The sequence below is a fragment of the Camellia sinensis genome, chromosome 5, assembly GCF_055761805.1.
Source record: "Camellia sinensis isolate YWXY chromosome 5, ASM5576180v1, whole genome shotgun sequence".
NCBI classification, from domain to species: domain Eukaryota; kingdom Viridiplantae; phylum Streptophyta; class Magnoliopsida; order Ericales; family Theaceae; genus Camellia; species Camellia sinensis.
The window spans coordinates 134,981,617-135,053,705 of NC_138965.1; the positions used below are offsets into that span (position 1 = coordinate 134,981,617).

Genomic DNA, 72,089 nt, shown 5'->3' on the forward strand with positions numbered 1-72,089 from the left:
ACCCAAAAACAAAAAGTCATGTTTGGTTTAATTTTTAGAAATTTGTTTCAAAAATTTTTAGATTGAAAATTAATTTGGTGAAAAAAAAATTATTTTTATATAATTTTATCTTTTGAAAGACCAGAAATAATTTTTAAAAATTTAAAAATATCTTTCTGATATTTATTTTTATCAAACTAGATTTTATTTTTTCAAAATAATAATAATAATAATAATTTTTGTTTGAAAAACAAATCAAACATGCCCTAATTTTTTTAGATACATGCTAAATATATGTTGATTTTTTAACTTTTTCACTAAAAATATCTATTCCCAAATGAGGAGTCATTCTCATAGTTTTTAATGGCAAACTCTCCTTTCTCTATGTAGTTTGGTTTACCAACAAGTTTATAGACACGAAACTGCACATAAAATATAAGTGAAACAATTTACGTAAAATTATATGTTTTATGGTGAATTTCACAATCTAATATACATAATCAAAATTATTTTATGTGATTGAATTTATAGTTAATTTGTGTCCATACATAATCTTGTTATTGGTTTATATATGCATAATCCCTTACAATTTAAAAATAATATATTTTTTTTCGGTTGTTAGTCATTTTTTTTGTTGTGTGTGGATTTAAAATGCACCATCAAACTTATTAATGGCTTGAATGGAAAAATTAAAATATCCTTACACATAAATAGTCTTGTTGTATAAATCGTGAGTATTTTAGTTATTTTTTGAGAGGTAAAATTACTTTAACCTTCTTGTGATTTACTTTATATGCAACTATTCCTTAATATTTGAAAATTAGTACATAACTCTTTAATGTCTTACCATATGTTTCGCACTTGCGATTAATTTTAACAGCATATTTGGCAATGTATTTTAGTCTACAAATTATATGAGGTTATGTATTTATTTTCAAAAGACAAGACAATAAATTGCACATGAGGTAGAGTGGAGTTTGCACTTGTTTGTAAGAGCAGTAGATCTACTTATCCAAAATTCCTATCAAAAATCTTATCCCAAATTAAAAAGTATGGTCAAAATTTAATTAGTGTATTATAAGATTTATGCATAAAATAAATTTTAGTCACAAAATAATATCTTAGTAAAGTACTTCATATGTAGTATTATTGTTTTAAAAGCAATTAATCTAGTTGTCAAGATAGATTGGAGTAATTATTTTTTTTGATTGGATTGGATTGGAGAAGCGTAGTGGGGTGCACTGTTGTTCTTCTCAGATTATCACTTCGATAATTTGAAATATTCATCTTATAAGGTTTGCAAAAGTAAATCATCCACAAAAAGTTAGATGATTAGATATCAACAGTTATTTAATTAGATCTCATTCTTCTTAAAAAAATTAAATGATTTATTTTCAAAATCATATTTATTGTTCGAAATTCAAGATTATGGGTCAAAATTAAGTCAATTAAAAATATGAGGACTAAAATAACATATGATACAAAATACAAGCACAACCTATATAATTTATCCAATTTACAATTTTTTTATTGACATAATATTTCAATCTAGTGCCTTCCACTTCATATACCAAAATTTCATTATTGTATGAGTTTTAAAAAAATGTCTCTAAATTTTGTATATGAGAGAGAGAGAGAGAGAGAGAGAGGGAGAGAGAGAGAGAGATTGCAACAAAATGAATAAGCCCATCTAGTTCACTTTAACAAACACTTGTTCTAATTCTAATAACAAATTAGAAGAGGAAAAAGAGAAAGAAAAAGAGGAATTTACAAATCAGTGGTACTATTTTGAAATAATTATAAAGGCATGAAAAAGTTTATAACTTTAATTATTAAAGTTGTGGGGAGCCGAATAATTGTAGGCCAGGCCAAACAACGCCAAAGCCCATTTAAAGTGCGCCTAAAAGGCCAAGCTAGCCCACCGCACTGCGTATTTGCCGAATAAATATCCGATTGAGCATAAAAGCGTCAAGAGCACCGAATAAGGGGTACTTGTGCCAAATTTAAGAGCCGAATACCTCAGGAAAGTTGGCATGGACCCATGTTGTGGGATTAGAATGTCCCTTTTGAGGAAATACATCAAGGGAATGGGCACTGTCAAGATAATGATGGAAGGTTAGGCTGCATGGAGTAAAAATCGAGAAGAGTGACTCTATAAAAGGAGATGAGAGGCTGAAGAAGAAGGTAGGTGCTAAAAAACTTAAACCCCAAGAAACCTAAAAAGACCAACCTTTCTACAAGAGCTAATTTATTCGTCGAAGTGCTAATTCCAACACCACGGGAGTTTAATTTCTATTTCAGGTGACTGCTGAAAGATCAAAGACTTGTTTGGACCGAATGAGGGTTCCATTCCTACCTCCACACAAAAGTGTATAAAGTTTATCATGAATCTATAATTATTTTTCAAAATTAACACTGATTTGTTTTTCCAAAATAAATAGAGAGAGAGAGAGAGAGAGAGAGAGAGAGAGAGAGAGAGAGAGAGAGAGAGAGAGAGAGAGAGAGAGAGAGAGAGAGAGAGAGAGAGAGTTTGTGAAATACATTTGGGAAAAGCTTTTAAGAAGATATATTTAGAGACTTCTTGTTCTTTAAAAGTAACTCTTTTCGTCTGTGGGCAAAGCCTTCACTATGTCTCATTACCCAAAACCTTTCTATTTCTTCTGCTTTCCTCCCCGGAATTCTGCCAGCTATCAATCCCCACCTGTCATATATTGTATCATCTTACAATAAATTAAGATGATTTTAAAAAATTATATATTATTTGTTACGCATATTTTTTTTCTCTAAAATATACAATTATTTTAAAATTCTTATTATTATTATTTATTTATTATTTATTATTTTAGTTTACTTTATTTTATTTTTTGTGTTGGATCATGGAAGTAGTTCGAATCATGTGACCATTCTAACCTATAAATCCTAAAATATTTATTTTATGTTAAATGCATTTTACAATTTATATACGATATTTGGTATGATGTATGACAAATATATATATGGTATTTAAATAGTTGAATCTTCTTTAGCATTGTTAAGAAAAATAACTGAACATATCTTTATGATAGTTGATATTGTTAAAAAGATTCATTACTTAAACATATTGTTTAAAAAGTTCATAAGAAGAAAAAGGGCACCTTTCCTTTTGTTTATGTACTTTGTTCCCAAGTATCTACTATTATGTTAAAACCACCCAAGAGCATAAATTTGATAATCAAATGACACTTTTAATTGCATGATCCGAGCAAACAGGAAAGATTGACAAGAGTTAAATCTAAGATAATCATGTAGAGAGTAAACCAACCAGCCGAACCAACTAAGCTACCCTTCGGAAATATCCTAATGCCTTTAAAAAATTGTATCTTTTATTGCATTTATGTTCAGACTTTTTATGTTTTAGATATGTACATTATAGTCTCGTTTGAGAATATATTATTTTAGTAATTTTTTCGCTTTGAACGAAAAAATGTGCAATAAAGAGATTAATATGATAACTTATAATAATTTTTTTACTTTTTTGCTAAAATATATAATTGACAAACGAAACCTAAGTATTCGTTTATACCTTTATTTCTAGGAGTTTTACCTTATGCCATGTTATTATTATTAGATTTTGTTAATATATACTCTCTTATGACACAATTTAAAATAATTTACATATTTTTTTTATTATATGTACTTTCATACGGAATATGTAATCTTTTTAAAATTTTTAACATGTAACGTGAAATGTGTAATCTTTTTTAATTTTTTAACATGTAATCTAAATATACAGGTGAACAAAACCTATTAATTATTTCTCGTTATTAAAAAGAAATAATAATCATTTTAAAAAAAATTACTATTTCATATTCCACTCTTAAATATATATATATATATAGAAAAATTCATATTCCAAATTGACAACTATGATCCAAACCAACCATAGGATATGATTATTTCCAAGAATTAGATAAGTTCCTTTACCTTTCTCCAACAAGCTTGTACATTCTACATATCAGATCTTCTTCTTGTTCAGTCATGTTTATGAATTCCCACTCAATGCTGCTCACCTCTGCCAACACAATCAGAGAGAAATGAGACATACCCATTAGAGAATGAACAAAAGAGAAAATAACCCTGAAAAGAAAGTGAGAGAAAATGAAGGAAAACTCACCTTCAGAGCCACAACAGTGGTGGGATGTCTTGAGTTGCTTCCTTCTGCGTTTGTCCATGGTGAGAGAGTTAGTAGGAAATGGAAGATAAGAGAGAATTGAGAGAGAGAGAACAAGAAAATAGCCAAGAAAATTTTGTCGGTGAGAATGAGAAAGATTGTCATTTAATACCTCCCCACAAAATCTAATAATAATAATAAATATGAATGTATTTAAATTTGTGTCATAACACACATAGGGAGAAGAGCTTGAAAGAATGAAATGGAAACAAAAGGATTGGAACGGCTGGTCCTACCAAACAAACAAAATATAGGTATGGGGTTGACTTGTAGTTGTTCATCATGTTTTTGAAGAGATTTGATAATTTAATGGGTCAAAGAGCTAACCTCCCATCCTACGAACATGTAAATTAATGTTAGCCTTTCCATATCATCCACTTCCCAATTTAGGGATGAAAATACACTTTGACCCTTTTACTTAGAGGGGATATGTGTACAATGGGTAGGTGCAAATTTGTCTTTTTAGGTAGTGTCAATTTTATATTTCTTTAGTCCCAGACAAAAAAATTGAAAAATATATTGAATGATTGAAATTAATTTTATGAATAGATTCACTTAAAAACGCTTTATGTATTATTCAAGCATCCAACAATGATGGGTCTATTGTGTCACCATTTGTTCATATCATAGAAGAAGTGCAATCAGGGTGTGGCCAATTTCTAAAGGTAGTGGTCTCTCATATTCTAAAGGTTGGTAAGCTTGCACGCTGTTTAGCTAGGGAGGAGCTGTGGATGTTGCTCTTCAAGGTGTTTTGGCTTGGAGAAGTCTCAGTCTCTCTCATTTCGATTGTATCTTCTGAGTTTGTTGGTTGAGTTTTGGGCTGACGCCCCCATTTAAAAATAAAAAATAAAATGGTTCGGTTTGGAAAGTTAACTATGTTAGTAGGCTCTTTTAGTAGTTAATTATTTTAGTTTGACTAAAATAATTGTGTTTAAGAAGAGGATTGGATTTTTTTAGAGTTGGATATGATTTTTATGAGAAAAAAAGTGAAATAATTATGAATTTAATGTAACATTTTATCTTATTAATTATTTTAACTTATTTTATTTTTTATTATTATTTTAGCCTAAAAAGCCAAAAAAATTCTCTTCCCAACCTTTTGTGTGTGTGTGTGGGGCGGGGGCGGCAATAGACTTTTTGTGTCAACATTACTCAATCAATTAATTTGCACTATAATACAGTGATTGAACGAGTCATACAGTGAATTATAAATACTAATATCCAAGATTTGACTCTCCTTAGTCATATTTTTTTTTTTAATTTGATACGTATACATAATTTGCAAATAATTACATACATCTTATGAGTAGTCTCAGCTTTCAAAAATTTTAAGTCATGACTAGAGGTGATGTACATCCACCATTATCAAAAATAATAATAATAATAATTTTTAAAAAATAAAAATAAAATATTTCTGTAAAATCTAGTGCTATTTTATGACGTGGCACACTGTCCCAACTGGACATGGGGATAGCATCAACAAGAATAAGAGGTTAGAACTAGGGGAGGCCAAATCATTATAATATAATCTTTATTATAATAATTATTATATTACCATCAAAAGTAGAGTGCTAACCTTTACTTAAATGTACTTATTAGCATTTGCACTATTCAATCAGTTAAATCCAGTTCAGATAGTTGAGTGTAACATGACAAAGTATGGTTATTTTTTTACCTTGTTTTGGTAGCCAATATGTCATTATGATAAGGGGATTACAAATCCAGAAGGACATGGACAACTATGTGAGTGATAATGATGCCTTTTTTCAACCTTAAGAGCTCAGACCCTAATATTCAAAATGGAATATGAGCGAGGGAGATAGTAAGTGTGAAACTTCAGGACATGCTCAATACTTGGATATGCAACAATATAATATATTTTTGTTATGGGTAATGTTAAGAACAGTCTTTAGGGTAATGTTGTTAGTATTGAAAAATATATAAAAAGATGTATAAAATTTATAAAAAAAATATGTTGGGATTATAAATATTTTGTCATTTTGTGTTTCTTGAAGACGATTTTTATTATAAAGAGAAACTTCCTAAGATAGGTCCGTCAAAATTCTCTAAAAATGTCATTGACATATCATTTGGGATAAATTTTTTATTTGCAAATCATTTTTCATTTATAATTGATAATTGATAGGAATTACTTAAGTTTAAAAGACACAAGTAAGAATTAAACTTAAAACATTTGAATTTATAGCTATCTTCAAACTCGTACTTACTGTGAATTGACAGAGGCAAAATTAAAAATTTATTTTACGATGGGCTAAAGAAAATTTCAATAAAACAAATTACACACAAAAACATAACTAGTAAATGAAAACAAGCATTAGTGTGTACACTAAATTATGAATATGACAAGAAAAAATTCATTAAAAAAGTGGTTTTATACATTCGTATTAGTGTACATTAATGATAAAATGTCTTTGAATATTCAGCAAAACTCAATTTAAAATGATAACCAACACCTTTTTTTTTTTTTAAACAAACAACCCCTTATCCACAATAATAAGATGAATGTAAAGTCTATGTCCCAAAATTTCCTTTTAAAATATAAATATAATAAATTTCCTATATCACGACATGGAAATTTTATATACATAGAAAATATATACATAAAAAATATAAAACAAATTATAAATACACTCCTTAAAGTTTGCATAATATATAGATTATTCTTTGTGATTCTGAAAATTATAAATAACCATTGCTAGAATTTGTCATTGAACGAAGTTGACCAAAAAAAAAATAAAAAAATTCTTATGATCCTACAATACAACAATGAAATTACTAAAAATGTTAATTGAAATATATTACTGACATCTTTAAAAATTATTAATAAACTTAATAGTTAATTAATATAAGGGTTATTTATTATGCGATTAGAAATTTTAAGGGATGAAATGTAATTTTTAAAATCATAGAAGATAATTAATATTTAAAAAAAATTAAAATACATTTATAATTTATCCAAAAATATAATATAATAAGTGTAGCAGCATGCCTTTAATGTCAATATATTTTCAACTGTGAATATTATTATTGTGGTTGTTGTATGTTATTATTGTGGTTGTTGAAATCTTGAAAAGTGGTTGGGTAAGTAACATCTTGGGCAGGGCTTGATCCAATAGCATAGTCACTATAGCATATCATAATTTAATGTAATTAATATCTCAAAGTAATTTTAATTCTATAGATCTGAGATATCAACCATTACAGTCATAATGCTTTCTAGAAGTCAACATGACAAGTACTCTATTTGCTTTTATTTTTTTGGAAAACATACAAATTTGTTTGATAAAATGTATCCAAAAATACTTTTAAGAAATTTTTCTAAAATCAACCCACATTTTTGTAAAAACCAAAAAATGTTTTCAGGTTTTCAAAAAAAAAAAAAATTGCACAAAAATAAAAAAGAATGGGTGTTTTCCAAATTTTCATTATGTTTTTTTTGAAAAACATGAAAATCAAAATGAAAATGAAGATAATGAAAAATTTATCAACACATTCATATGTCCCTTAAACTAAGAATGACTCTAGGGAAACTATTTCCGGATAAAATTTCTAGAAACTATTTCCGGATAAAATTTCTAAAAACAACTTACTTTTCAAGAAATACTAAAATATTATTTTTAAAAATCTCATAAAAAATGAAAACGATACGCAAACACAAATTTTTTTCGAATTTTTTGTTTTATTTTTAAAAACACAACTAATTCCCCTTCCAAGCTTCAAAGTTAGGACAAAAGTTGTATGGCCACCGTAAATTTTCTAAAAAATACTAAATGAGAAACCACACTTGGTAGGGTAAGCATCAAAATTAAATTTTATAACGTCCTTGATAAGAATATAACTGTACTTTTCAAGAATGTTTCCATTTGCTTTGCTACAAGTATATAAAGACAATTTGTTGAGATTATTATGGATAAGTAAAATGGCTTTCAATGGTTGGTGAAACATTTAAGTTCAAAAAGAGACATACCTTGTACCTATAATTTAATAACAATGCTAAGTACTCAAAAAAATATTTTTTAAAAAAATAGTGAATGATTGAGATACATTTTAAATATGAATCTCACTATACATAATTAAATTTAAACCGCACATCAACATTTTGATTAAAGTTCTAAACAATTTTTTGATTTTTAATACATAGCTTTTTTGATAATTTTAGGATATTAATAAATCCGTAGTCAAACTTGGGTGACTCCACAGGTGGTAGAGGCTGTGAAAACATCAAATTTAGAGATTATTATTATTTTATTTTATTTTATTTTGGCTAGTGCAAATTTGGATATTACTAACTATCAAATTTTGAATATTTGATGTGTTATTAAAGGGGCCATTATTTTAAAACTCGATTTCATAATTTTAAGATTGTGAGTTTATATTTGAGGATAATCATTTTGTACAAATAATATCAAAAGTTCAATATATATATATCTAATCCACACCTCCCAAACGTCCATCCAGTGGGTTAAGTGCCTTTTTTTTTTTTTTTTTATTATCTATTTATCTGATGTGTTATCAATACAATGCTTTAATGGGTTTCTTCAAACATACATGAGTGACACATCTGATAATACCTACAATTTACGCCTCATTTCGCAAGTAATCTTTTTAGTCAAAAAATTAATAAGTTACTAAAAAATCAATAATTTATATTAAAAAGTCAAAGATTTTTTTTTTTCTATTTTTTGCACATCTTTTCGTAAAAAATCAAAAAGTCATCCCTAATATACTAGTTTTTTTACATCATATTTTAGTCAAAAAGTCAAAAAATTACTAAAAAAGTATGTTCCCAAACGAAGCCCAAGTACTCAAATTTGATCAACCTAACATTTCTGTTTTATCATTAATTATAGTTGTATAAGCTACTATGTACACCGAATCAAGGGGCTCTAACCTAGTTTAGTAATCTTTTGGTCAGTCTCTTTGAAAGGAGTCCCTTTTAAAGGAGAGATAGTGGTTCCACTATTAAAAGTAGAATATAAAGGTAAGATTTCTTACAAGGTGTATGGGTGTTAGTTTCAACTCTTATGATATGTTAACAATTAATCAACGGTTTTCGGCGATCTAAACGAAAAAAAAAAAAAACAAAAAAACAAAGGTTACTAGTACACCCCTGAAGATGCATATGATGTGTCCTTTCGTAATTATACTACAAAAATGTGTCACGAATTACAAAATGACACAATATTTCTGACCAAAGAAGTATGATTCTTTCTGTTCATCATAAAAAACATAGTAACAAAAATCATAATATTTGTAACATGACTACAAGAAGCAGTAACTAAAGGCTTTATTACAATGCACCACCCATCGCAATTTCACCACACCTTTATAATTTCTTACAGTAAAGGATGTGCATAGAAACAATTTTTTTTTTTTTTTTTTTTTTTAAAGAATGAGAAAATGTGAATGAAATATAAGTTTTTTTTTTCTTCTTCTTCTTTTTCCTTTTCAAATTCTATCCAAGAAATATTACGAAAACACATGTATTTTATTTTTATTTTAGGCTTTTAGCTAAGACAATTTGATTTTGTTGTTACTAGAGAAAAATAATAAAAGTATAAAATCCATTTTGGCACCTTTGAGCTTCTAAGCCCTTAAAAAAACAATTCAGTAGCTTTTAAAATTTTCTAAAAATTAAGTTTTTTATTTTTTGTTTTTAATAAATATTTTTAAAAATTAATAAATACACAAAAATATGAAAAATGTACTGAATTTTTTTTTTTTTTATATTTTGGTATTTAGTGATTTTTTTTAAAACAAAAATTCACAAATATTATAGTTTTTAAGTGTATTTATGTTAGATGTGTCTAAAAATTAAAAAAATTACTTAAAATATCAAAAAAATTCTGTGAAAACAAATATATATATATATATATATATATAAAGTAAAAAGTGAAATTTTCTGAAAACTAAAATCAAGCAAAGTGATTAATTGTTTTTTTTTTTTTTTTTTGAGGGGGGGTTTGTCAAAGACATCGATGTATGTGTTTGGTTTATGTTTTGAGATAATTTTTTTTTTTTTTTTAAATTTGGGGTGAGAGTTTAGAAATTTTTTTGGTTTGTTTGGTTATATATTTTGAAAATAGTTTTGAAGTTTGAGAGTTTGGGACAATTTTATATTTTGTTGTAGTTGAATAAATGTATGTGAGAAAAAAAGTGATTGAGAATGAGAGAGGAGAGACAAAAAGTGATTAATTGATGTGTAGGACAGAAAAAATGATTTTGAAAAAAAAATCAAAAAATTTGAATCAAACAAAATTTTGAAATTTTTTCTCAAAAATTGTATCTTGATATACAAACCAAACAAGCCCAATAGGGATAAGCTCTTCTTCATATTTCTCCTTACTCTTTTTATGGGTTTTAATTAGAACCCCCACTAATAATTCGAACCGTCTATCTCGTAGACCCCTCAATAAAGGTCATTCATAAAAAAAATTAGCATGATTGGACAACTATATACATGGGACAAATCACATTTTATTTTATAAAATAGATGATTTAAATTTAATTATATTTATTATTCATTTTATAAAACAAAATGCAATTGATTTTTGTATTTATAATTTTCTAATGAAACTAATAATTTGTATAAATGACCTTCATTGTGAGGTCTGCAAGATAGACGGTTCGAATTTGCAGTATGGATCCAAATTAAAATCCTAAAAAAAAATATGGAGAAATGAAATATGCAGCGGAGTTTATCTAATTTTAACATCTACATATCTCTTTTGGGAATTTAAGGCCTTGCTTGGTTTGACTTTGGTAGATAAGTTTTCAAAAAATATTTTGGGAAGAAAGTTTATAGTTTGTTTGGTTGTATATTTTGAAAATAATTTTAGAGTTTGAGAGTTTGGGATGATTTGATATTTTGTTATAATTGAGTAGATGCATGTGAGAGAAAAAGTGATTGACGGAGAGAGGAGAGAGAAAAAGTAATTAATTGACGTGTAGGAGAGAGAAAGTGATTTTGAAAATTTTTTGAGAAAAATTACAAATCAAACAAAATTTTCAAAAATTTTCTCCAAATTTTCTTTCCCAAATACAAACCAAACAAGGCCTAAATCTCTAGCCCCTACGCTAAGGGAAGGGCTCAAACTTGCATGGATCTGGGGTGCATAGCACAGTAGGCACTACTGTTCCGTTTTATGGACTTATTTCGGGATCCGATTTAATAATTCGAATCGTTTACATTTTAGAGTACATTAAGTAAAATATATCTATAAAAATTAAATTAATTGGATATCGTTAACCCTTTCATCCACACACATTTGTATTTATTTTAATTCTTTAAATCATAATGTCATTTATTTTTATAGATACAAATGTGAATAGATGAAAGAGTTAACGATATCTGATTAACTTGATTTTTTATAAATATATTTTACTTAATATATTATAAAATGTAAACTGTTCGGATCATTAAATCAAATCCCAATTGAACATATAAGACAGCTCAGCAGCTGTGCTGGGTGCACAGCAGGCACCCAGATCCCAACTTGCATTGAGCTATGATCTCAAACGAGACAATCTCTCAAACTCACTCACCATTATGAGCACTTCATAAATTGAAATCAAGCCATATGTCCTAGGCAATACAACAAATCCTGTATATAGCCATAGACAGTGCCAATCAAAACCTAAACAACCACCAAACATGTAGGCTTAATGTAGACTTGTGGATCACATGCATGTCCTATTTTTAAAAATAAGCTAAATTATACTGATAATTTTTAAAATTTTAAAATATATATATATAAATAATATATTTATTATTTTGATATATATATTAAACTCTTCTAAGTTTTTAATTTACATAATACATGGGTCTCTTTTCGTCCATAATTTGTTATTTATATGAATGAAAACATAATGTTATCATTTCTTTTACGCTAAAATATATATATATATAGTTTTTTTTGTTTATTTTTATATTTTTACTGTATTTATAATAGTTTCAGTTCATTTAATTTTATTAAAAGGGAAGTTAGTGTGTATTATACTCCATCTGTCCTAAAATATTAGTCTCTTATTCCATTTTTCATTATCTCAAAATATTAGTCCCTCTTCAAAAATCAAGTACAAAAATAATATAAATTTCCTATTTTGCCCTTCTTTTAAATTAATAAATAATATAAAAAGTACAATTATGACATTGAGATTCTCAAAAAATGTACTATCAAAAAGATAATTTTGAAAAATCAACTTTTTTAAAGTGCAATAATTATACTATCAAAAAAAGTTAGATTTCCCAAAAATGACCATTATTTTGGGATAGAGGAAGTATTAAAATTATGAAATTAATATTTTTTTTCAAATTTTAAAAAAGAATAGTCATTACAAAAAATTAAGGTTTTAGAGACCAAAATTTAGAGACAAAATTATTTTTTAGAGACTAAAATAATTTTGTTGCGAAAAGTGTCGTTATTATATTTTTAACAACAAAAATTGAACATTAGTGATGAATTATTATCCTTTTGGAACCAAATTTTTTGTCTCAAAAAATAAACTATTTTGAGTCCAAATTATTTTGTCCTTAAAAGTCTATTTATTAGTGACACTTTCAAAATTTTGTTGCTAAAAGTCTTGTTTTTGACTTTTCGGGACAACTTTTTAACGACTATCCTCATGACGATAGAAATTAGTTTCTAAATGTCTTTTGAAACAAAAAATTTCACTTTTTTAGAGATCAAAACATTTAGTCTCTAAAACTCTTTTATGTTATAGTGAGTATATTTTATCTTAGAAAATAAATCTAAAATTAAAGTTTAAAAACAAAACCAAACTAAACTAATTAAAATATGGGATTGGCTTCCCTCCCGTCCATGATTTGGACTGGAGGATACTGTTGGATTCATGGAGACCCACCACAGATCCCTTTTTGATAATTCAAACTGTTAATGTATAGAATTTGTCGAGTACTATATACCTGTAAAAAATTAAGTTGATCGGATATCGATAATTATGTGATCAAATCAGTTTTGTATGAAAAAAATGAAAATAAATGGCTTATAAAAATCTGATTTAATCACATAGCTATCAATATTAAATCAATGTGATTATTTACAGCCATATAGTACTCAATAAATTCTACATATTGAATGGTTTGAATTATCGAAATGGGATTCGTGATGAACTCTCACAAACTTACCAGTACCCTCCAATTCGTGTGATCGGACTAGAGGGAAGTCATTCCCTTAAAAGTATATATATTGGGATCCAAGGATAGCTTGATATATTTCCAAATCTGATCACCACCATCATTACAAATCCAATTAAGAGGTTGTTTGGGATGAATTATGTAAGTGTACTTTTTGACTTTTTAGATAAAAAAAATAGAAAAAAAAATGATTATTTGGAATAACTTTTTGATCTTTTACAAAAAAATGTGTATTAAAATATTGTATAAAATATCAAAATTACTGTATTACCCCTATGCTCTATGCTACTGACAATGATGGTTGAATAGTGCCGTACAAATTGCTTTGAAATGAGATGGTGTCTTCAGATATATATAAGATGAGGCTTCCCTCTAGTCCTTTATTAGACTGGAGAGTACTGTTGACTCCGTAAGGGCCCAACACGGGTCTCGTTTCGATAATTTGAACCGTTTAATATGTAGAAATCGTTGAGTACTATATGTCTCCAATAAATGCTTTGATCGGATATCGATAATCAGTTTTGTATGAAAAAAATGGACGGTAAAAAATAAACAGTTGATAAAAATCTGATTTGATCACATAGTTATCGATATCCGATCAACGTGATATTTTATAGACATGTAGTACTTGACGAGTTATATATATTGAACGGTTCAGATTATCGAAATGAGATCTGTGGTGAGCCTTTACAAGAACAACAGTACCCTCCAGTTCAATGAATATATATATATATATATATAATTTTTTCATAAGATATACGAAAAGTATCTCACGAGCCCACACAGGAACTTGTATTGGAGGGAATAATTTTGGCTTGTACTTTTTTTTTTTACTTTTTTTTTTATGAATAGTGATAACTTTTTTTTAGTGACTTTAAAATTTTTGTCGCCTAGGTGTTTTGGGAAGTAAGTAAAAAGCTGACTTTTAACTTTTTACCAAACTTTTTGACTTTTTGGGAAGTGATTTGAGAAATTGATAAAAAGTTAACTTTTTTGATTTTTGATTTAATATTTTTTAAAAGTGTCACATCACTCCAAAATGACTAAAATATCCGTAATTTTTGATTTTTGAGTTAATTAATTAAAATATTCCAAAGAGTAGTTTGGGAATTTGAGTGTTGCTTTTTTGGTCTTCCCAAATGGGATTTCAACGTTTTGAAATGGTTTGACGTTTTTGAACTGCACACAAAACGCAACTTTATGTGTGTATGTGTGTGTTGCCAAAACGGCACTAAAGGTGCCTCATTATTTTTTGAATGAATGTGTACTACACATTCATTGAGACGTCAATGTTGCCCCTTACATTCATTGAGACGTCAATGTTTAGATAACGCACTGTAATGTAATTCTATTACAAAAGTTATAGAGTAGGTTTGGAATTCACTGTTATTTCGGTACGAGTTCTTCTTTTTGGATTAAGTTTTGTTTGGTACATATTAAAAAAGTTAAAAAAATGATTATCTTATTTAAATTATATCATCTTATTTAAGTCATATCATCTCTTTACTATGTCACTTCAAATCCAACTCATATTTTATAAAAAGTTAAAAAATACACTTATTTAAAACATCCCAAATAATCCTTAAATTTAACTATTAATCTGTTATCCAAGGCCAGAACCTGCAGAAGTCATGAGGCCTCATGAAGCTTCTTTTTTCGGTTCAAAGAAAAAAAAAATCAAAAAAATAAAAAAATAAAAAAACTCTTCCTAGCATTTGTGGTGTTCCAATTTGAAATTGATTAGCTAAGGCAATAAACCCCGTCACTTTTGTAAAATAACAAAACAAATGTCATATTTTGAAGGGAAAGAATTTCAAAAAAGTGGTGAGTAAGAAAATTATTTATACATTCATTATTTTATAATTATTTTTTCTACTCTTCAGTTTTTTAATATTCTCTCTATTTTGAATATTCTAAAATCACCAAATAATTTTTTTTTCATGAGAGAGCTTATGTGATGATTTTAGAGTATTCCGATACCATTTATTACTTGGCCTCGTTTGGGAACAGGCTAATTTAGTAACTTTTTAGCTATTTGGCTAAAAAGGTAGATAAAAAAAACTTGTATGTTTGGGATGACTTTTTGACTAATTACTAAAAGATGTGCAAAAAGTAGAGAGAAAAGAGAATCTTTGACTTTTTGGTATGGGTTGTTGACTTTTTGACTAATTTAGTAACTTTTTGACTAATTGGCTAAAATAGCCTCTTGCCGAGACCTTAATACTTGTCAAATTATCTTCTAAAAATCTAATAAAAAAAATACTATGGGTTGGTTTGGCAAGGGCTCATTGGGCTTTTTTGGCTCAATGAGCCATAAAAGACAAAATAACCTCATGAGCCACAACAAACAAAACATCTCATCCAACCCCACAATCATTACACTCATCTCTCACAAAAAAATCAAAAAAGTCAAAAAGCCAAAAGCCCAAAGTCAAAAAGCCAAAAGCCCTTCTCAAACTAAGCTTTTAAGCCTAGGCTCATATAGTCAAAAAAGTCAAAAAATCAAAAAGCCAACCCACTTTTCAAACAGAGGCTATATCTTATTACGTTAACTAACAAATATGAAGTTAGAACAGCAGTTGAACTTGCTCCAAACCACCAAATAATTTTCCCCCATCACCAGTACTAGTCTAGGATGCAACAGTACAGATTTTATATTGAGTGGGGCCATAAGAACCTCTTTGGCTGCCTTTTGCACAGATTAAAAAAATCATATTTTCTCTTTTTGTTTTAGTGATTTTTTTATTTAAAAAAACTTGCTTCAAGAGCTTTTACTTTTTGGTTTAAAAAAAAATTCAAAAAAAAGTTTACTAAAACCCCACACACCAAAAAAAAAAAAAAAAAAAAACCCATTTTTTAGAGTTGTTTGGTACAACGTATAAAGCACCTTATAATTTTTTTTTTTTTTTTGAAAATCTATGTCAAAATATTTAATGTAGTTTACAAGTAGGGGGGTGTGAGATACGGTTCAAATGGTTTGAGGATAAAATTATAAACTGAATGGTAGATTGACAGATTGAAATTTTGCTGTTTGGGCAATTTTGGGCCAATTGACCGATTGAAAAATATTCTAATCAATTATCAAGAATTTAAATAATATATAAACTAATTTACATAATATTTTTCATATATATAATTACTAATTTTTAATAAATTTCACATCTTAAATATCTCTCACACTCATTTTTACTTTGGTATTTCATTAGACGTTAAGAAATATATATGTATTAACTATAACGGAACGGAACAGTTTCGAACACAGATTATAAAGTTTAAACTTTAATCTGCGGTTAGTGAATTGAACGATATAGATTGATGCAGATCAATACAGTTTTAACAGATTAAGCGGTATTTTGCACAACCCTACTTATAACTTATAAAAAATAAACAACTTTAAAAAAATATATATAAAAAAAATGGGAGAAAAAAAAACTGATTATAACAAGAAAAAATGCTTTGAACATTTACTTATTGAGAGGGTAATTTCTGGAGAAAATTGGGCCGAGCAGCGAGATAGACTTTGTGGCCCAAAGCGTGAAGGACTCAGTAAAAGGCCGAAATGTTATTCCGGCCCAGAAGAAGTATAATTACTCCGGCCCAAGAATTGATAAAGTTACTTCGGTCCGGTGTATCTTGGAATAGGTCCGGTCGCGGAATTGGTCCGGTCGCGATGTCCCTTGAAAAGGTCGGTCGGACAGTGTCTTTGAGTTAGACCGACCTAGGAGTTATACCGATCGCAATTGGTTAGGTATTTTCCAACCGTGCCATGGGTTAAACAGGAGAAAACCGAGATAAGGAGTAGGAGGAGAAAACTGAACTAAGGATAGTTCGGCCTTCTCTGTGGCTCAGCATAGCCAGTGTTATTTCGGTCCTATAGTGGTTCGGCCAGAGTAAAAACCATCTCACTTGGTTTAAGCAGTAGGGGAGGGTGTAAAAGGATAAGCATTATCCTTAGGAGTATGAATCCTAGGAGGACTCTGCATGGAGGAGTACAAGTCCTACTAGGATTGTGCCACTCGAAACTTATAAAAGCTCACAAGCATCACCTTGAAGGGGGTAACAGAATACAACATAATTTTGCTTTCTGAGAACATTGAACTTTGTCTATTTGTCAAGTTTTCTGCCTTAGGCATCGGAGAGGTTTCCGGCACACACCCGCCGGCTAGCTCACGTTTGTGTTTTCAGGTGATAAAGCGACGTCGTACGGAGGAGCGTGGACTAGGTCAACAGGATTATACGATAAGGTGAATTTCTTTCCCGTACACTTATGATTATCAACTTTCAGCTTGTTAAAAGTTAGACCAAAGAAATCGTTTGTTTTCAATGGACTTTTTTTTTTTTTTTTTTAAATTTTATTATTAGGATCTCCTAGAAGTAGGAGTTAAAATGAAAAAAATAAAATAAAATTCGTTCTGACTCTAATATTTTAATTTTTATGGTTTGATACATAATTTTGTTATATTTATTTCCAATAAAATGACAAATACACAACATATCATTTTTTCTAAAAATAAATATATTGAAATCATATGACTACAACTATAAATTTTTTTATGATCCATTCACAGAAAACTAAAAAATAAATAAATGAGATCTATCAAAATAGAGCATATGATTGGTCCACAAGTCTCGAGCTAGAAATAATCCAATCCCTTTTAAGTTTTGCAAATATTCATGAATTCTTCAAAAGCATATTAATTTAGCACCATGCAAATCATGATCAATCATCAAATATCATGTCTAAATTTGTTTAGGCATCTTAAAAGTTATCGCTCAGTTACAGTCTGATAATTGTTTTGAACAAATTGACATGTGAACAAAATCATCCTTGTTTGGTTTTTTCTTTAGAAAAAAAATATATATATACATATATATCTTTTTTTTTTTTAAAAAAAATAGAAACTAATTTGATAAAACTAAATTTCAAAAAGATATTTTTAAAATTTTAAAAATAACTTTTTTAGTGTCCCAAAAGATAAAATTAAGTAAAAATGGAGTGTTTTTTTATTTTTTTTTCTTTTACCAAATTAATTTTTAATTTAAAAAAAATCTAAAACAAATTTCTAAAAACCAAACCAAACATAAATCATTTGAATTCGACTCTAGGTTATAATCGAATTAAGATGCCTCAACAATTAGAGAATATCATTTTACTTCATTGATGAATCTGTACATATTATCCTTTTTAGAGGTAAGCTAGAGGGGGTCTACAAAGGATGAAAATGAAATATTTTTATAATTGAGAAAGTTAAAATATACAAATTTGTAAATAAAGAAGATAAATTAATATTTACTAATAGTAGTGAAGGAGTCTGGTATAAATAACCCTTGGGGGAGTTTTAATGTTCCAATTGCAACTTCCCTTTTGCTATTTCCTTCTTACTGCCTGTAAAAAATAAAAACAAAAAACAAAACATGAGCAACCACAACTAGCACACAAAAACAAAATGCCAAAAAAATAAAAAGAGAACTTTATTTTTTTGGTTCCCTTTGTAAAGGATCTTTCAATAACTCTGATAGAAACAGTAATATTCTCTCTAGTAACACCCCTCCAAAAGGTCGCAATCCAACTGCCTGTTATGGAAAGGGATCCAACTGCTCTACCACCTAGACAAGTTTTCGTTTTCATCATTAAAGTTGTAATTTTTATATGTAAAATTATTTATACAAAAATCAAATTAACTCAATAATAATAATTACATAATTTTATTATATTTATTAAATGAAAAATTCAAACCATTAAACTGAACAAAATTAAACTTCACTCCGATTGGAGAAGCCAAATCCTAAAGAAAAGAATCATAACATGCTGGAAATTATTCAATATTTTTGGAATATTATGCGTCTGTATTCTCTAATTAATTATCATTAAAAATATTTCTTTATGTTCTCCAATCACCTAACATAATATCCCATATGCATTCTCTATTAATCATAATATTAAAAAATACTCGTATCCACGCTCTGAAATTATTGAATAATTACCCATAACATTCAGACTGTGAAATGACTAATCAAAATCCAGAAAGGTACAGACACATTTTCTAAATCTTTTGAGATAGGTCCAAATGTTATAGAGACAAGTCTAGGGGAAAGCATTAACATAAATACATAAAAACGGAAAAGAGAAATTTAGATAGCCTCTGGTTTAACTTTTAAGAGCGAATTATACTAAGGTCCGTTTGTTTTTAAATTAGGAATTGAGAAAATTTATACTGAGAAACTTAATAATAATGAAATTGTTAGTGAAGAGATTAAATAAAATTGTATTTATTTTGATGATAGCTGTTAGCGGAGAAATTGTTAAATTATTTTTATATAAAATAATAAAACAAATAAAAAAATATAAAAAAATTAAACATTAATGTTCAAAAAAAATGCCCAACATATAAAAAATAAATAAAAAATAAAAAATTTCTAGTCCAGGAGACTATTTTTCTAATACCACCTCCACCTCTTCCATCTCAAACCCCCTTCTGACCTCCATCCTAATCCTCTTCTCCATCTCAATCTCTTCCTCAACTCTACAAACAAACACAACACTAAATGGGTCCTACCTCCATCCTAATCTCATCCCACCCTCTACACCCCAAAACAAACGGGGCCTAATAGTCTCTAAGTTTGAGACTTGTGTCACTTTAATTCCTGACCTTTCAATTGTGATATATTTGATCCTAAGTTTTGAATCTCGTTTTAAATAGGAACAATTGAAAATATTGTTGTTCTATTTCAAGGATAGCATTGTCAATTTGACAAAATATAAATTAGTTTGACAAAAATAAATGTCAAAAAAATATTTTAAAATTTTTAAATATTATTTCTACTCACCAAAGATAAAATTATATAAAAATGATAAATCTTTTATATTTTTACTAAATTAATTTTTACTATATGTTTGGATGATAATCATATAATGGGTGGTTATTTTTATTGATATTTATGGATGGTTATTAGATTTTTAATGTATAATCGATATATTTAATATATGAAATATTTTTAGTTTTGGATTTTTTGATTTAATGAATTGGTTTGATAATGACGTCAAAGTTGTCGCTTATGAGTCGTTTTGCACACTAAAAACAAATACTAATCTATACCAAATTCTTTACAATAATGGTAAGCCCATGTATCGATCTACAAGAACAAATGTGAAATTAAACTAATTTAATTGTTAAAATTCCTAAATTAATTTTGATCAAAGAGATGATTGTTCATAAACTAATGATAATTAAAATAAATGAAAAAATTGAACTAGCAATTAAAAGTAAAGATAAAGTTATGATTTTGGAAAAAAACCTAAGGTAATAAATTCACCACTAGTTACATAAATAAGATCTCAATTTAAAAATCAATTATGTTACTGTTCGAACCAAATAATACTTCACAATTACAAGTTCAAAGCATTGATCAAGAGAGTTATCACGTTGAATGTATAGACAAGAACCATCTTAGATAGCACGAGTCATTTGCTCTAAACTAAGGTAGCAATACAACTCGTCCCTTGTAGTATGGCTCGTCTCATACCTTGAATATGAAAGTAAAGAAAACCATTGCATGGAGAGCATTCAACAATCACAGAAAGTATAATACTTTAAAGAAATAATGAAAAATATATTTAAAAACTTCTTAAATACCATACAACTTGTTCAAACAATTACATAATCAAAACCAAAAAGAAAATACTATTTACTTGGCTAGGGTTTCATCAAAATCCTAGAAATAGAAGCCTAGCCACTCATGGAGGAGTGGAAAGAGTTAGAAGAAGAAGAAATCCCCATGAAAGATATTCTTGAAGCTTAAGAACCGTCATTTCCAAACCCTAGCCCTTATTCTCTTTTGAAATACTTCGGACCCTAATCCAGTATCTTTTTTGTCTTTTTATACTTCCAGCTCTTTCAAACAATTCCAAATAGCGGGCACATTTTCTGAGGTACGGGCGCACGAGTGAGAAATGCCACCGCACGTGCAGCGAGCGATCCGCATATACAAGAATGGAACTCAACACTTGCGATTTTCTTAAGCCCTGTTTGGCTGCGATGGATGGGCCGCACGTATGGGAAGCATTTTTGTTAAAAATATTGATTTTTGTTCATTTTATGTTCCTACTGCATCCAACCTGATTGGCATTAAACAACATAAAATATACAATTTGACTTGCAAGTAAGGTTAAGAGATCCTAGTTATCGGCCTCAATGTTGTACATTTCGGCCTCAATCACATCACCCAACTTACAACTTGCTAGTCCTCAAGCAATGAATAAAGAAAGAAAAACAAATTAAACAAAATCTAGCTACCTCCACTTTCGTGGGAAGAACGATTGCATTTAACATATGTAACAAGCCTTTAAACCACAAAGTTACCCCAAGCGGACGAGTATAGTCTCGTAAGGGTTTCCAAAAATGATACCCACAAACACTGACATAATCGCATCTGCCTAACAACAATTAACCACACTACTCCACTCAAGAATTAACTTATGTGCCAGTACAATGCAATATTAAGATATGATGAGCATTGAAGGCACAGTAGACAAGCATGAAGGAATCTATTGAGCAAAAACCACATTCACTATTACAAAAGTTAAATTCCATGTACTTGTGAATGCTAGTAAAACACACCATTAGTACCCTCGGTGTAAAGTGCAATCCTCATAACTAGTTAATTGTTCACTATTATAACCCAGTGTAACTCACAATAACATCTAACAAAACACTAAACTTTTACAACTAGGATTCTCAATTTTTTTTTTTTTTGAAAGACTATGCAATGTCCTGATCCATTAAGCTTTCTAATCGCCCATGTAACAAGCGTTGGGCCAATGACTCCCATACCAAACGGTTTTAGGGCACTAGGTGTGAAGACATCCCTACGGTTTTACCAACTCTAGCTGAAAAGGCTACTGAACCGAATAAGTCATTTTCATTTTTTTTCCTTAATTGTGCAATATCTAGGTCCCTTAAGCTTTCTAATTAACCCATGTAGTAAGTAGTGGGCCAATAACTCCCAAACCAGATGGTTTTAGGGTACTAGGTGTAGATATACCCCTACGGGTTTAATAACTCAAGTTAAAAAGGCTACGAACCCAAGCAAGGCAAGTTTTTTGTTTTGTTTTTTTTGTTTTTTTGTTCTTTTGTTTTTTTTTTTTTTTTTTGTGAGAATCAAGGCTACTCATTTGTTATTTTTCTGTAACATTAACAATTATTAATGATGTACATCAGGAATTATAATAAAGAAATCATCGCTATGATAGTGCGTTCATATGAATCAAGGCATAATCATGACAAGTCTACTAATACCACAAACACAAACAACTATCCTAGTGCAAACATCACATGCGAGTATTTACCTAATAAACCCTTTTTATACAAGTCTACTATGTTCCTCAATTAACATATGCTTATATCACCACCTTACTAACAACAAGTCAACACCAAGTGAAGTGATGCAATCAAGTGAAATAAGTATAAACATGAATTATGAATTACGAGCCTAGTAGAAGTACACAAAAGAAAATATCCTCATCCCCCAACTTGAATATGACATTGCCCTCAATAGAAACAAATGTGAAGTAAATAATAAAAAGAAAGAATATTGCCAAACATTGTAGGTGCACATCCAGCTAGGCAAATACTAACACAAGACACACATACGTCCCTTTTTTTGAGGGGGAAAATTCCGACGTGCTGTGCGAGAGAACATGTCGCACATGCGGTGACACGCACGCACTAGTGTAACAACCCCGATCTGTAATTAGTTGATTAACCATGATTAATTATGTCAAATAAGTAAATAAAATGAAATCCTGAGTTAATTGCATGTGATATGTGTTATATGAGCTTTCTATCTATTTATCGTAGGAATATCTGTTTTTGTTTCTATTTTATTTTGCGAATTGAAGGCCTTATCGGCATCCGATCACGAAATTGACTTGGTATATGTGTTAGTTGGAATTTTTAGAACATTGTGGTAAGTTGAATTGAAATTCAATTCAGAACCAAATAATTGGAATAAATTAATTCCAATTAGTTGTCTTTAACCCCCTAACTAAATAAATGTCATTAAGTGAGCCTATATAAGGCTAATTTGACCCCATTAGATCAATTGTGCCCCATCAATTCATACTCCTAAAGCTCCAAATGTGAGGGAGAATGAGAGCTTAGAGAGAGAGAGAGAGTGTGAATTCAAGAAGAATAGAAGGAAAGTGTTACTAGCAACTTAGAAGAGATTGACTTGGAAGCTCAAAGATATAACAAGCTAGAGCTCAATTGTCAACTTTAGGTGAGTAATTGGCTCCTAATCATTATATGGAAGTTGTTAATGTAGAGAATTCAAGAGGATTAAGTTGAATTAAGCAAGTCTTGAGCTAATGAGTTAGTAGGAAGACCATATTATGCATGCATGCTCATTCCATCACAATTTGCGGTTGTTTGCAAATGATTCCCTTTTTTGCATGTCCATGTTTTGACCTTCTTCTAAGAATTCATCATGTTCTTGAGTTGAACATCTCATTTGATCTTGTTTTGAAGGTTTTGAAGTTGAGAATTACTTGCATGTTAAGCTCGTGTTATGGTTTAACATTCCAAGTTTGATTTTATACAATTGAGATGCTTTTGGGCCTTAATTTTTGCGAAATGATTTTGAATTCATGATGTTTTTCAAGTTTACATATGTTTTCTTAAGTTTTGGGCCCAAAAGGATGTGTATTGTAGCTTTGAAGTTGAGTTTGGACTTGGAAATGCAATCTGGAAATTCCAGAATTCGACCTTTCCGCTCGAGCGACAGAACCTGCACTCGAGCGACCACTTTTATTTTTGCACTTTCGCTCGAACGACCAAAAGTTGGCTCAAACGTAAATTGCATGCTCTCAAAAATTTCACATTTTTGCAGACCGCTCAAGCGACAAAAGCTGCGCTTTAGCGAATACCTGAGTCTCACGCTCGAGCGACCATCGAGTGTCCGTCGAACGTGAAAATCGCACAACCAGTACTTTTGCAAGTTTATAGACCGCTCGAGCAAAAGAAGTTGCACTCGAGCGACAACTTATATTTTTGAACCTCCGCTTGAGCAAAGGAAGTTGCACTCGAGTGGGGACCCTATTTTCAGCCAATTCGCCTTAAGTGTTAAACAACATAATTTGACATCCCCATTTCATCTTAGGCATTCCTAGGCCATGATTAAGACATAATAGTGAGGGTAAAACATAGAAACACACTAAGAACGAGACGTAATGAGTTAAGTATATTCTGAACGTGTGTTTCAAATGTGTATCTGTTATGTGTTGTCTAGGTCATGCGCCGTAGGCTATCCGGTTATCTGTTCTGTCTATTTGCTTGGGAGCCATCTGTGAGTAATAACTTTGTAAAGCTATGTTCAATTATTAGTATTTTCTGAATGATATAAGATGATCTGTTTTCTAAAATATTATTTTCTACATGAATGAATAGTTATCTAATGTTTCTGAAATGTATTTGTGGCATTCTTAGTTTCAGATGACATCTGTTATCTGTTCTGTTATGTCCTTATTTTGGATCAACTGTACGTCTCATGAGCCAACTGTTATAGATTTTTATGTATACGTCCCATTTATGGGCCAACTATACCGTCTATATGCACGTGAGTCAACTGTATGCTTCTATGGTCGTCCCTTCATAGGTCAACTGTTTCTGCTAGTGCTAATGAATGTACCACGTATAATTAACTGCCAATTCTAATTATGAAAGTGATTCTGAATTTCTATCTATTATGAACTAAGACTTATGAACATGATTATCACTCCATTTCTGTTAATTATTGGCTTCTATTTTCTGTAACGCTATGGATAACATTCAACAAAACCTTTATCTTGTTATTATTCATTGGGCTTCCCCTCACTGTATTATTTATGTATGTAGGTGAGCAGGCGAGTGGCCAGGCACAATGATGATTGCCTGGAATTCCGTTTTGTCAACCACCCTTCGTGCCTCTCGAAGAGGTTCTGAATTAAGTCAAGTCAGAGGGGCCATGTTTTGTGAATCATGTTTAACTGTTTTGTTTTGTGTTTTTTAAGACCCTCGTACAACTTCTCTCTATCTATATCTTAGGCTAAGTTCCACTTTCGTTTTATTTGTATTTGTGGATGACGTAAGACTATTGTATTATGACATCACATGTATGTGTACATATATAAGTCTTATATTTTTGTCCCATATATGTCTACATAGCTCTATGGACGTTGTATTTTGTGTAGTTGCTTCTGCAAGCCCCTTAATTATTTGCTATTTTGTACAGAAGCCTTTGGTAATCCAAGGATTACTGGCCGGTTACAACGCTAAACCTATAGAGCCGGGTTTGGGTCGTGACAACTAGCCCTTACTTGTGCATGTAAAGCAATACTCAAACTTATTTCAGAAATTTTTACCGCACGTGTAGGATCTAGGCCACATGTGCGGCTACTGTGCTGCACCATTTCTCGCACCTGCAATAAAAGCAGTACGTGCAAGTTTTTTTTTTTTTTGAAAAGATTATACCATTTCTTAACCCAAGTGCAACCCAAAAACATTTCAAACCATTTCTACCTTCATTTCACATCTGAAATAAGTATAGCACTTCAAAGACATCTAAATGCTCAACAAAGGTATAATCTTCACGCGAAAACCATGGGTACTACTTTTCTCCCTAACCATGTTTGTAACTTTCCCTATTCTCCAACAGAATGATAGACAAGGTTGATTTGGTATCCAAAATCAAGGCACCTAAAGCTAACTCGACCTACAGGGTTGCCATATAGAGTTCAAGCCAAGGTGGTTTTGAAGCAATCTCCACACCCTTAGATATTTAAACCAGACTTTAGTCTTCGAAATTCCAAACCTTTATGTTCTAGACTTTGTCTTTCGAACTCTAGTTTCCACCGTCTCAATTGGTCTCCTAGGAACTCACTACAAACACAGTTAGGTGCCTATACCAGACCGTCAAATGCCGTCAAGCACGGCTAACACCAAAGGAATTAGACCTTTAGAGGATTTAAAGTCTCCTAGACATCAAGTACAGAATAGCAAGAATAAGAATCAGAATGCAAAGGAACGAAAAGAGAACAAGAAATCCATGTCTCAGTCAGAATAAAATGAGTCCATCAAAGCAATGGACTCAATCATATCACCATTCTCAATCCTCTCTATATATACTTGTAAACGTCCCCGAACGTCCCGGGGAGAAATCCCCCTGTTTTGTTCATTTGGGCTCACTACAGCTCAGACTCAAATGTCACGGTCCTGTATCTAATCTCGCAGAGTGTAATGCAAGACCGATGAATTGTCAAATAGTCCAAATTCGGCAAATCGTTTTTGAAAATAGATTTTTTTGAAAGAAGTGCCAAACATAGACTGCTTTGCCAAATACAGAGTCGCCACCTAAATATTTTATTTTGGGAAATTTAGGAAACCCTGACTCGTTGCCTAAGGCCACGTGTCCGTCATCACCAAAGTTGCCTCGGCTCGGGAACTTGGGTACGATTGGGGAAGGTCACTTCATGAGCACCCCCTCTCGCCCGATCAAAGATCGGCCTCTACTAACCATGATATCTAGTTTTGAAAACATTTTGCGTTCTTATTCCGGTTATTAGCCTAGATTTACTATGTGATGCGCACAGCACACAAGTATAGACTAGGTCGCCTGAATTGGAACAAAACATTTCATGTTTGTTTTTGAAAGCGGTTTGCTACTCGTAAGTAGGCTTAAAATGCAGATTTTGCCACCCTCGGGTGGGCTTAGAAAAGATGGTTTTGCCACTATCTAGTGGGCTTACAACTCACAGCCAATGCATTATTCTAATTTAGATAATCCAACCCTCACCCACAGGCATTCAGGCAGTTATATCACATAAGCACGTAGCCTCATGGTAAGCATGCTGTCATGGCAGTCACTCACACGCATACAAGGATGCTAAAACATAAACACTTACCGAGTACTCTAAGCCAAAACAAAAGCTATGTTAGAAATTCGTGCATGATCCTAACTATGCTGAAATGCCTAATGCAACACATGCAAAAATGCAACTAGGTAGTCTCGGCTATTCTAAAAATGGCATATGAAATGCAACAACTCAATACACGTATTCAAGTTGGAATTGAAGTACAATGCAGTTAACATGATGCGCCGAGCCCGGTGCATGCAATACAGATGAATGATGCAAACATGCTATCATAAGTATGCTAATTGAAACATGTCCTAATCTAACCATCATAAGCTGGTAAATAAAAGGGAGAAAGACGTGGGGTTGGAAGACATACATCACACACACGCACACTTATTATAATTGTGCCCTCGCTCGGAGGGTCCGAATGAATATTACACAACCAAAATAAATAAAGAATCATTACACAACACTAATTACTTAACAAATGAACTAGGTAAGCAAAGTAAGCTAGCATGCTATGCTACGTGCAATGGACTGCCTCGGCTCTGTTTGGAATGATGAAGGATGTATGCATGATCAAGTTGCCTTGTCGGGAAATTCCATCGCGACGCCTCGCCTCGCCCTTGTTTGCAATTGATCTCAGAACTTTGCACAAAGCTCCAGAAGGCTGAAACTCCACCTTGGGAAGGCCACTGACCAGTTATCAGCATTGGAGACCACCCACCGACCACCTTTTGTGAAAGAAACCCAAAAGGGTGGTCGGCTTGCTAGAAAAGCTGGTCGGCCGACCACTTTCTGCCCCTGGATTCTGGTTTTTTCTGCAACAAAGGCAAGGGAGAGGAAAGGGAATTTATTTTCTAAACATGTGTGCACGACTACTCTCATCGTCATTGCTTAAGCTCTAGGGAGTGTAGACCTCGATCCTCATGCCACCAATCACGCATCTCAATGCATGATGGCCGAGGAATCGAATTGCACGACTTGATATGAAATGAATGCACAAATGAACACGTAGAGCCAACAACTCCATCATAGGTGATCCGGAGTGTCGGCGACCGGGAATTGAGGCACGTTTCGTCACTTGGAGTACGAAATGTCCCTCGTTTCCCATGTTTGGACTAAACCCTACTCCAAACACAATGCAATATGCATGATATGCATGAATGCAATTCTAACATGCAATCCTAGATGCAATGCTACTGAATGATGCAAACATGCAAGGGATGAAAATGCAAACATGCACCTAGCATATACAATGCTAACACTTACAACACTACATGGCATGCATAATGCTCATGAACTATGGCATACTCAATGCGACTAACAACCTAGCATACACAATGCGAGGAATGACATGGCATACTCAATGCACGTGACATAACATGGCATGCACAATGCACCTAACAACCTAGCATACGCAATGCAAAGGCCAAACATGCAACAACATGAACTAAATGGCATACTCGATACAAGATGGACTTACACCAATATGAGTGGACCTCAGCCACACCGACATCAGTGGCCATGTGATGGAAATGAGACAATCGAAACACATGCAAACATGCACGGATGCAAAGGACCGATCCTAAGGCACAACATGCAACTCTAACTAAGCATAGCAGAGGATGCAATATGGCATGCAAACACACAAATTACAGCTCTGAAACATGATACAAAATGGTCCTGAATCATGGAAACATGTCACCAAATGCATGAAATAGGCCCCGAAACTCAAAACTAGGCAAATGCATTGAACCACGAGTATGAAAAGTAAGCATTATTTGACCATGAAGCATGAAAATAGAGCCAATGCACTCCTAAACATGCACCAAATCACTTCTAAGCATGGCCAAAAGGTGCTAACATGAAGGGCTAAAATAACATACAACATAGGCTAGTAAGCATGGTTTGCATTACATGTATATGAAGCACAAGTGAGATCACCAAACCAGCCAAAAAAAGCAACATGGTATGCTAAAATATGCCCAAATAACCACTGAAACTCGGTCAATGCATGCAAAAATGATGGGCTCCTTTGGAGGGCCATGCAAGGGGTTGTTCTACACCTATATGACGGACGCACCGAATGGCAAAACCAACTCTGGAAATAGGTTATGAGGGTCCTAAAACCCACCAAAAAGAGCCTGAAATGGATCAATGAAGCATGCAATGAAAGGTCCCTTTGAAAGGCCTTAAGGAGGATTGCTCCACACATGCACGAGGGACACAAAATATGGCCAAAGGGGCTCTGGAAAAAGTTAAGGCAGACCTAAAAATTCACAAATAATGGCCTGAAACAAGACTTCAAAGCATGCAAAATGGGGGTCCTTTGGAAGGCCAAAAGGGCCAACAAACAAGACAATGAGAGAGGGGGTCACCCCCCTCTGATTTTGGCTCTCAAAATAGTGTGATAGCCACTGAAAATCCACTAGATTTCAGTGGCTAGAAGGCCAAACAAAGCATGCAACAAAGGCCTAGATGCAAGGCTCAAAACAAGATGCAAACAAGCATATAAGGGGGCAGATGACCCCCAACAGAAAAATGCCCTTAATCAAACTTCAAGAGGGGCTCAAAATAAGACTCTTTTCAGTTTATGACAAATCTCGAAAATGCCTTCAAGTAAGGCTAAGATAGGAAGCAAAATAAGCCTACAAAGAGGGATGGAGCATACAAGGAGGTAGATGACCTCAAATAGAGAAGTATCCTTAATCAAACTTCAAGAAGAGCTCAAAATAAGACACTTTTTAATTTAAGATGAAACCCAGAAATGCATGCAAATAGAGCTAAACTATGGATCAAAATAATGTCAAAATGGGAAAAATAGAGACTTACCCTTGTAGCCAAAGGGACCAGCAGCTTCTGGACCAAAATAACACACCTTCAATATCTGAAAACCAGCCCCAAGTTTCTTAGAGTGATGGTGGAGGTGTTGTGCTAGGAGGTGTAGGGCAATGGTGCAAGAACAATGGTGTTTTGAAGCTTAGAATAGAGAGATATAGGGAGAGGGGTATGTATGAGCCTTCACCAATCTTGGAACCCTTGCAATGGAAGAGGCACTTTTCCTTTATAGAAGATAGGGCCTAAAGCTTCTTAAAGAAGCTTAAAACCAAGCTTAAACATTCTCCATACACGTGTATAGAGGATGCATTCTAAGGCTTCCAGCTGGCACAGCTGGCTCACACTCATTGAGACAAAACAGAGGGTAGCTGGCAGACCAGGTCAAGTGGTCGGCCGACCACTTGACCTGGTCGGCCGACCAGGGGTCAAAGGGTTCAAGCTCTAAAGTTAGTCGTCCATGAAGCCCTTGAAGTTAGCTTTCCAATGTCGCAAACCTTGCATTAAACTTCCTCCTGTGCAAAAAGTTATGCATGTTTTGGTAAAGCCGCGCAGATTCGGTCCAACCAGATTGATGCCCTACTTCAACCAACCATATCTCCCCCATCCGGACTCGGCCTTAGGAGATTCTTGAGTGCAAAATGAAGCCCCGAAAGTCTTATTTCCAATGATGGTGACCTCATAGCTTAACACCAAGTATGAAAATAAATAAGCCTGATTTAGCGAGGATCGCTCGACTTTTTCTCTCCTTTCCGGATTCATGCCGAACCACTTTTGACCACCTAAGTGGTTGGCCATCTGATTTTCTAGTCTGCCATGTGGCCACATTGAAGCCCCAGAAGTTAGCTTTCCAATGGCGCCAACCTTGCATCAAAATTCCTCCTGTGCAAAGAGTTATGCCCGTTTCGGTGAAGCCGTGCAGTTTCGGTCCTACCCGAATTCATGCCAAACTTCTCCCAAACTAGTTTTCCTCCCTCTTCTCCTCTTTTCTTCAACTCCAAACCCCTAGACAAGGTGTTTTGAAAGATTTTTCAAAGATTTCATCTTTCTTTCATTCATTTGCACTTTGTCCTTGCTCGGTTTACCGAAAAGCGCAACATTTGACAAAATGCGAGCCTCAGAACATCGTAAAAACTTTATTTCAAAAATGTTTTGAAAGAGAGGGTTTTAAGGTCTAAAATCTTTTGATCAAGATTGCTTTGGTCCAAAAAGGGGTATGAAGTTGAGATTTGACTCTCTCCTTGCCAAAGAAACTGAACCTTTCCCCTGCACACCTTTTTCCACCATGTAAACCATCAGTCATGTCCAAGTCTTAAGGGCGGTCAAAAATGGGGTGTCTACAATACTGTTTCAATCTTTGGCCATTCACTTTGAAGGTGTGGTCATTCTATGGATCTTGCACCTCAATAGCGCCATGAATAAATGCCTCGACAACCACAAATGGGCCATTCTATCTTGATCTAAGCTTACCTGAAAAGTCTCAATTTTGAATTAAAGAGCCAAACTTTTTGGCCGGGCTCAAATGATTTTCGATTGAAGTGCTTATCATGAAATTCCTTAGTCCGAGCCTTAAAAATATTTGAACTCTCATATGTATCATTCCTAATCTTCTCCAACTCATTGAGTTGTAATTTCTGGTTAAGTCCAGCTGCGGCCATATCAAAGTTAAACTTCTTATGGCCCACAACGCTTGGTGCTCAAGTTCAACTGAAAGGTGACAAGCTTTGTCAAACACCACCCTATATGGTGACATCCCAATAAGTGTCTTATAAGCAGTGCAGTAGGCCCATAAATCATCAATCAAACAATTTGACTAATCTTTTCTATTCGGCCTAACCGTTTTCTCTATAATGTGTTTCACCTCCCTATTGGATATCTCTACTTGGCCACTAGTTTAAGGTTGGTATGGAGTGCCAACTTTATGAGTGATAGAGTATTTTTTGACTACCGACTCAAAGAACCGATTACAAAAGTGTGTATCCTGATCACTTATTATGGCCCTAGGAAACCCAAAACGACTAAAGATGCTTTCATGCAAAAACTTTTGTCACTACTTTATAGTCATTTGTTCAAGTAGCTATAGCCTCCACCCATTTACAAACATAATCTACTGCCAAAGGAATATACTCAACCCGAACGATGACAGGAAAGGGCCCATGAAATCAATACCCCATACATCAAAAATCTCTACTACTAGAATAGGGGGCATTGGCACCATATCATGACGAGACACTGAACCCATTTGCTGATAGGGCAAACAAGTCCTACACAATTGATGGGTATCTTCAAAAATAGTGGACCAATAAAACTCACTTGCAAAACCTTGGCGGTTTTTTTATGCCCACTAAAATGATCGTCATATATAGAAGAATGACAAAATGTAAGAATGCTATGCACCTCACTCTCCGGCACACATCGTCGGATCACTAGATCAAGACAATATTTAATTAACTCTGGATCCTCCCAAAAATAATACTTGACTTGTGAAAAGAATCGGTTGTTATCTTACTTAGACCAATTTTTTGAAATTTGCCCAATGGCCAAGTAATTCACAATATGAGCAAAGCTCATGACACCACAAGAAGTTGTTCATCCAGGAACGATCATGCAAAGTTAAAGGGTCACTAGTGTGCCCAACAAAGACTCGGAAGAGGTGATCCACCACTACATTCTCAGATCCCTTCTTGTCTCGGATCTCTAGGTCAAATTCTTGAAGCAATAAAATCTATCTAATCAACCTAAGTTTGGTCTCCTTCTTTGATAATAGGTACTGCAAAGCGGCGCGATCGGTGAACACTATGACCTTGGAACCTAGGAGATAGGACCAGAATTTATCTAAGGCAAACACCATGGCTAGCAACTCTTTCTCGGTGGTAGTGTAGTTCAATTGTGCATCTGAGAGAGTGCGACTAGCATAATAAATAGCATAGGGTTCTCTATTTACCCTTTGGCCCAAAACTTCCCTGACAGCATAGTTCGAGGCATCACACATGATTTCAAAAGAGAGCGACCAATCAGGTGAATTCATGATTGGGACAAAAGTAAAGGCCGCTGAAGTGTTTCAAAAGCTTTCAAACATGAATCATTAAAGATAAAAAATGAATCCTTAGCTAGTAAACTACACAAAGGACGGGATATTTTGCTAAAGTCTTTGATAAACCGACGATAAAAACCTGTATGCCCTAGAAAAGAATGGACTTGACTCACAGAAGTGCGTGAAAGAAGGCTTGCAATAAGGTCAACCTTAGGTTTGTCTACCTCTATACCTCGAGGGGACACAGTGTGTCCTAACACTATACCCTCACGAACCAAAAAATGGCTCTTCTCCCAACTCAAAACCAAGTTTGCCTCAGTACATCGCTCCAACACTCTAGTCAAATTTCTAAGGCATTCCTCAAAAGATGGTCCAAATATCAAGAAATCATTCATGAAAACCTCTAAAAATTTCTTCACTACATCGAAGAAAATTGCCATCATACACCGTTGATAAGTCACCGATGCATTGCATAGCCCAAAGGGCATACGCCTATAAGAAAAAGTGTCAAAAGGGCAAGTGAATGTGGTCTTTTCTTGGTCAGCGGGGTACACTGGAACTTGATTATACCCTAAGTAACCATCAAGAAAACAATAGAAACCCAGCCGCGTTAACCTCTCAAGGATTTGACCAATAAATGGCAATAGAAAATGGTCTTTTCTAGTCATGGAATTCAATCTCCTATGATCAATGAATACTCGCCACCCGCTGGTGGTTCTAACTCTTCTAGCTCATTCTTAATAACAATGATGCTCAATTTCTTGGGCACCACTTGTGTAGGACTCACCCACTTGCTATCGAAGATGGAGTATATAATACCCATATCCAACAACTTCAAAACCTCTTTTTTTTACTACCTCTTTCTTGTTAGGATTGAGCCTTCGTTGCATTTCACGAGAAAGTTTGGCGTCCTCCTCTAAATGTATATGATGCATGCACATGGAGGGATCTATCCCTCTTAAATCGGCCACCGACCATTTTATAGCACTCCGATGTGCCACGAGAACACTCATTAATTGACTCTTTTTCTCTGCAGTTAAGTCAGATGCAATGATGATTAGTAAAATATCATGAGGCCCTAAAAATGAATACTTGAGTGTAGCCGGGAGTCGCTTCAACTGAAGTGTAAGTGGTGTGACTAAGAATGGTATGGCAGGCTCTCTAGACAATAAAGGAAGGGACTCAAACTGGGCTTTTCACGGAGGAAAATCCGGTGTAGAAGAAGAATCAAGTAAAGCATTCATTTACTCAACTGACTTATCAATATCAAAATCCTCAAACCCAAAATGAGCTAAAAAATCCTCAAAATGATCCTCTACGAGAATGGAGGGTAAAGCCTCCTCTATTATCCCACCCACAACATCCACAAATAAGCACTCATCTTTTTTAGGGGGTTATTGGGATGTTTGGAAAACATTGAGTTTCACTTGTATATTCTCAAATGAAACATCCTTAACCCTAGTATGACAATTTATACATACATTAGCCGAAACCAAGAAAGGTCGACCTAAGATCACTAGGATTTGTTTCTTAGAGCTGGCTACTGGTTCCATATCTAAAACCACAAAATCAACAGGAAAATAAAACCTATCAACCTTTACTAGCACATCGTCAATCATGCCACGTAGCACTTTGAGAGATCGATCAGCCAACTAGAATGTGACAGTAGTGGGCTTTAACTCACCAAGCCCAAATTCCTCATACACAAAGTACGGCAACAAATTAACATTAGCACCGAAATCTAACAAGGCTGTATCAATGAAATGATCCTCAATAATGCATGCAATAGTTGAGGCACCGGGGTCTTTAAGCTTGGGGAAAATGAAGCTTACTTTCCCCGCGAGTACGACCTTTTGAGACACGTGTGTTCTAAATTTATGTTTTTGCGTACATAGGTCCTTCAAAAATTTTGCATAGGAGGGTATTTGTTTAATCGCCTCCAACAGGGGGAGGTTGATTTTAACCTGTTTAAAGACTTCCATCATCGCTTCCATGGATGCCGCTTTCTTATTAAAAATGAATGGCGTATCAAGGCATTAGGGAAAGAGTGTCTTAGGCTCGCGTAAAGTACTAGGGACTAAGTCATCCCGCTTATGTGTTTCTCCCTCACCCTTGCTCTCATTGAATTTACCATAGTGGTCATCATTTTTTGCCCTAGTTGCATCAGACGCAACTGGCCGAGGCTTTAACTCTTTCCCACTTCTCAAAGTAATAACCGCTTACACCTATTCGTGGTGCTTTCCATTCCCACTCGACCCTTCTGCCCCATATTGACCCTTAAGGTTAGCCACAGTCCAACTCGGTAATTTTCCTTCCTCTCTCTTATTCATGTTATTAGCCATTTGACCTAATTAGGCCTTTAGTTTGGCAATGGAGTGAGTGTGGGAGTGAACTACTGGCACTAACCCCTTAAGCTCTGAAAGAACTTCCAACACTTGAGTCTCAAAGGCTAAGTTGCCTTTAGGAACAGGCGAGGGTTGTGGTTACCGGTAAGGTTGTGATGGGTGGTAGGGAGATTGGTTTGTAAAATTATTAAAAAATTTCCTTGGTGGTGGAGGGTTGTAAGCAGTGTCTTGTGAAGAAGGTCTCCATGAAAAATTATGGTGATTTCTCCAACCCGGGTTATATGTGTTGGAATATAAGTCATTACACAGTTTGGAGAATCCTTGAGCCACATTCACATGCTTTTGGACTAACTTTGGAATTATGATGCCAAAGGGCACTCACTCAAGTCATAAGCAAGGATCGCACAAATAACACATGCCTTGTCAAATTAAGGCTGAACTTGTTGTGTAGGAGCATGTCCTGAAGCTAATAATTGGTCCATTTTACAGGACAATGCCTCTACTTGTTGGGCTAACTCTAGATTGTGCCCCACCTCGTAAATGCCCCTCTTTTCAGGGCTCCAACTACAAGTTGCCGAACTTGCCGGGCTACGGAGGCATACGAAGGCATGATGAAAGGAATTATCACTTAGGTTCTCAAATAATTGCTATGTCTCGACGTCATTTTTTGACATGAATGTCCCACCACAAGAAGAATCCACCATTTGGCAATGAGGCTCAATTAAGCCATAGTAAAAGGTCTGAATAAGTTGCCAATCAGGCACTTGGTGGTAGGGACACTGTTGGAGAATGTCACAAAGTCTTTCCTATGTTTCATAAAATTGCTCACTATTAATTTAAGCAAAATTGGTGATGGCTCGCCTGAGTTAGTTGGTCTTACCAATGGGGAAGTACTTTTCCAAAAACTTTTGTTGTAATTGATCCCTTGTTGTGATAGAATTAGCAAGTAAGGAGCTTAGTCAGTGTTTGGCTTTTTCCTTCAGTGAAAATAGGAACAGTCGCAACATTAAAGCCTCATTAGTTAAATTATGGATCTTCACTGTAAAACAAATTTCCATAAATTCATGCAGATGTTTGTAAAGGTCATTATGATCTAGTCCATGGAATGATGTGAGCATTTGAATGGAGTTAGATTTAATCTCATAATGAGCAGCGGTGGTGTTGGGTAACTGAATGCATGATGGTGATGTATGTACAGTAGGTGTGAAGTAATCCTTAAGGGTCTGGTTGGGTCCATTCAAGAAATTCAGGTTTGCCATCTCTAATGGTTCTAAGTATGGATATGGATATTCAAGCCTAGGAACACGGGAAGAGACTAAGGTTCCTAAGAGTGATTTCTAGTTCAAGGTCAAAACTCCACAATTTAGGACGGCAAGAACGACGCCCGTTCATACACCATACACACACACTAAGTTTCGACTCTTGTGCACTAAGTTATGAAAGCAAAATACCAAAAGATAAAATACTCTCAGCGGTTTAACGAAAACGCTTTACTCGTCTTGCGGGTGCTTGACGTGTATATCGTTATCTCCAATCTCCACTTGAACTCTCTATTTTTAGCATTTTGGTGCTTTGCTTGTGAGTATTTGCCTTTCTTTTTTTTTTCTTTTTTTGTTTAAGCACTTTAGTGCTGCGGTTGTCTTTATTTATTTTTTTCAAAACTCGGTTGCGCTCCGCTTGCACTTCGCTAATAACTTCACTTGCAAAAATTCGGCACACTTAGTAACACAAAAACATAAAATCCTAAACTAAAAATTAAAATAAGAATATAACTTTAAATTAATTAATTTCACCAAAAGTCCCCAGTAACGGTGCCAAAACTTTGTGAGTCGTTTTGCAAACCAAAAATAAACATCAAACTGTACCAAATTCCTTATAATAATGGTAAGTTCCATGTATCGATCTATAGAGACAAATGTGAAATTAAACTAATTTAATTATTAAAATTTCTAAATTAATTTTGATCAAAGAGATGATTGTTCATAAACTAATGATAATTAAAGTAAACGAAGAAATTAAACTAGCAATTAAAAGTAAAGATGAAGTTATGATATTGGAAAAACCCTAGGCAATGAATTCACCACTAGTTACATAAATAATATCTCAATTTGAAAATCAATTATGTTACAGTTCGAATCAAATAATACTTCGCAACTACAAGTCTGAAGCATTGATCAAGAGAATTATCACGTTCAATGTATAGGCACGAATCATCTCAAGTAACACAAGTCGTTTGCTCTAAACTAGGGTAGCAATACGACTCATCCCTTGTAGTATGGCTCGTCTCATACCTTAATTATGAAAGTAAAAATAACTATTGCACGAAAAGTATTCAACAATCACAGATAAGTATAATACATGAAAGAAATAATAAAATATATATTTAAAAACTTCTTGAATACCGTACAACTTGTTCAAACCATTACATTATCAAAATTAAAAAGAAAACCCTATTTACTTGATTAGGATTTCATCAAAACCCTAGAAATAGAACCCTAACCACTCATGGAGTGGAAAGAGTTAGAAAAAGAAGAAACTAGGGGTGTTCGCGGATCGGTTTTGTGCAGTTTGCGGTTTGGTTTTAACCCTCCCGCATCTATGCGGTTTGGGAAAAAGTCAACCCGCAACTGCCCGCAGTGCGGTTTGCGGTTTGTGGGATAGGGTTTGTAGATATGCGGGCGGTTGCGGACGGTTTGCGGTTTACACTTTTTTCTTTAAAAATTAATTTTGAAGTTTTTTTTCCCATCGAATTTAGGCATTAGATTCATGTTATATATTTGTGATCATTTGACAACAATTTTTTGATGAGTTTACAAATAAAAATTGAATATCACTAACATTTTTGCCATAAAAAAAATGTATATCAATGCATTAAAGGTTGTACTTAATTAGAATTGCCAATTCGGTAATCAATAATCAAACTAGAAGCTTCATCGACCACCAGAAGGAAAATTTTATTAGGAAAAAGTGGATGAATCATCAATGAAATCTTATAAGGAACCAAGTTTAGGACTTGATAATTCTGCGACATTAAGAAAGTTGAGAAATACTTAAAAATAAGAATCCTAGTGTCATAGAGAACATAATGGTGCTCCTATTAAAGTTACAAAGTTGGTATATAAAAAATAATAATAATTAAAGTGCGGGCGTTTTCTGCGGGTTGCGGGTTTAACCCGCGACCTGCCCGCAACCCGCAAATTTGTCATATTTCAAACTGCATCCGCCCGCATTATGTTTGCGAAACCGCTCATTTATATGCGGGTTGAGCGGGTTGGGCGGTTTGAACGGTTCGGATAAACCGTTGCCCATCCCTAGAAGAAACCCTTCAAATGAAGCAACAATGTCTTCAATTGTCCTGATTTAGAATAAGATTCAAAATTCAAGATCAAATGTATCACAATTGAAAGGTCAAGAACCAAAATAACACAAATCCCAAATTATAAAAACGATTAATAAATTCACCCAATTTTTAAATTTTTACTTTTAGATTGAAAAATTAAAAAATGTATTTGGTTTACCATTTTTTAAAATTCTTTTCAAAATTGTTTTTTTCACCCTCCTCTCTCCCTCTCTTTTCTTATTTTATATATCAATCAATCATATTTTCTCTCCTCTCTCCTCTTTTTTTATTCCTTCACATTCTACACATCAATCAATTAATTTTTTTCACAACCATCTATTCAACTACCAAAAAAAAAATATTACAAACCATTCAAAAATAATTTTCAAAACTCATAACCAAATAAATTTTCAATTTTCAAAATTCTTTTCAAACACTTATCTTTCAAAATACAATTCAAAATTCAAAATCCTTTAAAAAACTAAAAACGAAGCCTTAAGATCCAAACACAACTGTGTTTGGGAAGGCAATTTGAGGCTAAATTAGTCACATACGGACAAAAGTGGCTAATTCAGCCACATGGAGACAAAAGCATGGCAGGAGCTTGGCAACAACCATTTCACAGGTAAATTTACGAAACTGCCCCCACATGAAAGAGGGGTTAATCTAGCCTCAGCGTCAGAAATATTCAAAGTAAAAAAAAAACATTTTTCCAAAAAAACATCTTTTCCCAGAAAAAACAAAGAAAGTTGAAAAAAAAATAAAAACATTTTTTTTGTTTTTTTGTTAAAATATTTTATAAAAATAAATTCAAACTCTATTTTATAAAAATATTTTTAAAATATTTTAATTTTTTTGTTATGTATTTGATTATGATTTGAGTGTAGAGTTGTGAAACTAGTATGAAATTTCGCGTTATGTGTTTGGTTATGAGTTTTAAAAATAATTTATTAATTGAGTTTTATTTTATGTGTTTGGTTACGATTTGAGTGTAGAGTTGTTTTTAAATTTAAAATATTAACATTTTAAATTCTTTAAAATTTTTGAATATTTAAATTATTTAAATTTTTTTGTTAAAATAATTTTTTGAATATTTAAATTATTTAAATTTTTACGATTTAAATTTTTTGAATATTTATTTTAAATTTTTGCTTATTAAATTATTTAGATTATTTACATTACTTAAATATTTAAAATAAAATTAAAATTAAAATTAAATTAAAACTAAAATTAAAATTAAATATCTAAAATTAAATTACTTAAAATACACAGGAAAATAAAATAAAACCTCACTTTTTATCATTTCACAGAAAATGAAAAAAAATAAAAATAAAAATAAAAAACACATGAAAAAACCATTTAAAAAAAAAACTTAAAATACATAAATTATTTTAAAAAAAATACGCCTCATTCAAAAATATTTAAAAAATTACAAAAACATAAATTCAAAAAAAAAAAGAACGACAGAAATACGCCTCATCCAAAAAGATAAAAAAACAAAAAAAAAAAACAAAAATTACCATTTGCCATGTAATTTACAAATAAATAAAATACATGAAAACTCATTTTTGAAAAATAAAAAAAGTTATTGTATACCAATAAAAATAAAAAAGATAAAAAAAATACGCCAAATCCAAACCCAAAATTAAAAAAAATAAAAAAATTAAGTAAAATACGCGAAATCCAAACCCAAAATAAAAAAATAAAAAAAAAATTAAGCAAAATACGCCAAATCCAAACCCAAAATAAAAAAAATAAAAATAAATTTTTTAAAGGAAAATACGCCAAATCCAAACCGAAAAAAAAAAAAAAAAAAAAAAAAAAAAAAAAAAAAAAATTCAAACAATTTCGGTCCTATACATGACGCTAACATGGAGGACCATTTGAGTGTGAGTTGCCCTGAGAATCATGTGTCAAGGGCAGTTTGGTAATTTGTCATAAAGACACCTCACTAAAAAGTTAAAAAATCCTTCTCAAATCAGACTTTTTAATCCCAAGTTAAGATAGTCAAAAAAATTAAAAAGTCAAAAAGCCAACTCACTCGCCAAACGGAAGCTAAAGGTGGCTGAACTGTAGAGGGTCCACTGAGTTTAGGCCTGAAGTTTTATTTTAAAAAAAAAAAAAAAAAAAAAAAAAAAAAAAAAAAAAAAAAAAAAAACAGAACCTGCGTTTTCTGTGTTAAAATATCCAAAATGTTTCCTTAGTAAAAATGCAAATTATTATTAAAAAAAAAAAATCACTACCCCTCAATATCACCCAAAAAATTAATTGACAAATAAATAGAACAAAACAAACTCTTTACCTTTCCAAGAATTTAACATAAGAAATCATCCGACTTCTCAAATCTAAAATTTTGAATGAAATAAGACTCAGATGAATCACTCGTAACAAGATAAACAGTCTTTACCTAACTTCCAGCACGATCCATACGTTGTCTAAGCCAATTTCCAAACCTTACACGACACAGCACAATCCAAACGTTGTATTGTTGATTTCTCACAGAATCTTACACGCCACTTCACCGCTCTTATAGGATGAATGATCTAAAAAAACTTTTGCTACCTACAACAACAGTTTGACAAAAGAGAAAAATCTTCCTAGGATGATAAGCTCAGATGATTAGAAGCTCTTTACACGGCCTGCAAAGTAATGTGTGGCTAAAGGGTCCGAGATTTTTAACTACTTAACTACAATTTAACATGACAGTTGCAGCAGGAAAGGTAGTTGGCAAAGAACCACTTCAGATTCAATAATTGGTTAAATCACCGCTGCTAGCACGGGTTACTGTTCTAAATTCGAATGCTTTTTCACCAAGGTTGGCCTTTCCCTCCAAGCCGCCGAGCCAGTTCCATGTCCTTTTTCACTGAGAAGAAAAGACACGAAGATATGGTGTGAATCTCAATGTAAAGGTAGTGTAGTAGAATGGCCAAACCGGCAAGATTGACACAAGTTCAAAACAGACTAAACATAAACGGTGATCCACAGCATGGATAGGGCATTATATATCATTTTAAATGAATGCTAGTGCATGGGGACTCTCAGATGTAATCCCCCGACCTATACTTGTTTTTGCGACCCCCTCATCCTTATTGAGAATTATGTAAATAAACAAAGAATTGAAAATCTTAAAATTCGATGAAAATGGGCTAATGGTTGAGAGAACAAATAGCAACATTATCATGATACAGTTTTCTTCATATTCCCATGACAATATGATATTGCCACATTTTCATTATCAACAATGATATAGACCTCCACAATTTCCCATCCCCACCATCCCCCCCTCCCCACACACACGCGCGTGGAGATTAGCGATTGAAGGAGAAGAAAAAAAAAAAATTTAGCCAATCAACACTCAATGAGAGTGCTGGGGTGTCCCCTAATGGGGTCTCCCCCGTTTTCCTTTCATTATATAGTTTCCTTCGGATTCCCATGACAATATCATCTCCGAGCAAGAGAAATCAACGAAATTTCCGGATTAAACCCTTGTAGTCAGATGTACAATTGTGCATCGCAATCTTGTACACTCTTTTCGGATATCCACACAAATTGAATGAGAAAATACAAACGGCCCTACTTTTTAAGAAAAAAATTTGACATATCAAATCAGTTGTCTTATCAACACATGCAGATAAAGCTGTGCATGAACAGAAAAATGAGAAAAAACAAAAAAAAATTGAGATATCCACTCAAATTGAACAGCAAATGAGAACACACAAGCGGCTCTATTTTTTAAGAAAAAAAATATGACATATCAAATCAGTTGCCTTATCAGCCCATGCAGATAAAGCTGTGCATGAACTGCAACATGGAGACAAGGCCTCAAAAAAGTTTTCAGTTTTGCAAATGATTTAGAACCTTACAAAAAGGAGTTTTCTTAAGTGTGCAAGTGCACACCATGTGCCACTTACACAAAAAGTATAAGTGTAAGGTGTAAGTATAAGTATAAGGTGTAAGTGTAAGGTGTAAGTGTAAGTGTAAGGTGTAAGGTGTAAGTGGGTTGCACATGGTGTGCAACCTCAAAAAAGGTGTAAGTGTAAGGTTTAATTTTTTACAAAAGGTGTAAGTGTAAGGTGTAAGTGTAAGGTATAAGGTGTAAGGTGTAAGTTGCACACCATAACCAAACCCTACAAAAAATCATCTCTACAATTCTCACTCAATTGATCCAAATAAGAAAGAAAAAGAAAAAAAAATACAAATATATTATTAGTCCAAGTCACTATAGAGGTGATGAGGGTCTCCCCAAGAAGGGGTCCTAAATATTTTTCATATACAAAATAAAATGAAAAACAGACCCAAAAAAAATACTAGAAAGAAAAATCGAGATTGCAGAACCTTTCTAGAAAAATATGATTCATTTACATATTAACTCAGCTAATAGCATTAGAAAAATGCTTGGGAGCACTAATTAGTGCTCCCACTAATGAGGTGGCAGTGGGTCCTGCCATTAATGATGTGATGTTTTGGTCTTGGAGTTGTGTTTTTTTTTTTTTTTTTTACTTTTTTAATGTATTAGTGCTATTAGTGGTGATGTTTTTAGTGGGATGAATCATTGTTGATAGCATTATTCTTAGGTAGACTAAGAGCATTCCAATCTTTTTCTTATAATATACCTCCTTACTCAAAATAAGGAATTTTTTTTATCAAAACACATCCTCAGTAATTTCTTTATTCAACCTCTCAAATATAAGTATTTATATCTAATAAATTCTTATTTTATTTCGTTAAAGACACGAAGGATGTCCTCCTAAACGTCCCCCGATCATCTCCCTAGATGTTCCGTGAAAGTCCTGAAACTAAAGAAGAAAAATGTCCAAAATTAACTTGACCGGTCGACCAACCGGCCGACCACCCCTGTTTGCTTTTGTTTACTTTCCTTTGCTGTTTCCTTCTTTGTTGCTGCTTGTTGTGCTGTTGCATTTGTTTTTATTATTTTATTATTAAAAAAATATTTAAATTTAAAAGTAATTAAAAATATTATTTTAATAGAATAGAGAAAGAATAGAGAGTTTGTTAAGAGAAATAGATAAAAAAATAATTCCTAAAATAGGGAATGAATTTTTTAATAATATTTTAAGATAAAATTTAAGTAGTCTGATAAGGATGCTCTAAGGCCTCATTTGGCATGTGTTGGTTTTAGCCTAAAAGTCAATAAGGCCTCGTTTGGGAACAGGCTAATTTAGTAACTTTTTGGCTAATTGGCTAAAAAGGTAGGTAAAAAAAACTTGTATATTTGGGATGACTTTTTGACTAATTATGAAAAGCTGTGCAAAAAGTAGAGAGAAGCCGTAATTGTTGACTTTTTGGTATGACTAATTGGCTAATTGGCTAATTTAGTAACTTTTTGACTAATTGGCTATTTTAGTAACATCCCAAACGAGGCCTAAGTTACTAAAAAAATTAAAAAACCTATAACTTATATCACAAAAATCAAATATTCTATTTTCTCTCTACTTTTTACACATTTTTTTGTAAAAAGTTAAAAAAATCATTCCAAACATACTGACTTTTTTTTACCTAACTAAAAAGAAAAGTCAAAAAAATTTTAAAATACCATGCTCCCAAACAAGGCCTAAAACTATCAGAGTGACTGTCTGAATTTTTTTTTCTGTTTTTTTTTGGGGTCAAGGTTTTACTATCAATTAATTAGTGCTTTCATCATAGCCAGTTGAACAAGCTAGCACGTGAAAAGGAAATTGAAAAAACATAAATAACATCTCAAAAGATCGGTTATCAATTTCTTCGCACTTACTAAGTGTAACACGCTTTGCATGGATTGCACATAGCATTGCCTCTTCAAACAAATGAACTAAATAATCTTCTGCTGCCTACAACAATGAGCAACAAAAAGTGACCAACCATTAAGGATAACATATATCTATATCTATTACTGACTAATAACTTACAGAAGTATATTCCCACATATAATCAAAACTACGAAATAAAAAGGAGAACTAAAACCCACAAATAGCCTTTCAGAAACAAAGAACAAGTACATCGGATATTTCGCATATTTAAAGTCAATATTGGATATTTCCAGACAATAGTAACAACGTTATCACTAAAATCCAGTATGCGTTACAAACAATGACAGACCAACAAATACATTGAGCAGATTTAAGACAATTTTGAAATAGCATGCCATGTAGTGTTGTTACTAGTTACTAGAGAATGCTTGAAATGCAGGAAGCAAAAAAAGACATTACAAAACCAAGTAGTCAGTATTCAAGTGATAAGGAAGAGTTCGTCTTTCACAATCAGTTAGGAAGTTGAATTTTTTCTTTTTTTTATCCCTAGATGGTTGATTTACACTTAATGTTTCAGCTAGGCAAATCATCAAACACTTGATGATCAATTCAACCAATCAATTAACTGACCAAGTCACAATTAGATCTCTATAAATACTGGGTCAATATTATCAGCTCTCCTCAACATATATCCGAATGTACCATGCTCAAATTGCAAGCACATTTGGATACATCAAGCTTAAATAGTTTACTTATATTTAACAAGAACAAGCCCATCATAAACTGAGAAAAATTAACCAAAACTTCGAAAATTTGGGAATAAATCTATTAAAAAATAAAATGAAGGTATATGCAAGCTCAAGTCTACATACACATATAAAATGCACATCATTACCACCTATTTAAATGCATGCATTCGTGCAAGCACATTCACACTCTCATTAACTGGGGAGGAAATTTACAATACCTCCTGAATTGCCACTAAAGCTTCAGCTGTCCACCGAATGACTTTGGGGGCAAAAAAATTGCTAATCTCTCTCACCTACCACAGATGATGAGAATTGTAAGCTATGCCAGTCAAACCACACAATGAAATCAAATGTGTACAAGTAAACAAAAAGAAAATAAAGAAAAGAGAAGCGTTTGCGAAGAATTCCATGTACAATTCTAATATTTATATTATGATGATTTGACATACAATTGTAGCATACTAAGAGCATTCTGCATGATAGAGAACCATAGGAGACTGCATTAGTTAAGCAAACAGTAGGTAGTGTAAGAATTCTGCTAAACTCAAGGCTTCCTCAAGTTCACTTTTATTAAATTTTACTTTCTGTGTAAAAAAAAAAAGAGTATTTATTTATTTTTTTTCTTTAGAAAAGCATCAAAATGATGCAAAAAATACAAAAATGCCGCCACCAAAGGCCCAAACAAAACTATGAAATCAAATCATCTACAAAACCTACAAAACCCAAAACATCTAGATCAACCAACCCCGTAACCCAACTATATAACACCATATGAATCTAAAAAAAAAAAAAACTATATAACACCATGAGAAGCCACCTCTCTAACCAAGGAATCGAATGAGACACCCTGTAAAACATGCCTAGTACGCTCCAACCAAATGAATCATATTAAACAATGGGAAGCAATCATCCACGCCTTCCGGCGCCTCCTCCCAACCCTTCCCCCTACCCAAATTTGCAAAACTACCAACACAAATCCTGCCTGCACCCAAACCAAACCAAAAATTGCAACAATAAGCATCCAAAGCCGATAAGTAACTGGTCAATGAATGAGCAAATGGTCCATCGACTCCGCATCATCATCACATCACAAACAGCACCAATTCACCAAGATATGCCCACAACATATTAAATTATCAATTGTCAAAATATGCCTTCAAGCCGCCATCCAAACAAAGAAAGCTACCTTGGATGGTGTGCTCGCCACCCAAACGCACTTCCAAGGAAACAACACCGCGTCATCATGCACAAGCGCACCATAAAACAAAGACACCGAGAAAGTAATTGATACAAAATAATTGAGTAAAGCATTATGAATGGTAAAAGAAATATGTAGAATTAGTTGAATACTGAAATAAAATAAAATAAATAAATCGATAAAACTTTCACCACAATCCCCGCACGATTTTCCCAATTTAAATCAAGGAAGTTTTAGATGAAAACATTTTCCTCAGCACGTTCCATTCAATATAAGTAGGAGAAGAACCCTGCTAGGTATTATCAAAAAAAAGAGGAAGTGAAACCAAGTTAAGATGATACGAATCAACCCCCTCTTCTTAGGCCAAAGATCTTACCATTTTTTAAGGAACTGGAGTGATATCTCTTTTGCATTTACATTCAAGAGTTCTTACGTGTTTATTGTTGGATGTTTGCTCAATGAAATGGGTAGGAAAGGTGACCAATTTGTGGTACAACCATAGAAACCCCTACGCTAAGAAGCACGGACACTTCTAAAAAAGTGGCTTATCTATGTCGTGTCCATGTCAAACACCGACACTTGTTGGACACTTCCCGACACATATCCGACACTCGTCAAAACATGTCCTAGTTTTTAAAAATCTTTTTAGATCTGGACACTATTTGGACACTCATGTCCATTACTTAAATACACGTGTCCATCGATTAGATACACATGAAACTATTTCTAATTTTGAACAAAATAACTTAGAATACAATAATAAAAGGAAAAAAAAATTTTAATTTATAAAATAAGTATATATATTATATTTTTCTATTATCTTCAAATGATATATTTATATATATAACATATAATAAATATATAAAATTATATATTTAATGTGTGACTCCCACGTGTCGTGTCATGCACTTTTTGAAAATTGACATGTCGGCATGTCTGTGTCGTATCAATGTCGTGTCGTGTGTCCGTATCTATGTCCGTACTTCTTATCCCCTACCCATTGAGGAGCCAAATAGAAGGAGCCTAGATGTGCCCACAAATGCAAGACATCTGTAGGTGCTTCCTCAAGATCTAAGAAGCACGGGTGCGGGTACGAGTACGGTACGGGTACGAGTGCGGGTACGCCGATACGGCAAAACCTCAAAAAAGTAGGATACGGGTACGGCTGCGGTACGCCGATATTTTTTTATTTTTTTTTATTTTTTATAATTATGGTTAAAAGATCCAACCTACAAATTGAAATTAAATATCAAAACTAAAAAGTATGATTGATTATTAATTTTGTTCTAATTAATTTTTATAATTTTGTTCTAATTAATTTTTTTGATTATTAACATTATATAAGTATGATTGATTATTAATTTTTGTGTTCTAATTTATTAATTTTTTTGATCTATTTTTTTAAATAATTTATAAAGGCTATATATATAATATATAAATAAAAATATATCATACACATATATATTATATATAAGTATAATTTATAACAACATAAATAAAAATATATAATAAAAAAATAAAAAGTTATAATAATATAATATAAATTATAATTTATACTATATATATATATCTATATATAATATCCATATCTAGGTCATAGCTCTGAGAGAAAAACAGAGTCGAAGAGAGAGGAGAGAAATAGGCGAAGTGAGAGAGAGAGAGAGAGAAAGAGAAGGCGAAGGTCGTCGGAGGTCGTCAAAGGTCGATCGAAGGTCGTCGAGGTCGATCGAAGGTCGTCGACGTCGATCGAAGGACGTCGGAGCCGTCGGAGCTTCAAACCAGGTACTCCTCTCTTCTCTCCTCTCTTCTCTGTTTCTTCTCTTCCGTGTTCGGAACAGCTGAGTTCTGCCGTACCCCGGCGTACCCACAGCGTACCCAAGCCGTACCAGTTCTCCCAAACGTACCGAGACACTGTTTGCCGTATCCGGTACGCGTGCAGCCGTACCGGTACGCGTACCAATACCCGGTAAGTACTCGGTACGAGTACGGCACCATTTTTGGAGTACCCGTGCTTCATAGCTCAAGATGGGTTGATCCATAGTCTGACCAGCCATTTAGGGTATAGTCGCAAGAAGCCAGTGGCCCACGACTAATGGACATGAGTTTCATGCACCAATGGCCGCTGGTGACACTCAAACTCATGACCTCTTGACCACCAACCTCAAGTGGTAATCCAATGTTGAGCCTAACACTAAACTGGAGAATACGTACCCATCAAGTTCCTTAAATTAATTTGGACAATAAAAAGTTATAACGTTTACTAACATTGTATGGGTAAGGATGCAGTTCCCAAGCCTATCCCAATATTGCCAAGAATATAGATCATTTAAATTTTATACACAAACCAATAGATAATGTAATTACCTATATGCTCTGTGTAATTATTATTGCTATTTATGGCACATACAATGTAATGGCTTTTATAGTAAAATAGTTGGAATTTGGTACAGAAATCTACTATTGAGTGGCTTTCTTGCAAACTGTAGATAACTAAACAATGCATAATGGTAGTTCTCCAAATTGGGATTATGAGGGCATTAGCATTTTTTGCTAATAGTAGTCTCTGTACTCTAATTGGGGGAATGAAAGTTGAGGCAGTTGTTGAACTGAACACAAAGAACACGTCACTTTGCTAAAAGAATTTTGAGTCTCTATTTGAGGGACTTTTGTTGTATGCAATTAGGAAAACAAAACAAAAGAAGCAATAAGAAAACAGTAACATCAAGTTGTGGAATCATAAGAAGCAATGAACATAGAAGAAATCAATGGCTTTTTAGATTAGATGCCTCAAAAAAACTTAACATGAATTTAAGTTCATAGATAGGTCTTATGACCACTCTCATTCTATCTAAGATAAATAGCATGTAGTTCATCCGAAATTAAAAATCACCATCCACTAGATAATAAACTAAACGCAAACAAATATCAGTCATTATTATGTATGTACATTCACAAATAAATATGTGTGTATATAAGGTCCCATAAAGTTTAGCAGTTCAAGTAAGGCCTCACGGAGTTGAGCAATTACAATATGCCTAAAGTTACAATCATTTGCAATAACTCTTATCATCAATGGAATCAAGCAAAACAAATCATTGTTTCAACTTAAATGTGAATACAAAGCTTACATAAACAAAAGTATATATGACTGTTATCAAGAAGAAATCAAATTGCTACACAAGAGGGCTCACAGTTCTAATGAAAGGAGCGGCTGGAATGAGAAGCTTCCAGGTCTTTTGAAAACGCCGAATCTCCTGAAGAGCCACTGTACCTGGCCTTCTATGAGGCCGCTTTCTCCGCCTCGGCTCCTCTCTTGAATCTGAACATCAAAATCCTCAACTCAATTCCCAAATCAAATTTACCAATGACATAACAAATACATAAATAAAAATCATCCTTATCACCACCAACTCAAAAAAAAAAAAAAAAAAAAAAAGCAAATAGATAAACTCACTCGAAGGAGCAGTCCTCACACTTCTTCTCCTAGGTGTCTGCTAAAATTAAAATTAAAATTAAAAAAATTAAAAAGTTAAAAAAAAAAAAAAAACGCAAAATATCAAATTAAACGTTTGGAAGATGTTCACACACACCTATACATACACAAATTAAGCTGCAGAAAAGTAAAATTGGACAAAGCGCGCTCGCGCGCGCGCACACACACACGCATATATATAAATATATAGAGAGAGAGAGAGTACCGAACTCGTTCCAGCGGATGCTGGTGAGGTTACTCCTGCAAACATGATTGTAGAGACAGAGAGATGAGAGTTAGGGTTTGAGGAATGAGGGAAAAGGGGAGGAAATTTGAACAGAACAGAGTTGTAGAGAGAGAAATTATATATATATATATATATAGAGAGAGAGAGAGAGAGAGATGTGTACCGGAGATTCGACTACGAAATAGTTTGCGTTGGGCGGCATGTTTGGTCCTCGCCATAGATTTGAGGTCCGAGGAGGCCAATATAACTATTGCCTACTGATTAAAATTTGTCTTTTTCTCTTCTGATTCCGATATTGATTTTCAGATTCAAAGGTCTACTCGGAGATTTGAGAAATTTTCAACTCTTTCTCTCCTTTTCTTTTCTGGGAATTTTCTGTGAATCTGAAAATTAAGAAATAAGTAAAAATGAATTCAATTAATAGTTTCCCGCTCGATTCAGCGTTCTACTCTCGGAGCGACGCAGATTAGGAAATTAGGACCAGTTTGGCCTTTTTTTTTTTTTTTTTTTTTTTTTAAATACAGTTGAATCTAAAATACTTAATGCATTTAACAAGTACCAAAATAAAATTTACTTTTTGTTTTTTGAGAAATTTGAAATTAATTTTTTTTAGCATTAATAAAAAAAAAAAAAAATTTGATCTGTCCAGATAAGAAGTACTTGATAAACAAATTTTAAAATTCATTTATAAATACAAAAAAAAAAAAAGTGATTTTTTTTAACACTTGCAAAACATGTTTGGCATGTTTGATTGTGTGGATTAAAGCATGAGATTGGGATTATTAATCCGTGGACCCAATTATCCTATGTTTGTTTTACCATTTTGGTTTAGGATTATTAATTCAATGGATAATTAATCCAACAAATTTGTAAGATTATTAGTAATGAAGTAGGGGTGGGATTATTAATCCAATGGATATTAATCTAATTGAATAGTGAATACCACACTAATTTAATAGGATTATTAATACTTCACTATTAATCTTGTGAATCAAACATGACCGTTGTGTTTTGCTAGAATATATGTATACTAGCGTATGTTCATGCCTGAAGGCACGGTGTAAATGTTAGGATTATAATATAATTGTAATTCCAACATTATTTAATAAATTATTAATTATCAATTATATTTAATAAATTATTAATATAATTGTAATCCTAACCATTCATGTCTCAAAAATAAATTATCAATTATAGAGATGAAATTATGCCTTCAACCTGAAAATTCCTGTTTTTATACCAAGAAAATGGCATAGGTAAACAACCATTGTTGAGTTTTGGGTCAATTATAGAGATGAAATTATGCCTTCAACCTGAAAATTTCAGTTTCTATACAAAGAAAATGGCATAGGTAAACAATCATTGTTGAGCTTTGGTGACCCACCATAAAACAAACTCAAAAATATCTAGCTAAGTTCCCAGAAGTTGTGGGAGTTTCCAATCAAATGAAGGGATTTGAAATTAAACTTTATAAGAACATAGGCGAGTTTTCAAATGAAATTCAATTAACGCCCAAATAGTTTTATTTTAATTTAATTACGTGTTTATGCGATCTTTAAGTTGTTGTTCTGTTTTTTTATTTACAGTCAACAATAAAGTAAAAAGTTTTGCGAACAAGTAAAGAACAAAGTTTTCCAACAATCAAAGCACATCCAAGCTCAATGTTTGAACTTTCAAGGAAGAAGAAAAAAAGAAGCCTGAAAACAAAAACCTATTTGATAAATTTTTGGCAAATTTTCTACAGACTAAAAAGCCTAGAAATAAAACGTCCACTGTTTAATTAAGATTGAGATGAGCTCAACTCCAAAATACATTATTATTGACTCCAAAATTGGACATATCTCTATAAAGTTACATGTCAAATAGAGGGCAGACTATTGCAAAAGGGAAGCACTGTGTGCTGTACATGAAATCTTAAAAGTAATACAAAATATTATCAACCAACAAATCCAAACAACAAATCATTTAGGATTCAGAATTCAAATAACAAATCCAAACAACATAATCAACCAACAACAGCGATCAAGAGCAGAAAAAGGAAAATTCAAGAGACAATGTAAAATATCTCTATTTTGGTGTTGAACGATAGGTCTTGAAGTCACTGTTGGGAAATTAAAAAACATTAAAAAAAAATTGAGTTATTGACATAGAATGGTAAAGCTACAGAAACCTTAATAAGGTCTATTAGTGTGTCCCCAATCTGAGAGTCCTTTACATCATATATAGGACAATTAGTAGTTATGGGTCATCACTCATGTCCATCTAAGTGTGTCCATCTCTCACCGCACCCTTTGCCTTCTTCTATGCAAACATTTCAACCGTCATATTTGTAATCTCTCAATCTCCTCTTCTGTTTATCTTTGCTATTTTCATCTTACCCTTTCAAATGCCAACCACCAATCTTATCATTGTCCGTAATAATTTTTAGAGAAATAATCTTGTAATTTAAACATCTAATTGATTGTCTTTTGGGGTTTGAACTATTCTTAAATCACCCATGCAAGATTATTATACATTTTTTTGTGGGTTTGGTTCGTAACCAATGAGGATACATCCCTCTAAACAATACCCAATCCTAAACCCCAAAACAAAAATCGCCCAGCTGCTACCACCATAGAATGAAAATTAGACTATCGCAAGAGCAGCAGGGAATCATTCCTTCAAAACCTACCTATATAAGAACAAAAACCTCTAAACCATAAACCTACTTAACAAACCTAAATATTAAAATAAAAATAAAAATAAAAAAGCACAGCCATCTTCAACCAAAATGCATGGTGTATAGCAGCCATAGTGTCAAAAGAAAGCTATGTGTCTTCGATCTCGCATAGTCTTCAAAAATCTTCCAAACCCAAACCATCTTCATGAGCCTTCTATGTGGTTGAAGCACCAATTCAGCTAGTATGAATGGTTTGAAAGCAGCCACATCAACTTGAGGAATTATGGGATTTCGAACATGGAAATGCACACAAACCAAAATTTTACCAATACCAACACAGCCCTGTTGATGACTGCAACAGCCCACTTTTAAGGGACCCACGGACATAGCAACACAAATAGAACTCGTAAATATCATCAACATAAGGTTACAATATTGCAACAGCCAACACAAAGCATCAAAATTAGCTTCAGCAGAAAACAAAACCATATTCTCACATGTTACCTCACTCTATCTTACTCACTCACTATACACTACTTTTTTCTCCCGTCTAAGTCTCTACGTCCTCATTTCCCGCCTTATTCTAACTCTACCAGCCCACTCTTTTTTTCTTATTTTTTTTTTTAAAAACTCTCCATAAGGTAAAATTCCAAACCAAGCCATGTTTACGTTTCACACCACATAACATCTAAACAGCTAACAGAACATCCCACAGAAGGAACAAACAGCCACTGCCCTAGCCTGCTATTTCAGCAGTAGCAACAGCAGAGTAACAAGTAGCAATCAGATTCCTACAAAGGCAAATAGACCCATATTCACCAGCATCAGTCACTGCTAGGATCAATTTCTGTGTCACTCACTCTTTACCACTCTATATAGAAATGCAACAATACTAAAAAAAGCCTGCAAAAGGGAAGCACTGTGTGCTGTACATGAAATCTTAAAAGTAATACAAAATATTATTAACTAACAAATCCAAACAAATCCTTCAGGATTCAGAATTCAAACAACAAATCCAAACAACATAATCAACCAACAACAGTGATCAAGAGCAGAGAAAGGGAAATTCAAGAGACAATGTAAAATACCTCTGTTTTGGTGTTGAGCGATGGGTTTTGAAGCCATTGTTGGGAAATTAAAAAACATTAAAAAAAATTTGAGTTATTGGCATAGAATGGTAAAGTTAAAGAAACTCAAGAAGGTCTATTAGTGTGTCCCTAATCTGGGAGTCCTTTGCATCATATATAGGACAATCAGTAGTGGTGGGTCATCACTCATGTCCACCTGTGTGTGTCCATCATATATATATATATATATATCAGTTTCTTGGTCATTCCCATAATAAGTATGAAAAACAAATATCCAAGGTAGGTATCATTCACAATTTAAAAGAAGATTTCATATCAGACCAAGTACTGTGAGTGAATATGCATTTTCCCCCTAAAAAGTGAGTGAATATATCATAATTTGATATCTTATTTGATTCTGTCATAACATTGACATTACCAGCACTTAGAGCATTCAAGCACTGTTAATCAAACTCTCTGTAGGAAAGTAAGTGAATCTACATTTTTCCCCCAAATAATGACCCTGTTTGGTAGGGCTTATTTCCAACTTATTTCAGTTTTTAGCTTAATTTAAATTATTTTGATGTGTTTGGTTCAGCTTAACAATACAGCTTATAGTTTTTTGTAAGTCAAAAATCAACTTATTCTTTGAGTGGGGGAGGAGAAGCTTAATTTATAAGTCAAAAATCAGCTTATGTTCACAGCTATAAGCTATAAGCTATTAGGCTATAAGTTATAATCACTTTCTCACAGTTCTACCAAACAGGGCCAATGTATCATTCACAATTTGAAAGAAGATATCATAATAGGCCAAGTATTGTGAGTGAATCTACATTTTCCCCCCAAATAGTGATTGAATCTATCGTAATTTAATAGCTTATATGATTCTATCATAACATAGACATTACAAACAATTAGAGCATTCACGCACTGTTGATCAAATTCTTTATAGGAAATGTTGTTTAATCATTTACTTGGCTTGCTATAATAGATTCACTCACTATTTGACCAACAAAAAAGTTGAATTATATAAGTAACTAGTTTAACCAAAAGAAAATAAATTATTTTAATTGAGGCATTTTACAGAACATGGTGTATGCACAAAGATACAAAATAAAAGAGCATGACTGTACCAAAATAGGCAAAATACCCATAATGAAATCCTCAAGTTTAGAGAGAAATGAGGAGATGAAGAGGGGCCAAACTAATTTGTAGAAAAAGTCCTCAAGAAGCATTCAACAAAATTTCAAGTAGTATTTTGAACACAACAATGTGAGATTTTATTGGCAACAATGCACAGGGAAAAAAAAAAAACACAAAAAACACAACCAAAAAAGAAAAGAAAAAACACAAAAAAAGGAAAATAAAAAAGAAATAGAACACAAAAAAAGAAACAGAACACAAACCCAAAAAAAGAAAGAGAAACCCAAACACATAGATAATGAAAGATAGAGTTTAATAAACAAAAGCAACTTACTCTAGTCAAGGTCTTCAGCAAATGAATTTCACAATACCTCTTTAGATCTTCAAGGCTTTCCCAAAAATCATGAAGTTTTACTTGATTTCAAGCTAATTCAATCCCTTCATGCTTATCAAATTATCTAATACTACACAAACAAACAAACAAACAAACAAACAAACAAAAATAAGGAAAAAGAATTCATTACATGAAATAGCAAGTTATGAAAAAGTATTAATTTTGCAATCTTAATTATATGTCAAAGTTTCCATAAATTCAGGACTTTTTGCAATCCTCAAAACAATGCTCACTTCCCATCATTTACCTTAGTGTTAAATGATTTTCATAATGAGAGGAGAAGTGGAAAAATGGAAGATAAGAGGTATGCTCATCCCTAAAGGCATAATGTAAATAATTATTGAGATCAAAATGTAGTTGAATACAAATGTAATTTATTGAAAAACATACCAAAAACTAAGACATTGAGAAATAACAACCCCTAGGCACGGGTATATATATTGTTTTTAAAACATTTCCAACAATTTTCCTTGTATCACACATGCTACAGAACTTAATTAAAAATAGCAACCCCTAGGCACAAGTATATATATTTGTTGTTTAATAAAAAATATTTTGTTTTCATTATTCATTCGTTACCAAATAATACCAGCCAAAGCTATTGTACATATATTAATACTTTACAATAAATAAAAAAAAATTACCAAACACCAAATGAAGCACACCAGTCAGTGCTATGCAATCCAGAAAATAGAATTCAAAATTAAATAACAAACAATGCACAACAGCTAGTGCTCTGCAATACCAAAAAAATAAATTTAAAATAAATAATAAACCATGCACACCAACCAATGCTCTGCAATCTCAAAAAATAAAAAGAAAAATTAAAGTGAAACCTTATAGAAGAAGAGATTCGAGAATTTCCGAACTTAAATATGAAACTGAAATTGTCTTAAACACCTGTTACTTGGAGAAAAGAGAAAATTTTATTAAAAGGACCACCTACTTTAATGTGTGGTATACCATTGATGTGTCGCATAGAACTAATGTTGTACATACCACGATGGAGAGGCTTGAATAGTCAAAATTAGAGCGTCATGGTATTGGTGACCGGTTTACACCCAAATCTTGCACATACCATGATGAAAAGGCTTGAATAGCAATTTCATTCACCTATAAAACTCAAAGCATTATGAGCTACTTGAAATATTTTTGTTCAACAAATGGAATTAAAGTGCAATACTCACGACTTACATATGTCAAAATAGACAACAAAAAATAACATTTGGAATTGCATTCTTACTTTCTTTTAATGGTAACGCTGTGTTTGAATCATGAATTTGGATAGAGATTTGGAAAGGAAAAGAAAAATGGAGAAATAATTTAGTTTATATTCCATTCACATTTCACTCATTCTTTTCCTCTATCTTTTCATAATGCTATCAAAATCTACGATCCAAACACACTTACGAAGATTATACAACACATCCATAACATAGACATTTTCATAAATATATCTTTTAAAAAGAAACATAAGCATAACTATGCCAATCTTAAGCAATGTTCCTATAGGAGAGGGAAAAAAGAAAAGAAAAGAAAAGAAAAGAAAAGAAAAGAAAAAGGTCATATTAGCACCTCCACAATTCAATCCCACGGGAAATTGAAGTGCAAAAAATGATTATTGGGTAGTATTTATTAAGATATAAAGCTCATAGGCATGGCTACTAATAGAATTTTTTTTTTTAAATTATAGGAAAAAAAAGGAAGCAAAAAAATATATGCATAAGGTAACCATTCCCTTTGGAATTATACCACCGGGATTTTTATTAACCTAAGAAAGACAAATTTAGTGATGTACTAAATTTGTTGTTAAAGTGGCAGATAACATCAAATTTTATTGCTAAGAATATAATTGAAACTACCTAATAGAATTTCCAACTAATTCAATCAAACTTATAATTAATGTAAGCAAATTCTTGAACCCAAACAAATATTAGGTAAACACACATACATGTTTCTCAAAGAGATAGAGAGAGAAAAAGAAAGTGAGAGGACCAAACATCAATCAATTGAAGACAAACCCATTACAAATATCTTATGTTTATTCTCTACTACAAAAGTTTCTCTTTCTTTCTCCGATTCAAATCTTAGGAAAGTAAATGCAACATATCAACCTATACCCATTTTTTATATAATAGGGATATGAAAATAGAACAGTTAATTTCATGAAACAGAGTACCCATGAATGGCACCTTAAACTTCACAAAAACATCAAAACAAACAAAACCCAGTAGAAATTATAACCCAATAGATATATATGAAATGAGAGGAGGTGAAATATGGGGTTTCATGAACCTGAGAAGAAAACAATTTATACACTAGACTATACATGAACCTGCTAAATGACACAGAATATACTATCAATAAATTCAATATAACTGCATCCATTAACAACTAATGAAAGTTAAGTAAACATAAAGGATAACCTGATAATCAAGAACGGGAAAGCATACATCAAAACAGTTTAATTTTGACCAGTTAAATCTTATTTTCCCCATAGAATTTCCTCTTCAATCATATTAGCACTATGTTGAGAGAGTTGATTCAAGTGTTAATAAGACCTAATGGACATTTCATGGGAAAGTAAGACTTATTGGAAATTTTCCCTGTAATTTGACATTCTTTGGATTCAAATGCATCATACAACCTAAACAAATCATTTCTCCAATTACTTTGAACATCTCTACATACTTAGATCTGGTAAGTATTTATTGAGTAACGTTGGATACTCCTAAATATACTTAGATCTGGTAAGTATTTACTTTGTACTATTATATGTTGTTGTTGATTAGTTTTGGAATCAACCAAGACCCAACCCCTGCTATGTAGTAAATTTAAAGAAAATATTTTAGGGTCTTAAACATTTTACTAAGAACATCTCCAACCCTTCATCAATTTTATACACTGGACTATACATGTATATATATCAAGTGAAACCCATTTCAAACCCAAAACTTTTAAAAAATGAAAATATCCAGATTCAAAATCTATTTCAAAAATGAAAACTCATTTCTCATTTCAAAATCAACCCAACCAAACACCCACATGTCAAAAATATCCAGATTCAACAAAAATATCCAGATTCAACTTTACAAACCCACAAAGATATTCAGATTCAAGCAAAAAAAATCATGAATTGCAACTTTACAACCGAATCCACAAAAACATCATGAATTGCAAAAGTTGGAAGTTCTAGTTTATCTTGCAAGGGGAGAGAGACGAAAGAGGAGAGTGAGAGGAGAGGAGGTGGTCGATGGTGTCGTCGAGAGAGGATGACACACAAAGGAGAGGTGGTCAGTGGTCGTTGCATGAGATGGGCTCCGATGCAGGTAGAGAGATAGAGAGAGAGAGAGAGTTCAAAATTGAAATCAGAGAGAGATAGGAGATGAGTACTTGTGATGAAGAGGAGAGAGAGAGAGTTCAAAAATTGAAATCAGAGAGAGGAGATGAGAGAGAGAGGGAGAATGAGATTTTCTGACCATTAGATCTTGATGGTAATTGATCTCAACCGTTGATGCTCAAAGAGCATTTGGCCGGGAAATAAAGACATCTCAACCAATGAAGTTGAGATGAGACAATTTAAACCATTGGATCAAAATGTATCTCTAAGATAAATTAGACATTTTCAAATATCCTTCTCCTTTATTAGATAGATTTATTTTTTTTATAGTTAAAAATGAGAAGCAAATGTTAAAAACATGTTAGGTCTAATTGAATTTGATTGGATTCTGTTAAAAACTCCCTCATTACCAAAATGATAATAAATCAGGTATATATATTGGTTATTTTAGTACTAAACATTATTAGAAGTTATATTATCTTATTTTCACTAAAAAGATGGAGAAAAAATAATTGATATATGTAGAACACAATAATTTTAAGAATTGCATAAATAGTAAAAAGTGAATCGTGCGATTCATCATAAATTCACTTCTAAAATAGACTCACTTATAGATTCGTATCGATTTTACAAAAAAATAGTAAATTGAATTGTGAATCATAAAATTTTGATAACAATGACAATAATACTGATAATAATTGCATTGGAGAATTCTACCATACACACCTTAGTTATGCAATTTTCTTCTTTAGTTGTAAAGAATTTTCTTCTTTAGTTGTGATATTATTTTAGTTATGACTCATAAGATCTTTGGTTAAGCCTCATGTGATGTTCGGTCATGATTTTTTTTTTTTTTAATATAAAGTTATACCATTTTCTTCTTTAATTATAAGGTGCATATGGTAGAAACCTTTTGAGAGGTGTGTACCATAGTCTTTCCCACTAGAAAGATTTAAGAAATTATGGGAATGATGCCTATTGTATTAGTTTCTACCGGAAATATATATTAAACTGTAAGAAAGTGATACTATAGACACCTTTCGAAGGTGCGTATGGTTTGTACCTAAAATTTTAACCACAAAGATTCGTGACTACAACCAATTTGAATCATAATAAAAAATCCATAACCAAGATCACTTTCAATTCATAACAAAACACCACAAACCCTCACATAAGGCAACTTGGATTCATAACCAAATATTAAAAAAAGGTTTCATAACGAAAACTAATTTAAGTTCCTAATAAAAAACTCATAACCAACTTTATTATAAATTTAACCAGCACAAAGCTCATAACTAAGTACCAACATGATTTATAACTAAAACCACAAATTTTCATAATTGAGGGATATGGTACATACTTTTGAAGGGATATGTATCATAAAATTTCTAACCTGTATATGAGAGATTTAGATAGAAAATGGGCAGCGTTGTGGCTCTCACCAATCCCTCTATAGTTCTGCTACTGACCATGGAGTGAATGAGTCCAACATAATCTCTTTGGCAAACAGAACAATCTAAGTGATACTTGAGTTAATGTATAATAGAGGTCAAAATAGGGCTCTAACATAAAGCACTTTCAAAAGTGATAATCAAGTTGATGCTCTCTAGCCTCTAGAACTGCAGGCAAGGGAAGTAAACTATGGAATGAACTATACACATCAATTGTATTTCGGCCTTAATTGATCAATGAAGAATTTATTTCTAATGCAAGCTTAAAACATAATCTATAAATTAAAAGATAATAGTAGTAGCATCACAGACCAAGAAACTAACTAAAACTTTTAAAAAGATAGAAATTTAGAAGAGTTTATTGAGGGACTTATCTGCCGAAACATGTAGGACATTGATCAAACAGGTGATAGGCTTTCAATGAATGGATACATATTACCAAGATGCTTCCCAATTTTCAAGATCCTCTGGCGAACAATCTCGAAGCTCCTTCAATGTCTTGGAGTTGAGATCATAAGAAATAATTTTGCCAGGAACAACTAAAACCAAAGTAAAATCTTTTTCATTTGCTCCCTTCACAACGCAGAGCACGTAAAATTTACAGAATCTAGTAATGGTTGTGTTTACTACGTCAGGGAATAAAGATAAAATGGGACTAAAATTGACTCGGTACTTCACAATCCGACTGCTGTAATCCCTGTCCATCTGAAGGATTCTAAATCTCAAAGCAGAAATCTGATAAATCTGAATAAGAAGCAAATGCCATCACATTTTCCAAATACCTATCTTATCACGGCAAAGAATTTTAGGGTTTGGATGCATTGGACTTTGACACACAGAAGAGAGGTGGTCAATGGCCGTCGCATGGGATGAGCTCTGATGCAGGTAAAGAGAGAGAGAGAGAGAGGGAGAGTTCAAAATTGAAATCAGCGAGAGAGGAGATGAGTACCTGTGACGGAAAGGAGAGACAGAGTTCAAAAATTGAAATCAGAGAGACGAGATGAGTACCTGTGACAGAGAGGAGAGAGAGAGAGAGAGAGATTTTCTGACCATTAGATCTTGATGGTAATTGATCTCAACCGTTGATGCTGAAAGAGCATTTGGGCGGGAAATAAAGACATCTCAACCATTGAAGTTGAGATGAGACAATTTAAACTATTGGATCAAAATGTATCTCTAAGATAAATTAGACATTTTCAAATATCCTTCTCCCTTATTATATAGATATATATATATATATATATATTGCCACCTAAATAAGTCAAAATCAAAATGCCAATTTTTTATTTTATTTTATTTTAATAGCCAAAAAAAATATGGAAAAACTTGGGAAGACCCATGGAAAACAAAAAATATAGAAAATAAATAAATTTATTAGAAGAAATAGTATTTATGGCTGGAAATTTTTCACATAAACACTTTGCGTTCTACTTATACAGTAAAGTTATGTAGTTATGTAGAAACCAACATATATTTGAAAAATATGAATAGTTAAATATATATATATATATTATAAGGTTTTAGCCTTATAATAAAATAAATCATGAGTTTTTAAATTTATCAATTTAAACTCTAATTTTTTATTTATTTTCAAACTCAATTGTTTGCTTATTTTCGTTAAGTAAAATTGACGGGAAAAAAAATATTTTAGTCATCAAACTCCTTGTGGGTGTTTGGGGAGTGGGTTTTTATGTAGGTTTTTTTAGTTGTAGCATATTATTGGATAAAATTTTTTTGGTGTTTGGGAAAATAGTTGGGATTTTTTTGGTTAAATGTGATGTTTGTGAGAGAAAAAGTGAAATGATTATGGAGTTGGATGTGATATTTTATTTGAATTTGTTTTCTTTTGCAAAAACTTTGTCTTTTAGTGGAAAAAATAAAAAAATAAAAAACCCAAAACCAAATCTTGCCAAACACCGCCAATTTGGTAGAGTTTTTTTTAAGGTAAAAGCTGATGATCAGAAATCAAAAGTTAAAAACACTCATTCTCCAGTTTTCAAATAATCAACTTTTTCCAACTTATTTAAATTATTTTTGTGTAATAAGTTATAAGTAGAAGTTACACCAAACAGTTTGGCACAGACTTCCAAATTATAATAAGCTGTAATCAACTCCCAAAAACTGTAACAATAGCACCATAAAATGTTTAAAACACCATTTTCGTTGAGTTTAATGATTAAAATACTTTGAGATGATCTAAATAAGTGTACTTTTTGACTTTTTGACTTTTTGTGAAATATAGGTTGGGTTTGAAGTGATGTAGTAGAGAGGTGATGTGACTTAAATAAGATGATGTGACTTAGCCTCCGTTTGGGAGTGGGTTGGCTTTTTGGCTTTTTGGTTTTTTTGGCTATTTTAGCCTGGGCTAAAAAGTTTGGTTTGGGAAAGGCTTTTTGACTTTTTTTGTGAGAGAATAATGTAATGATTATATGGGTTGGATGTGATATTTTATTTTTTGTGACTAAAATAACCTATTTTGTCTTTTGTGACTAAATAGCCAAAAAAAACCCTGTTTAGCTCTTGCCAAACGGAGTAGTGAACTTTTGACTTTCTGAATTTTTTAGAATACCTCAAACAAGGCTTTATTCTTTTCATTAATTTTACTTACGGAAATAGGCAAATGATTTAGATTGAAAACAAATCACAAGTTCATAATTTAAATTAATAAAATTAAAAATTTATTATTTATTTTGTTATAGAACTCAAACCTTGAGTTTTCTTCCATATATATTTATGTATATATATATTTTTTATAATTGTCCCGACAAAATAATATGATTTATCATGCCACATAAGAAATCATAAAAGAAATGATGAATTTTAACATAATATTCGTTCCATATACAACAACTCTCATATATGTGAATTTTTCTTTCAAAAACTAGGTATTAACATAGTTTGAGCCATATAGATTGATCAACATACCCACAAAAAAAAAAAAAAAAAAAAATAGGTACAGTACCTAAATTTGCAAAAGTAAACATGATCCATCTTGAACTATTCAGGATCTAACTGTAGTGGACAAAACACATGTTGAAAGAGGGAACCTGTTGATTTTTTTATATTTTTTGCAAATATTTCTTCAGTTATTTATCTTTCCTTATTTCTTGTTCACATGGTGCAATCAAGTATCCAACCAAATTCTTGCCAATCTTATGCTAGAATAAGCATCTCAATTTGGATACAGGTTTCTCTTGCTTTTTTTTTTCTTTTGTTTTGTTAGGTAAAAATGGTAGAAGTAGGCGAGCAATGCGTAATAATTTTCTCTGAATGTGATCATGAAATTCCCTATTCATTGGGAGTCAAACAATAGGGGCTGACAACGCAGGAGACCAAACATGGAAGAACCACAAAACATTTTATTGAGCCATAATCTCCTTCAAAATGGGAGTCCCCTTATTTTTCAAATTTAAACAGCTTTAAACTTATTTCTAACCGAGTGCAGTGCAGGCCTAGGTTTCACTAATTAAACAATAGCAAGAAGAAGAAAGAGGATGAGAAGATAACAAGCATAGCGTCTCTATATATTTATTTACTGGAAGTGAGATAGGAGATGTCTAAACTCAAGCGACATGATCAACAATGCGAGAGATCAAATATAAAAGATTTAACATGCACTCCATCAAGTCAGTTGCTCGAGCATCTACTTATTTTTATCATCCAAAAAATTTTAAAATTATTTCCAAAGAAGAATGGGCCTAAGTTCCAATTAAATAACAAAATAATATAATTTAATATAACATTCACTTCATAATGGACAGACAAACTGTATCATTCACATAATAAAGAAATGAGTGCAGAGGCCATAGAACAACTTCAAAACAACTTCCTCCAAATCAATCAAGGCCTCCCAATCATTAAAATAGTATAGAACACACATACATTAATAAAAGCCAAGTTCATGACCCTAAAAAGAATAATAATAATCAAATTCGATGGCTATTATTACTGGGAGTATGACTGCTCAATTAAGGTACTAAAGACTTGTTTTTTTGCATTTTTTTATTTTTGTTTTTTTGTTAAAAAAGGTACTAAACACTTGAACTTTATTGAAGTACATCAAACACAAGGTTTGCACCTTGTTGTCTGGTAATGCTTACATTGGCCTTGCAATTTTGTTAAATTATGGGGGGAGAGCTTGGATGGTCATCATTTGATGTATGCGGTGGGGGTGTAACTCAGGTGTTTTTGATAAGAAGTTTAAAATAGGGGTGCAATTTGAGCGGGTTTAACCCAAGTAACTTGCACCCAACCTGAATTTTTTTAGGGTTGGATGAGATATTTTCAAATTTGGTACAAGTTTGGACAAAAATTCAGAAATCCGAATTAAATTTGGATGAGCTTGGGCAATAACATCAAACAACTTGAGCAATCCGAAACCCGAATTATACATATATAGATATATAAAAATATTAAATATATATTATATATACAAATAACATAAAATCTTTACTTTTTTTTTTTTAATTTTCACTCATAAATTGTAAAGACTACTATAGCTGCATTTCTCTTACATTATATAAATTATTTGTTTTGATGGTATTAATGATTTTCTATATATATATATATATATGTAAGTAGAGTCAAATTTTAATAATTTAATAATGTAGCTGCAAAAAAAATAATTACAATTTGGACAACTTGGGCAATTCGGGTTTAACTCGGGTTGGGCTTGGGCAGACAATTTCGAGTTATAATTCGGGCTTGGGCGGGCCTGGGCAGATCTTAATACAACTTGGGTTGGGCTTGGACAATCTCCCAACCCAACTGAAACCGCCTGAGTTGCACCCCTAGTTTAAAAAGGTATTTATCAGACTTATTTTAAATTGTGTAGTTGCTTAAGCATGTGATAAGCCTAACTTGTAACACGAGGTCTCAATGAACTATATAAGTGTATTTTTTGATTGTTTGGATAAAAAAATAAAGGAAAAAAATATGGTTATTTGGGATAATTTTTTGATTTTTTACAAAAAAATATGTATTAAAATATTGTATAAAATAACAAAATTACCAGATTACCCCTAATGCCCCCTATGCGTGTACTGACAGTGATTGTTTAGGAAGCCATATAGTACTCGTTGCTTTGAAGTTGTGTGGTGGACTGGACGATGTTGTTCGGCTTATGGGGGCCCACAACAGATCCCGTTTTAATAATCTGAACCATATAATATGTAAAAATCATCGAGTACTATATGCTTGTAAAAAATCAAGTTGATCGAATATCGATAGCTATCTCCTCGGATCAGTTTTTTTTCAACCGTTAATTTATTCACCGTCCATTTTTTTATACAAAACTGATTTGATCATATAGCTATAGTACTCGACGAGTCCTACACATTGAACGGTTCAAATTATTAAAACGGGGACCCGTGATGGACCCCCACGGGCTGAACAACACCATCCTGTGTAAATTTTTTGTGCACCCGCCTGTGTAAATTTGTACCATCACTTCAATGCACAGTTGGCTTGTACTTTTCCTATGTAAATTTATTTTTTTTTTATATTTTTTTTTGTGAATAGTAAAAACTTTTTTATTTTTTAATAACTTTTTGACTTTTTATCTTTTATAGAAGATGCCAAACAAGCACTTAGCTATTTATTTTTTGTTTGTTTTTGCAACTAGTTTGATTAATTTGTAAAAATTAAACCCTATTAATCATTAATAACATCAAAATAAAAAATAATAAGTACACAATGAAAGAAAGACAGAGAGAAGAGAAATTAGAATTGAGGAAACAATGCATCTCTGTAGTGGTATTACTCATTTTTAAGTATGAAAAGAAAACGATATGATTTTGTACTGTATTACTTGTATCTATGTACATATAATTTGATTTTCAATTTCCCTGTATCTTTAATCAAACTCAGACCGAATTTAATTTAAACTTTTGAATTTATGCCCAAGTTCACACTGAATTTAAAAATGTCTTACCTCATCAATGGCTAAAAAAATAATAGTAAAGACCTTTGTCAGACACTACTAATATTAATTGATTTTGAAATAATAATCCTTTGTTTTATTTCTTATAATAGGGTGAATTACAAATACATTCCTGGAGGTTTGCTTAAAATACGAATTACCTCTTATAGTTTGAAAAATTACAAATACCTCATCATTAGAATTTTTTATTTAACTAATTAATTAAAAATGTGAAATTTCTAACTGTTCACCTATACAATAATAAAATTGTCTAAATTATTAATTGAAATAAAATTTTGACATTATTAAAAACTATTAATTAACTTGATAATTTATTAATAAAAGGTATTTGTTATGAAATTAGAAACCTTAAGGGACATAATATAATTTCTAAAATCACAGAAATAATTTATAATTTAAATAAATTTCAGAAAATATGTTCGTAATTTACCCTAAATAATATAAATGTTTTTGGCCATTTTGATGAAAAGGGAATGAAATTATGTTCCTTGTTTACATATGGTAATGATTATGGTTGAGAAGCCTAGGCTGCTCAATTCCTTGTTCACACTGGTGGTTGACTATGGCAATGTCTGCCAATCTTTTATTAGCCCCGTTTGGTAGAGCTGTGGGAAAGTGTTTATAGCTTATGCCTAAACAGCTTATAACTTATAACTTTCAGCTTAAGCTGATTTCCAGCTTATTCTTAAAGCATATCCTGCCCCACTCAAAGAATAAGCTGTTTTCTGACTTCCACAAAGCTATAAGCTATAAGCTATAAGCTAAACCAAACACATCAAAATAGCTTAAATTAAGCTGAAAGCTGAAATAAGCTGAAATTAAACTGTATCAAACAGGGCTATTGTATGCTTAGATTAGATTAAGGCGACCCTGGCGAGAATCACCTCACTTGCCAAATGAGATTGAGTATCTACTTTAACAAATGTAAGTCATTATTATTTTATTCGTAAAATTCGTCATTCCATCATTAGTTAAGAGTGACACATAAATAATATTACATAATATTTCAAGAGCTATTCTTCAAACAGATACGCCTCAAATGTGAGTAGTTTCAAAATATCTTGTGCATTATTAACGTAGTGCTTCAAGTCAATTAATTAGTGAAAAAGTTTACTCTTTGAATATGTTGTCACTCACTTAATGTGCTGCCGTTTCTTATTTATCAAAAGTATTATATAGATAATATCACGTAGAGAAGTTATTTGATAGTTTTAAAACATTACTCTCTACAACTCACGTTAAGACATTTTTACTTTCTCTTAAAAGAGATATAAAAGTGGTGAATCTCACTGTTTTAGTCAATAAAATTCAAATTAAAACACTACTTATAATTATCTTTAAAAGAAATATATATAATTTTTCATGTCACATGATATTATGAGAATATTTAATATTTCTCCTCACATGTGCATGACTCACCAAACTTTTATCTCTCTCTCTCTCATGTTGCTCATGCCATTTTTGTGACCTATAAATAAGGGTTGCTAGTTGATCCTCAATGATGAAGCTAGAAAGAAATGTTTGGAGTTCATGGATAAACTCCCTCCAGGGCTTCTACACCAGCTATATCATGTGGTTCACATGTAAGGTCCACGCTACATGAAGGATGGATGGACGACTAGGAGCATTGAAAGAGATGGTACATGCTTTGCCTTGTATAGTATTGTTAACGAGTTGAGTTGAGTCAAATAATAAATTATTAAGTTAATTTTAAAACTTAACAAACTATAAAATTGTTTATGATTAACTTGCTTATCTTTTTAGCAGATTTAAAATGAATTTTAATTGAGCCAATTTAGAGTAGTATTTTTTTTTTCAGTAATGTTACAGACCAAGATATAAAAACTTAGGGTGTGTTTGGTAACGTTTACGTTTTCAGTTTATATTTATAAAAATTTTATAAACTGGTTTTTGTTTACTTTTTGTTTATTTTTAGAAAAACATAAACTACAAATGCGTTTGGTAATTGACAAAATATTTAAAAAAATTTAAAAATATAAAAAAGAATGAGAAATGGCAAGTGGTGGCAAGTGGCGGCAGAAGATAGTGGTGGAAAGTGGTGACGGTGGGTGGTGGGTAACTGGTGGTAGTAGGTGGTGGCGGATGGATGTGGGTGGTGGCGCTGGGTGGGTGGGTGGTAGCAAGTGGGTGGTGGTGGTGGTGGCAGGTGGTGGTTGGTGGTGGTGGCAGGTGGGTGGCAGATTGCGGGTAGTGGCAGGTGAGTGGTGGTGGCGGTTAGGTGGCGAGTGGTGGTGGTCGTGAGTGGGTGGGTGACGGTGACGGGTGGTGGCTGGTAGCGAGTGGGTGGTGGTGGTGGGTGGTGGCGGGTGGATGCGAGTGGTGGTGGTGGGTGGGTGGGTAGATGACGGTAACGGGTGGTGGGTGGTAGCGAGTGGGTGGTGGTGGTGACGGGTGGTGGCGGGTGAGTGGTGATAGTGGTTAGGCGGCAAGTGGTAGTGGTTGTGGGTGAGTGGGTGACGGTGGCGGGTGGTGGCTGGTAGCGAGTGGGTGGTGGTGGCGGGTGGTGGGTTGTGGTGGCAGGTGGGTGGCGGATGGCGGGTGGTGGTGGGTGGTGACGGGTGGGTGGTGATGGTGGGTGGTGATGATGGGTGACGGTGGCGGGTGGTAGGTGGTAGCGAGTGGGTGGTGGTGGTGACAGGTGGTGGCGGGTAGGTGGCAGGTGGTGGTGGTGGTGGTGGGTAGATGGGTGACGGTGGCGGGTGGTAGGTGGTAACGAGTGGGTGGTGGTGGTAGTGGTGGTGATGGGTGGTAGTGGCAGGTGGGTGGTGGGTGGTGGTGGTGGTAGTGGGTGGTGGTGGCGGGTGGGTGGTAGGTGGCTGGTGGTGGATGGTAGTGGCAAGTGAGTGGTGAGTGGTGGTGGCAAGTAGGTGGGGGGCGGTGGATAGTAGTGGCGGGTGGTGGGTGGTGGTGGTGGTGGTGGCGGCGGTGACGGCGGCGGCAAGGGGTGGGTGGTGGTGGCGAGTGGGTGGCAGGTGGGTGGTGGTGGTGAAGATGGTGGTGGAAAATGGTGGCGGGTGGTGGCTAGTGTTGGGTGGTAAAAAAAAAAAAAACTGAAAACTCAAAATGGAAACACATTTTTTGTGTTTTCATTTTTTGGCCAAATTTAAAAACTGAGACCACTGATTTATAAATCTAAAATTTTACTAAACAAGTTTTTATTTAAGTTTTTTAAATTTTTGTAAATATAAACAGAAAACTGAAAACGTAAGTGTTACCAAACAGCACCTTAGAAATTGTCCAGAATTTTACATTAATGGCTCAGATTTATGTCATATGTAAACCCCGCACTTCATCAATTCAATCTCCACCACACATACCCATTTTTGAAAAAATTCGGGATCCCAAATTTTGGGACCCTTGCTTTTTTTTCTTTTTTTATAGTGTATTGATTATTGAGTTAACTAAGTAGATTATTCAAATTTGTTTTGAAAACTGAACAAGTTTCAAAATATGTTCATACTTGACTTATTTACTTAATGAGCAAATCTTAAATAAATTTCTAACGAGTTAAATGTGTGTCAAATTTGAATAGATTAGTCCTTTTACCGTCCTACCAACTGTTTGGTTCTATTTTGTTTATTTCATTTTCGTTTTTTGTGTTTTCATAAATAAAAGACTGAAAATTTTCAAAACACCCATCATTTTCACATTGCTTTTATTATTGTGTGTAAACTGTTTTGAATTTTTTATTTTATTTTGTTTGTGTGTTTCCTAAAAAGAGGTTTATTTCTAGAAAATTATTTTTGTAAATAATTCACCCAACAAGATTGTGTTCTAGAAAATAAAAGCCATTGCTCTCTCTCCTCCGCAAGGGCTTCTTCCGGCTTCCTTCCCAATATCTGAGCCGGAAGTCTCATACAAGAGTACACAAAGTTGGGTTGCGTTGATCTTGATGAGTTTTGTTTTGTTTTTTTTTCCATCTTAGGTATGTGTTTAGAAAGTTGCTATTTTAATAGGTTTTTTTAGTTTTTGATTATTTTAGGAGGTTAAAATTTTTATTTTTGAAAAGAAAGTTGAATCTTTTTATAGTTGGATGTGATATTTGTGAGAAAAAAAATAAAATAATTATGAATTTGATATGACATTTTATCTTGTTGACTATTTTAGCCTATTTTGTCTTTTAATATTATTTTAACCAAAAAAAACCAAAAAAGTTTCTCCCCAAAATTGTCTACTAGTTTGTTGGGCTCTTTCTTTGTTTTTCTTTTTCTTATTAGTAAAATTTCTTTTGTTATTGGTAAAAATAATAATAATAATAAACAAAATTATTAATTGCAGAGTTCTCCGTCCTTGTGCTGCACCTTCACTGCCTTGATACATTTTAAACTCGTTAACAAATTACTACTCAACTCAACTCAACTCGGTTAAAACTATACTACTCATACTAGGTTTAAATTAAAACTTATTTGAGATCTACTCATACTAGGTTTGAATTAAAATTTATTTGCCATCAATTCCAAAGATAAATGAACACATTTTGAAACTTCTTAAATTTTCAAACTAAACTTGAACAACCCAACTCATCTCGCTTACAATCATAATCTCTATCCATGATATATCAGACTAGAGTTTCAGAATTGACTCCTAATGCTGCACAAAGAAAGCTTGGAACACACACCCACAATATATACAAAACTACGAAACACATACCCACAAATTCACTCCACCAACAACTAGAAAACGCAGTCTATAGAGACCACACTTTTTATAGATACTTACAAATTTAACACCACCATAACTTACATACCCACCATGCTCAAAACCTAGGAACGTAACAGTGAAAGAGAACCGAGTTCTTTCATACATAGAATTGTCGGGACAGTAAGATACATATAAGGTAAAGCCTAGCATCAGTTTAGAGAAACAAACGAGGATGAGTAAATCAGAGAGAGAATGATAAATGACAAAGCTACGAGCAGAGGACTATGTACAAAAACTTCTGCGGAAGTCAAAAATAAAGCTTGTGGGTAAATGAAAGTCTTGCACGAGAGCCATTAGAATTCTTTCAAATAGTGCTAACCGACCAACTCAGACCCGACTGACCGGTCCAGCCCGATCCTGCATTGCCATTCTCTCTGCAACGTCGGCCAAAGATTTGAGGTTGCAGTTGATCAGGGCCTTAACAAAATAGCATGTCTCATCTTTAGTGTTTCCATCAGGCACATCCACCACAAATGACTCGATCACTAGCGTCCCCGGTCTACCATCAGTCATCTCCGGATGGACGGTAATGATTGAACAGTAGTTCTGCACGATTAAGTAACAAATTAAAGAAATCACGGTTTGAATGTCCTTACTAAAATTTCATAACTATAGAGTATATATAGTACCTAACTAATGGCTTTCTTATATATCCAGGAAGCCCAACTAATTATAAAGGACTAAATATGAAATTATCAAAAAATTATTCAATGTTTTTGTAACAAGTTCAGATGAAACATAAAGTATTTTGGGATTTTTTTGTTCATATTTTGGTAATGTTGAATAGATATTGGTTTTATTTTTACATATTAATATTAATATTGAATCTTAGTATATTTATCATTTTTAAGCTAAGAAAAATATAGGGTATGTTTGGTTTGAGTTTAGGAGATGAGTTTTAAAGATAAAAAATACGAAAAGTTGTTTGGTTTGATTTTTTTCAAAAAATGTTTTGAAAAATTATTTTGAGAGAGAGTTTTGAAAAAAGTGATTGATTTGATGTGTATGAGAGAGAGATTTATTTAGAAAACTTGTAAACCAAACAAGTTTTGAGAAATTTTTTTGAGAAAATTTGTTTGGTTTGATTACTTTTGAAAACTTATTTGTAGAGAATTTTTCCCAAAAATTTTTTGAATTAAATTTTTTG

The 72,089-nt window shown here is 32.8% G+C and overlaps 3 protein-coding genes across 7 annotated transcripts in view; all 3 read right to left on the reverse strand.

Annotated features, from left to right (window-relative positions):
- Positions 1-1,645: 1,645 nt before the first annotated feature.
- On the reverse strand, positions 1,646-4,526 carry LOC114310405 (transcription factor TRY). 2 transcript variants are annotated; one of them, XM_028256384.2, is made up of 3 exons: positions 4,133-4,526; positions 3,943-4,030; positions 1,646-2,680 (listed from the first exon to the last, which is right to left on the reverse strand). In XM_028256384.2, the coding sequence occupies exons 1-3, from the start codon at positions 4,188-4,190 to the stop codon at positions 2,536-2,538; spliced, it is 291 nt and encodes a 96-aa protein (XP_028112185.1). In that variant the 5' UTR covers positions 4,191-4,526; the 3' UTR covers positions 1,646-2,535. The 2 variants fall into 2 exon arrangements, with proteins under 2 accessions (XP_028112185.1, XP_028112186.1); XM_028256385.2 differs by having other exon boundaries at positions 1,646-2,073; positions 4,133-4,371.
- Positions 4,527-41,094: 36,568 nt separating this feature from the next.
- Positions 41,095-50,751, reverse strand: LOC114310403 (histone H3-like centromeric protein CENH3). Of its 4 annotated transcripts, none has more exons than XM_028256380.2 (8): positions 50,389-50,747; positions 50,205-50,239; positions 49,961-49,997; positions 49,698-49,825; positions 46,495-46,524; positions 45,527-45,601; positions 44,565-44,640; positions 41,095-41,675 (listed from the first exon to the last, which is right to left on the reverse strand). In XM_028256380.2, the coding sequence occupies exons 1-8, from the start codon at positions 50,441-50,443 to the stop codon at positions 41,620-41,622; spliced, it is 492 nt and encodes a 163-aa protein (XP_028112181.1). In that variant the 5' UTR covers positions 50,444-50,747; the 3' UTR covers positions 41,095-41,619. The 4 variants fall into 4 exon arrangements, with proteins under 4 accessions (XP_028112181.1, XP_028112180.1, XP_028112183.1 ...); XM_028256379.2 differs by having other exon boundaries at positions 49,961-50,000; XM_028256382.2 differs by lacking the exon at positions 46,495-46,524 and having other exon boundaries at positions 50,389-50,751.
- A 20,164-nt stretch (positions 50,752-70,915) lies between these two features.
- The window catches only part of LOC114310402 (abscisic acid receptor PYL9), a 4,318-nt gene continuing 3,144 nt past the window's right edge, over positions 70,916-72,089 (reverse strand). Inside the window, exon 3 of the mRNA XM_028256376.2 lies at positions 70,916-71,488. Coding sequence (XP_028112177.1) covers positions 71,270-71,488 — 219 coding nt within the window. The 3' untranslated portion in view covers positions 70,916-71,269. The remainder of the gene's footprint in view (positions 71,489-72,089) is intronic.

Excerpts from the sequence above, each read along its gene's own strand:
- LOC114310405 (XM_028256384.2), bottom strand. The coding sequence starts at position 4,190 with ATGGACAAACGCAGAAGGAAGCAACTCAAGACATCCCACCACTGTTGT. Across the intron at positions 4,031-4,132 it reads CCACTGTTGTGGCTCTGAAG|AGGTGAGCAGCATTGAGTGG; the intron begins GTGAGTTTTCCT and ends TTGTGTTGGCAG. Across the intron at positions 2,681-3,942 it reads TACAAGCTTGTTGGAGAAAG|GTGGGGATTGATAGCTGGCA; the intron begins GTAAAGGAACTT and ends AATATATGACAG.
- LOC114310403 (XM_028256379.2), bottom strand. The coding sequence starts at position 50,443 with ATGGCGAGGACCAAACATGCCGCCCAACGCAAACTATTTCGTAGTCGA. Across the intron at positions 50,240-50,388 it reads ATTTCGTAGTCGAATCTCCG|GAGTAACCTCACCAGCATCC; the intron begins GTACACATCTCT and ends TCATGTTTGCAG. Across the intron at positions 41,676-44,564 it reads TGCAAAGCGTGTTACACTTA|TGAAAAAGGACATGGAACTG; the intron begins GTAAGTGCGAAG and ends TTTTCTTCTCAG.